At 32.7% G+C, this 60685-nt stretch overlaps 3 protein-coding genes across 4 annotated transcripts; 2 read left to right on the top strand and 1 right to left on the bottom strand.

Moving 5' to 3' along the window:
• Positions 1-534: 534 nt before the first annotated feature.
• Positions 535-47210, top strand: LOC120343939 (WD repeat-containing protein 46-like). The gene is made up of 12 exons (XM_039412992.2): positions 535-688; positions 1600-1668; positions 2262-2367; positions 3005-3089; positions 3684-3833; positions 4672-4776; positions 34505-34655; positions 36822-37057; positions 41511-41688; positions 42205-42328; positions 44759-44949; positions 46142-47210. Exons 1-12 carry the CDS (start codon positions 626-628, stop codon positions 46397-46399), a joined length of 1716 nt encoding a protein of 571 aa, XP_039268926.2. The 5' UTR covers positions 535-625; the 3' UTR covers positions 46400-47210.
• Positions 6614-17514, bottom strand: LOC120343940 (guanine nucleotide-binding protein G(i) subunit alpha-2-like). Its single transcript, XM_039412993.2, has 9 exons — positions 17091-17514; positions 15660-15784; positions 14190-14283; positions 13433-13537; positions 11442-11593; positions 10638-10770; positions 9824-10001; positions 9273-9397; positions 6614-8856 (listed from the first exon to the last, which is right to left on the bottom strand). Exons 1-9 carry the CDS (start codon positions 17172-17174, stop codon positions 8791-8793), a joined length of 1062 nt encoding a protein of 353 aa, XP_039268927.1. The 5' UTR covers positions 17175-17514; the 3' UTR covers positions 6614-8790.
• A 2094-nt stretch (positions 47211-49304) lies between the features above and the next one.
• LOC120345011 (deoxyhypusine synthase-like) lies at positions 49305-59198 on the top strand. 2 transcript variants are annotated; one of them, XM_039414377.2, is made up of 8 exons: positions 49305-49508; positions 51282-51405; positions 51987-52149; positions 52739-52922; positions 54457-54562; positions 57178-57281; positions 57351-57476; positions 58201-59198. In XM_039414377.2, the coding sequence occupies exons 1-8, from the start codon at positions 49320-49322 to the stop codon at positions 58300-58302; spliced, it is 1098 nt and encodes a 365-aa protein (XP_039270311.2). In that variant the 5' UTR covers positions 49305-49319; the 3' UTR covers positions 58303-59198. The 2 variants fall into 2 exon arrangements, with proteins under 2 accessions (XP_039270311.2, XP_039270310.2); XM_039414376.2 differs by lacking the exon at positions 49305-49508 and adding an exon at positions 50281-50785.
• Positions 59199-60685: the final 1487 nt, after the last annotated feature.

Raw genomic sequence — 60685 nt, 5'->3', positions numbered from 1 at the left:
ATAATTGAACTTAAATTTGAAAATAAATTGATTAACAGAAGGACAAAAAATTTTTGCAGTCGAGAGTTTTTAGCAAAAAAGCGCAGGAAGAACAGAATTTTGGTCCATTGCCGACTGACACATGTCACGATTAATTTGTATTATTATTGCCACAAACATATCACAATCTTACGCACTTGCTATCGTGCCAGACGACCTCCGTTTGCAACAGATAGGGTTCTTTTTATTGAATCAGATATCGAGACATCCTTCCTTGATTCTGAGAACTGTGCCCTGGTATAATTATCAATGAATGAATTAGCGTTTGTTAACAACCGAGCAACATGCCTGGATATTTTCACATGATTGGTCGTTTTGCACGCAAGTTCAAAACATTTTGCAAACTAAAGTCTTTGATTGCTTACCCAATTTCTAGTTCAAAAAGGCCATGAAGTTCAGACTGTGATTGGGGTTTAATTGTTATATGACTTGTAACTCATGATGAGGATAATAGTTCATACAATTATATTTTTTGCTGATGGAAACAGCCAATTAAAGAAATATATTCAATTTCTGTAAAACCCTAGATCCTGTAGGTTGTTAATTATTTAGCTGATTTTTTTGCTTGCTGCTACAAGATCTGAGAATGACAACAAGGTATTTCAGAGACCAATCATCAGAGTTAGATAATTCTGAAGAAGTTATCAAGGTATATATGGGTATATCGTAGTTTAGTAACACAAGTACTTCTAGTGGGGTCGGCTTACCCTTTTTTTTATATGTTATTCTTAGTCCCCATCTGACTATGTCATCCAAAAATTACATCACTACGACGTCACAATCGCAGCGTAGTGCTCGCCAAAGTATAGCTACGATCACCCAAAATAGCGTCTGCGTCCCCGATAACGGACTCACCCACACCAGCGATCTCTCTCATATCTGGATCGATACAACGAGAGGAAGTATTACTTTGTATACAAAGTATCTTACTCGATTTCGGGTGATCGTCTGTGCATTTCGGAAGACCGTCCATATATTTTGACGGGCCTTATTATGTCACTGTCACATCGTATTGACGTAATTTTTGGATGACATAGCCAGATGGGGGTTAGGAATGCAAATATTGGTAAGCCATGCTCACTTGAAGTACAAAACTACATCAGACCCGGTGAATATCACCTTGAATTAGTTTTTTCTGGCAAATCAAGTGTCTCGATCCTAACTTGAAGGAACATACAACTAGCAATGGGCAAAAAAAAGCAACAAATTTTTATTTTATCGTTGTATGATGTAGTTGGTACATTAATTAAATTGTGTTAGATTATTATTTGAGGTGTTTGTGCAGTGCATAATTCAGAGAAGTGCATATAACGTTAATGGGGGCTCAAGCAGTGTTTACCAACATATGCGACCCCACCTCAAAGTCTCTTTGGAAGCGATTGGTCCATCATTTTCTAGAAAAGATGTTTTTTCCCAAGCACAAATGATACCCCAACAGCAACAACAATTTTTCAAACTCATCCATTTATGTACACTTTGACTCCATGTTTAAAAATGACTACCGGTAATTTGATTATTGGTTTTTCAATGGGCTTCATAAAATATAATCATATCCATAAGGTGAAAGAAAAAAGGGTAAACCTGAAGAATAGTTCAGACAAAAAATTCAGAAAGAAGTCAAATGATGCGGTGAGTGCAAGGATGTATAATGGATTCAATTAATACTAGTCATTATTAAATTAGCATATTTTTTATAATCATAATCAATTATTTGTTTGTATTAGCAATTTAAAATTGTCTGTACTAAAATACCAAACTACATCCAATCAAATATGGCTCAATGTCCAATTTCAAGTGATATTTTCTTACTTGTAAATCATTATGGATTAGATTGAAATTTTGGTGTTGGTAACATCTGTTAGGAGTGAAAAAGTAATATGGACTATTGTATTTTAATAGGCCATAGGGCGCACTTTTAACCTTTTTTTCTCTCATAAATCAATCGTACGCCTATAAGGCGGCTAGGTAGTGCTTTGTGCTGTTTCTTTGTGCACTGAGGCTAAAGTATACCTACTGTTAGCCACATTCACAATATACCCTAATTAGAAGGAATAAGTCCCGTATGATTATGGTCTATTATGGTTTGAATAAATGCTGAGATATTATTTTTGAACTGATGCCTATTAAAAGCTGGAGTTTGAGCTACCTAGTTTTGACAAAACTAATTTTTATTCATAGCTATTCAAAATGATTACAAATACTTTTTGTTTTTGAATTTTTAGAAAAGTGATCCATTCCCTGGAGCCGCTCCAATTCCAGATGAGAAAGTTGAACTTCACAAAAGAGGATCCACAAATCAGACAGATGTTACTAACGTTAAATTAAAAGGTAAAGATATGACTTCGCAATTTTTCTGATAATACCTGTGATTGAACAAGAACAAAGCTGTTGTTATATAGCAGGGGTGACCCACACATCAATCCATTTTGAATGATCGATTTCGCCTGATGTTGAGTAAACTTATCAAAAGACCTGAAAATATGTTTCAGACCAATATCCAAGCTGTGCTTATTTTGTGTTCAAAAGAGGACGGTGAGTACTTTGCGTGCGCAAAAGGCGATATGTCTTGGCCTAGAGAATCGCAGCCTACGCCTTCATTGGGCAGTGATAGGGATGCAGTGGACCTCTCTTGGGACTATGTCATGATCAGACAAATGCAACTTTGGCGGTTAAGTTGACAAACATATAAAACCTTTGGGAATTCCAACTAAATGGTTAATAAGAACTAATGGCTTTCAATATAAAATTTATTGTAAACTTATTTCCGGTCAAAGTGGGATGATTATTAGAAAGATGGCACCCGATAGAAAAAATATTTTCTTGTTAATAAGGAGACCACGAAGTACAAATGACAAACTTACGCAATCATTATTCGACTACCTACTTTGCTTTAATAACTTCAAAATTAGCGCATCTATAAAATTTTAATGCATATTTTCTACATGATTTATTTCTGTTTTCAAAGGGAAGTTGATTTCTCAAGAAAAAAAATATGAAGAAGCTGCAGGTCAGGCTGCAAGACATGAATTATTTTTAACAGAGGAAGCTGGGTGAGTTGTATTATGCTATTCTGTTGTCTAGAGCTATATTTCTCTTGTAATCTTATTCTTGTTCGTTTAGTTTTAATATTATTGAAAATCAGTGGTTTTGTTAAATTTTGTATAGGCTAAGTCGCAGATATACAGTTGTGCTGGTTCTATACTGTTTTAGCTGATGAAAGTTTTCTTTTAATGCGGAAGTGAAATTCTGCTGTCATCTGAACAAAATTACTCGACTCAGATATCAACCAGAGAAACAGGTCTTCGGGCCTCAGACTCTCGCTCATGACTCCAGATGAGGAAGAATTTCACTCCCCCTCCAGCCCCCATCTCCAGGAATAACAAATTTTGAGAACAAAAACCTCGACATAGGCAAGCCTGTTTGATTGTCTGTTGAGAATTCTTTCCTTCTGAAAAATAGACCTTGATAACAGTCTTTAGCAGTTTGAAAAAGAAGACTCTTGAACTGACACTACAGCCCTGTAAAAAAGTCTGTAAATAATTCGTCCATTTGTATTTCATAAATTTCATTAAATTGGCACTGTTGCTGCTTGATTCAAGACATCTTCACAAAAAATTTGCAATTGTAATATCATTTTTTGTCAGTTTCCTAGAGGCTGAAGAAGGAGAAGAAACATACACAATTCATCAGAGCGAGATTAAAAATCATGTCGACATTGCAAGTGCCAGAAAACAATTTGAATTGAACTTGAAGCAATTTGGTCCCTATCGAATGAATTATACTCGTAACGGAAGGTGTGTAGCCTATGGAAAGATAAATATTTAAGAAAGCTATAGAGATAGATTCCCATGCAACAGGTCCTGAAGCAGTTGCCACAACCACTTCACTTGTTAAAAGAGCAGATGATGTCTTGCGCAAAATATTTATTCCATCACCAACATGAACATTTATAATGTTTTGTGATATTAATTTAATTATGTACAACATACGGTAACTCATGTGGTTGCTTCAACTTGCGGCGAAATAAAAGCATTAGTACTCTAAAATACCATTGCAATTCGAGGACCTAGACAAATAGGTAAACTATCCTATTTTAATTATTTTTCATTTTGTTTTATTTGTAGTTGTTTATAAGGCCGATTTTCAATCTTAGTATTCCCTTCATCATTTAATCATTTAATTATATTTAGCGCCTTATCGTCGATGCTCGCGTAATCATGAGATTTCACACTGGATGCACAGATTGGACGAGAAAAAAATGATCAAAGTCCTCTTGGCACAAGATGTGCAATTAGTTATTTTGTGATAGGCGGAGTTTGCGGGAATAACGGCGTTGACCGACATAATTCCAATTTTCATAATTTTTCGAAAATAAATTATTTTATTACCAATCATCATATCCTCATTTTTTTTTAGTTTGTGGCCCAGGAAATCAGATATAACTAACATACGTATACCAATCTTGACTACATGCTATGGTTTTGCATATTTTTTGTGACAATACCTGATTATATATGAATTTTTTCATCATTGCACCATGTTTGATTCCAACTTCTTTGTTTACATAAATGTATCTGTAAACATAGCAATATCCTTTTTTTTCTCTTATATTTTGCTATTTTGTGCTTTCAGATATTTATTGTTAGGGGGAAAAAGAGGACATGTCGCTGCTTTCGAATGGAACACGAAGAAATTATTGTGCGAAATCAATGTTATGGAATCTGTCAATGATGTCAGGTAGGAGGAATTCATTTTCAATTTAACATAAAATGGCACTTTCTTTTTAGACTATTCAAGGAAGGTTATTTGCCGTTGTCCGATAATCAATCTTATCTGATAGATGTTTTGATTATATATAGAAATATGCATACAGGGATGTTTTATTTGGGGCTGTGAGGTGGGGGAACCGATTGACTCTCGTTACTGGGTTAACAAAAACTCCCAACTTCGAGGTGCTAAAAATATTTTTGGTTATTGACTCCAGCTTCAAAATTTGAGAAAATCAAATTGTGATAACAAAAACTTTAGTGGCATCAAAATACCTTCTTCAATAGACTGCTAAGAACGCTTATCTGTAGAGGATTTTGACTTCTTTTATCTCCATTGAATGTCTTGAATTCCAAAATTGACAATTTCAACTCAGAGTAGTTGAAAATACGACTCCAGTGAAAACATGCCGATTCATATCCATAGTTTTATTTTCATAAACTGATAGAGTAGTGACTGTCAGCAGTATCAGCTACCATTTTCACTCTAGTTGATCAATGGTTTAGACATAATAGAAAATATTCATAATGGATGTTTAAGTCATTACAATAACGAGGTAATGTGAATGGGTCGAAATACACTGATAGTAAATTAGCAACATTAAATTCTGGTTTGAGATCCTGGTAGACATCTTCCAGATGGTGTCAGTAGAGAGTCTGTTCCCACTATGCTAATCCTAGTATAATTTATTCTCTAACATATAAAGAGACCGTTTTTAAGCATTTCATTTATTGTGGGCATGGTGGCCTTTGGGGTAAACCGTTAGACTTGACTATTATGATATTTCAGATTAAAACTTCGGTTTCAAATCCTATGTTCACAACTTTACCCAGAGTGTAACATCTTGGGTAGGCAATGCTTGGGTAGGCAACTAGAAAGATTGTGGTTCTCCAAACTATAGTAACTTCTTGCCTATCAGTGTCTGCTTGTGTAAAGCTTTGTTCGAAATGAAAAGTAGCCTAAATAAATATGACGTATAAAAAAATATTTTTGATTCTGATCTTCTTTCACATTTTGACCTGTGGTGTACACAGTGCAATGACTTCCAATAACACAAAACTTATTTTCAAATATGAAGGTAAATTCAATCTTTTTAATATAAAATGTCTCATTATTTTTTAAATTATTTTTGTTCATGTCAGTTCTGAACACAGGACCTAATTTATTTTAATCAATGATTAATAGTTTAGGGAGTGTAAACAAATCTATAAATACTTTCCTTTCTCCTGGGAAAATATGTGAATTTTACTAGAATACTATGTGCATGTGGCACAAACAATCGGCTGTTTTCTGACATTACTAAATACTTTGATAAAGATAATCCAAAGCAAGCAGTCTTTTTTTTTTCATCACGTAAATCCAACAAGTTACCACTCCTAGCGAGCACATAGTTGACTTAAACCTCCGTGCATGAATTTATATGATTTTTATCCCTCCTGAACCATGAGGTACCAGAACACATAATGAACCAGGATTTGTGTGTTTGTAAAAAAGAATTCAAACAAGTCTCAGAAATTATTTTTTTAATAATAATTAACCTAAATGACACTTAAACCCTTTTATAAATTTGAATGGGCAAAATTTTAGTCATGGTTGCCTTTTATCCCAAACTTTACTTTTGTTTTCGAGACCAAGTTTCAATAGCGCTGCACGTCCCTTTGCCTTGATGTCTATTTACAATAATAGAATACATGAATCACTTTTCACACTGAAGAATCCTAAAGATCTCATTAACCAGTGTGAACAGGGTAACTTAATCTCAAAACTAATTCTCACCATTAATGCTTTTTCAAAATTAAACAATAACCACATGAAAACGTTACTTTATTAAGCTTCATCAAGAAAAAAAAAAGACAATGTGAGAAGAGTACTTGTTTCCTCTTACATAAATATTTTATAAAACTTAGCAAGCAGGAAAAGGACACTGAGAGAAAAATGTACCAAACTTAATTCAGTGTAGCAGCTATTCTGTGCAGTATATTTGACCGTGTTGATATTTGATATCACATAGATTAAATTCAAAAGTGTTTATAAAATATGATCTTGGGCTACTCGGCTCAGAAATAATGTGAGCAGTGTCACTCAATTTAAAAATTAGCACACTGGTAAACTGAGCGGTGAGATCATAACCCCTGACTGACAAATCTCTAAGCTGGTAGTATTACCATTGCCAGCTTGTTCTACAAAGTTACAACTGTTACAATTAGATGTAATATTCATCAATGTCACGTTTTTTTTTCAAGTTCTAGTAAATGTCAAAATTTTTGAAGATCAGGGTGTCGCCCCCCCTCCCAAAAATGACAAAAAAACAGAATATGTTCTTTAGAATATGTTTCAAATAACCTTGGTTCTATTTTTTGGTCACCATGAACCATAATGAAGAGAGTCTGCTACACTTCTCTAGCAATGCAAGTTAATTTAACAATTATCTGTTGAAGTACAATGTCACAAAACGAATATAAATGAAAACAAAAGGGCTAAAGTTTTACAATATATCAGTGTAGTCAAATCAATCACACAAAATCACACAAATTGAAAAAATACAAGTATTCTTTTACCATTTTATATGGAAGTAAAGAAAATATACACTGCATTGCATACTGAATTACCTCGCTGAAAAGGATACTAATGTCATGTTTTACCATACCTATTGGACAACCAGGTGATGCAGGGTGCCAGTAGAATTGCATGTAGCAACATTAAAACTGTTCAATCATGATACCTACTCAAGTTATTATTTCAATATGTTCAAAAACTGTGAAATACTTATATATTACGTTATAGAATGAAACTACCATGGTTCGAAATTAGTATACGCCATATACAGTTTTCATTTCGGTGTTGCTATCTGACAATATGAAACCTGGTAATACCGCTTATCAATTAACTTATTGACATAGGAAAGTCAATCTAGATATATTATGGTTGATGGTAAATAACACTTTCATCCAGCTTACCATAATAATTTTATAAACATTTCAATTAGTTTATGTAAGTTAGCGCTTACATATATAGCCTGTAAATATAGTATTAAAATATGACTCATAATAACAGTACCAATATCTATTATCAGAGAGAAGAATAATGATCAGTACGCTGAAAAGTTTGGCATAGCAATACAATTCATTGTGCACTATTTGTGTAACAAAAAGCGGTTTGTCTGTGTATGGTCTTGATCATTAGATCTTGTGTTTTTATCAATGGTTCAATTTTGCTTGAAAAGCTACAAAAGAGATAACATGCTATGTTAAAATAGTATTGCGAAATAGGGTACCTAAATAACGTTACATGGAATACATTGGTGTACAAGAATAGTATTATTCCAACAGCCACACAGCATTTTTTTGAATCTTGGTACCTCACATATGCAAGGATATGTGCAAAACCTTTAATAACATGGAAAGTGCAGTGGTATATTGAGCAATTCATCCTTTGGGAGTGTATGCTACATAATACAAAATATAGAAAATTCCAAGTGAATTTTTTTTTGTACTGAAAAATTTGAAATTTGTTAATCCAGTTGATATTAATTGGAATTATTCCCTGTTGATGAAAAGGAAGAGAAATATAAAGCTGGCAATATTTCAGTCATCATTTTGAGATATCGATTTGAATAAATAACTTTAGTCATTTAGATACTGAACTTTGATCCTGCCAAAAATACAGCACTTTTTCCTTTTATATTGTCTCGTTTTGCTGCCCCTCTTTATGAATTTTTTTGAAATTCATTGTTGTTTTATATATACACGAATCCTTTGCTTTTGGTTCCATTGGTTTTATCAATTTTGTATTTCTTTCCCATGTATGTGCTAACTGTAGTAATATTATCGTACACAAGTCTCATAAATAGATGCAGTTAACGATTGAGTTTGTCATTTCTCATTACAGTATGATTATTTTAAAGTTGTTGTGGAATGGCAGTGTTTATTCCTGTGCACTTATTTTCAAACTAGAATGCACTGTACCATTTGTCTGAGCACTAATTCAAATCAATCCAATTTCCTTCATGTTGGATTGCGTAATAACATCTGCTACTGCATCAAATACAACCTAAATGTAAGAAGAGCTGGTCAATGAAGGTTTTTATATTTGCAATATAGATACGGGAACCATTCCTGTTTTGTGTCATTCGTCATTTGTGGGCGTGGTAGCCTATTGGTTTAAGCCTTAGACTTAATTATGATATCATCGCAGGGTCAAAATCGCATGTTCAAATCCCATGCCTACCCTTTAGGGTGTAGCAATGTTGAACTGGATTCTGTACCTTCCGAAATAAGATAGCTTCTTACTTATCAGTGCTCATATCCTTACTTCATTTTTGACTGTTAATAAATTGAATGAAATCCATTTGAAATTTGACCTACTCTAAATTGCTCATGATCCCTTCTTTATTCTATTTTGCCTTATTATTAATTATTACCGGACAGATATTAATTAACAGGTTACAGAATTGGTTTTATACCCACCTCAATGTTCTTGGTGTCTGTCGCACAGGTGAAATGTGAATAAATTTCTTTGGTATCGGCGTGAGCGTTGAGAGCTTCAAATTTGCCTCTAATGTATTCTGAAGCTTCAGTATAGTTGTTTGATCCTGTGTTGCATTACAAATCGATTATTTCAGTGGAGTCAAAATTCATATTTGTATACTGTAAATTTTAAAATGCTTCTATGTGTATATTGGGGGCATGTTGCTTGAGTTAAGAAGCATTAATTTTCTCACAACGTTTTTGTCATATTGTTTTATGTGTCATATGCTAATTTTTTTTTTTAATAAGATAATACCCACAACACAAATAAATGAACAAAAGTCTGTTACTGATAGACAACCTTCTCATATGGCATTCATTGTTTACTAGTACATTAAAATTGTTCAGCCTAAAATTTACATTGTGGGCTGGTCGCTTAAATTGCGTAAAACCTTTAAAACGACTGATGAGCCCATGTCATACTCATTCAAATCTTTTTATAAACTTTCTCTATTAACAAGCAATCACTGCTATTATTGTAATCTTCTTACCCATATACTCTGGGAAACAAATTGTGAGTGGTGATTTCTCTATTTTATCTTGAAAGATATCTTTCTTATTGAGAAAAAGAATCATCGATGTTTTTGTGAACCAGGTATTGTTGCATGTTGAATCAAATAAAATCATAGATTCATGCATTCGATTCACTTCTTCATCTTCTCTTAGAACCTGAAATATAATAATTCTATTAAATACGGAAATAAATAGTGTTGTGGGCGTGGTAACCTAGTGGCTTTAAAGAGTTAGACTATAATAACTATGATAGCATCGCAGGGTAAAATCCCAGATCCAAATCCCATGCCCACCACTCGGGGTGTAGCAATGTTGAACCAGATTCTGTTCCTTCCGAAATGAGATAGCTTTTTACATTTTCAAATTGAATGAAATCCATTTGAAATTTGACCTACTCTAAATTGCCTATGATCCCTTCTTTATTCTGTTTTGCCTCATTAATAATTAATGGGTTCCAATTCCCAGTTTAATATTTTTTTATTTGCTGCAATATGGTGCCAGATATAAATTTGTTCCTACACTTAGAAAAAAAACTATAAAGTTTACTGTAATTTAATAGTAATTTGGTTTACTGATTTTAACTAGCTGTAGTTGCTTATTAATTAAGGGATAACTGTTAAACATTGGACTGACATAGATAACATATTTTTAGTATAACTAGAAAGCAATACAGTACAAGCAAAATTTAAATTGGACTGTATTATGTTATTGAGACTTTTCTTACCATAAAACTAAAAGATTCAAACCTTCGTTAATTGAAAAATTTTCCTCAAATTGCTATCATAAACTTACCAAATCATATCCACTAAGTGCTACAGTAAATATTATCGCAGTGACTGATTCAAAGCAGTGGATCCATTTTCGCCTTTCTGTTCTTTGACCCCCAACATCGACCATTAAAAAGCTGATCTCTTTAAAAGTGAATCTGTAATAGAGTCATAAATAATTTATTAAAAATAACTTCAATTCAGAAGATCTGGGTAAGATGCAATAACTCACTAATTGTTGTTTATTTCAAAAATATTTTGATTTTTTTTCAAAATTGGTGCTACGTTACTACTAGTGCGTACTTTGTAAATAACTTTTTTTTTGGCTGAAACATGGTATTGACCATATTATTATGAATATCATGGTTTTATAGAAATTTTTAATCTAAAACTCTCCTTTATTGCACATTTTCTAGTAGAATTTATTTTTTACCGAAAACTTCTATGTAAGATTTATTATCAATGATTTGTTACTCCAGCCCTATTGTTAAAACTGTTTCTAATTCTTACTGATATCTGATAGATTTTCCGAGATAAATATTTAATATTTGTGGATTTTCTGCCACTTTCTGAGTAAGTTCCAACACTTCTCAATTAGTTCATTTGCTCGATTCAAGTAAATATCAGTGAAAACAAACATATTTTTTTGCTAAAATATAATTACAATTGTTGTGATTGGAAGATTTGATCAGAGTTTAGAGTTTAAAAACAAAATCTTTCGTTTATCAAATCAAGTGATCTGAATACATTTATGAGATAAAATGTCATATATATCTATATTATATAGAATTCAATCGTTTCCTCAAAATCAAACTTTAAATTAACATACTTTGTTTCTATAATTCCTGTTGTTTTAATTCTCGTTCGTAAAATATCTTGTTCTGTTGGAATGTAATCTGATTTCGCAAGTCTGTCTATTTCATCCAAGTAGTATTTTGCAGAATCATCCAGTTGATACTCTCTTGACCGTGCATAGCATTTCTATAATAAATCAAGCATGTAGTTTTAATTTAGAAAAGGTTAAACATAAGTGACATTTAGTTCTAAATTTGGATATAAACATGTCCTGGTAGAAGTTGAGATGTAAATATATGCTGTTTATGTTGAATCACATGAAGAATTTGTCTATCACAGTATGGCCATTGTGGGCAAAAGTGAACCTATAGTTTATTTTACTAAATCGTTGTTGTTGTTAAAAAACACTTTGAAACTAATGAATAAATCTATTTTAGATATCACAGTACTTAAAGATTTAGATAGGGGCGGTCGCTAAAAGGCCATCACTTTTTTTTTTTTTTGCTATTTTCTCTTAGACTTTTCTATTTATATTAGCCGCTATTTCACTAAAAATAATATTGCTGTTTCATTTGTATTAAACACTTTTTCTGTATTTCTCGACCACCTCTGTATTGCTTGTCTAGACAACTTTGTGCTTTCAGGTTTTACCATTTTTTATTACCAGTACCAATAAGCCACCATTGTGTCCATATATTTGAGTATTTTATTGTTTACTAAAACTAGAAAACCATACTGAGAGTTGTATGCTTGGGAGCGTAAATTTAAAAAAAAAAATTTTTTTGACATTTGAACACGGAACTTTATCTTTTTTATTTACATTTCATTACAATAACCGACAACAGCCCAAGCTTTAGTTTGGTTATCAAAATTATGTGGTTTGTTGAAGTTTTCCATTTCGAATATTTTTATTTAAAGAGATTGAAAATTTCAATCTTAAAAACCTGTGCCGGTGGTTGTTATATATGAGACATCAGCTCATTTATTAATTATGGAAGGTTTCAATCTTAGGCTGGATATAATTTATCAAATTTCTGTCAATGGTTTGCCACCACAATCAAGATAACTGTATTAGTGTGTAAACTACTTTATGGCAATTGCTCAATAAATTTTGTGTGCAATTATCACCACCACAATAAAAAAACTTATATTGAGGTGGCTATATATGATCTTAAGTAAAGTATGACATCTATATTGTGTATGATCGCAATCTTTATGTTACATTATATATAAATCATATCCAGTGTTCATATATTGCGTTTCAAAGTTTTTTAATTTATTATATTGTGCGGCACTTTTCACAATAGGAACATTGCTGCAATCAATAATCACTCGCAGGAAGACTCATTAAGATGTTGCGTCGTGCGATGACTAATAAATGTTCGCTGACGATAAAATTCAATATTCTTTGATTGAAAAGCTATTTTTTAAAAACAGTTTTTTCATATCTGTAATGGAATCTGTGTGTATTGGGCCTGGTCTCCTTATGTTTATATACTGGAATGACATGCAAAAAAAACCTATCTGAAGGTTCTTTACTTCATAGAAGAGTTCAATTTCCTTTTGTCAATCATTTCTCTCAACAACAAAAAAACGTCACTCTATCTTTTGATGTGTGTATCTACTCCTATTATATTATCACCTTACTTTAAATGGATTAATTAGGTATTATGTGAATAAATTCTTGACAGACCATTTCAGTGAAAAAATTTTAATTTGAAATAATCACCAATGTATGAAATCTTTATACTCAGTTTCCACCTTGAATATCCAACAATGAAAATATTAACTGTTGAAGGCTAGTGAAATTTATAACGTTACCAGCAAATTTTTTTTATCTGAATTATCAATGCCCAACGCTGCTTGCTTATTATTTAATCATGTTCATTAAGTCATATTACGGTACTCCATAAAATACGAAAATAGTATTGAAAATCTATTTGCCATATGTTGCATCAAACTTCCAAATATATAAAATTTTATTGTATATTGGCATTTTTCTCATGCAATTTCATTGAATCTCACCTGCATTCCTCTATCATTCCAGACTTGCTTTATCATTAGGCCCATTTCTGGTGAAATTTCATCTGATAATGTTGCAGATGAAGCCAAAATTTTCTGTGAATATGTCTGAAAATTGACAAAGTTGTTAATATATTAGCAAATTATTTGGGCTCTTGTCTCCACACACTAACATAATAGATAATACAGATAATAATCAACTTTATCTATATGTGACCTCAGTAATGTCACAGGAGGTCATTCAATACTTTGTCAATTATGACATCACACAAACACATGTAATTCAAGTATGAAAGTAGCTTCAGGAAATAGCCCTCGGCTTCATGAAGGTTGGTGACCCTGAGGCTTGCGACTACAAACTAGCTCAGTTAAATTTACTTCATGATTCTTAGTAAAGAAATAGATATGAAATTACTTCCTAAATTTTGAAATGTTTTGTAGTGTGAGAACCAAAGCATCATAGGCACAAGATATGAATAACACTACTTATTCACACTATAGTGGAAGGATATAAAATGTTTGAAATATGTCATTTTGGTTTAAATTTTTTAAACAATAAAAATGAACTTATGGAAAATTATGTTTCATCTGACCAGGGTCAGACTTCCTCGGACATACATAGTTCAACCATAACAAGAAATGCAGCTGAATGCATATTTAAAAAATCTGTGTAAAACTTTGGGGAGTTACTCATGTTAATATACAGAATTTTGGCTTTACAAAGTTGGAAATATCTATTTTTGAATCAAGTATATCTCACCGCATTTTCTTTCTCGTCAAATTGAATTTCTAATGCTTCCATTGCCTTGATCAAAGTTGCTGCCGCCTGCATGGTATTGCCATGAACTACGGTCCTGCATAATGAAGAAGATAAATTAATAATTGTATTATACTTCATATTCTAGATTAGGTATTAAATAGAATAGCTTTTTTACTTTTTCATTCTTTTAAATAAATCAGTTTAACTTATTTTGTTTACGAAGTAAAACCTATTCAAAACAGAAGACTGAAAATCAAGTTAATCAGATAAAAGTTTTCGAATTTAGTCATTGCGAAATGTATACGAGATGGATATACTTCCACAGAAAGGTTGTAAGTCATGAAAGCACCCCTCATTCATTATTTATTTAGTTTTAGACATCAGGTTCTTCATGATTCATATGCAGGCCTGATACCCAAACGAGACTGGCCATTTTCACAAATTTCTTGGGTCGGCAACTGTTTTTCAATATATGATAATGTGCCTGCAGACAGTTGAAATCAATTCTCTGGGGAGGTGATAGTACCAGGGGAACATCTGTCGATACCGATCTTTTCAAACAACACCTTTCCTCAACAATTTTTTTTAAATTGATTCTCATTGGATTAGCCTTCGTCTTAGCCACTGATAGGGTGTCAATATCCCCTTGGGATATTATTATTTTGATGATAAGGAATGAGCTTGATCAAAGGATAGGATTAGTGACACACTCAAGGAATAAAAGATGTATTGTATTATATTGCTTTCGTCCTAATAAGCTGACTTATATTGCAGACGAAATTCGTTGTGACATTTGCGTCAGTACGTGTTCCCTTTTCTATCCATTGTGTGAGATTTTAATCTATATGTAATTTTATCCATAGGGTTATTGAATCGAAATTTTTCTATCGCATGATGACAATCAATATTGTGAAGTTATATTCCAGTATTTCATTCACGCATTCACTAATTTTGTCTAGATTTATATCTATGAACTTGAGGATTACTTTTTATAATTTACTTCTCAAGACTTGAATTGAACCTAATTTTTCTTCTTCCTAAATAAGTGCCAGGTGGTAGAGATGCGTGGTATTTATATGCTCTTTGCTTCGAACAAGGCTCTGCATAAGTAGCGATCACTAGGAGGGGTGTTATCTTTCCGATTCGTCAAATTATACACCATTTATTACCTTGAGTGAGGTGGGGGACATGGGATTTGAACCCGAGATTTTACCCTGTAATGCCTAACACTTTAACCATGTAGGCCACTGACAACAATTGTTGAAACATAAATGAATCTTTCTCCAGAATCATGGTTCAATTTTTTTAGCAGTGATTCGAACCAGTAAATTTAAAATTTATCCTATTCTGATTAATGAAGAATATATCTTAGTTATATAAACCTTCAGTTGAATTGCAATTTATCTTTTTTCCAATTCAAATCCTATGCGAACTGTGAATTAATATCAGGATAAAAAGATTATTATGCACCTGTATTTTACACATTCTTCTTTTGAGTATCCTTCCTTGTGCAATATCACCATTTGTTTTGCGACTGTGCTTTTTCCTGACTCACCAGCACCCAAAAGTAGTAGCTTTATTTGTTCATTGAAGATCTGTAAACATATGTTTTAATAATTAGGCTAATTGATATCAAAAAATACCAAAAATTGCCTTTTCCATGGACAAATAATGAAGGGTTTGTATTTGTATTATATCATGGGATTTCAGCTTATTGGAAAATTAAAAATTATCTCTGTGTTCTTGATGGTGTTTATGTTTTTAATCCAAAAATAAACGGGAGCAATGTTAGGATTGGTATTAATTTCTACAACATTCAAAGTAATACAGTCCTACATTTTCAAATCTCAAAACTTGTTACAATACATAAAGTATCTCATCATTTAATAATTTTTATTGATCCATTATGAAACAGATTCGATAGTATTTCACTTATTTTTTCTGTTTTTCTCAAATGAAACTTTCCGTATTTCTGATTATACCAGTCGTTTAAAATAGCCTATTTTTCCTGTGTTCACATGATACTGTAATTTCGCATTTCATTACCGATTCTTGTGTCATGACCTGACGTATGATTAATTTTCAAATGATTCCACATTCATTGTAACGATGACGTAATAATGACATCGTAAATAGCGAATATTTGGTCGAAAGGAAAATTTTATATATAGCACTTTCTAGGCTAGTTTCATAATGTAATTCCCGAATTTCAGTTCTGTCTGAATATACACGTAAGGAATACTTCAGTTTATTTCTCCTTACATAGTTAGTGGTCATGGTAATAATAAGATAGTTTTTCTCATTTACGAATTGTTTTCATGGTCACTGTTAGCCATTTCCTCATACGTATGCATTTTTACTTTGAACAGAGCCATCAACATTCATAATTGAATAGCTTAGCTAGATAACTTCATATGTTTTTTCAAATGCCAAGGTATATTTGTAATTTTTATAATGGTTGAGACACATCAACCTACATACTATCTCCCTATATTTTACTTTAAATATATTTCATAACACCTTTGAATCAAGCAATAATGGGCGGTTTACCTATTATCAATATAACTAAAATTAGAATTAGTACTGATAAAAGAATCTCGGAGAGGCACTGTTACCTGTATATTTACATTAGAAAAGGCTTAAGCTTAAGATTTCCCCAAATAGATAAAATCTTTCATATCAAGAATTCATTTATATTGTATGATTTGTATTTTTTATACATCAAATCTTTTCAACAAGAAATGCCTGTTTATGGAATAATATAAAATTGTATGTGTTAGAATAATACATTGTCTTAAAAGGTGATGGAATCTGACTTACTTACACAGCCTTGCTATACCATATCCATATTATCTTAAAGTATTAACTATTAATTAAAAACCACAATTTGGAAATACTCACTCTCATCTCTTCTTTGAGATGCCGGTCTATTCTCCGGGCTTTTTCAACAGCCTCGTGGCTCTCCTTCGACCCCCCACACCCCATCAGTAGCTTAGGCAGCTTGCTTGTTTAAGTTTTCCTCTGTAAGAAAACTTTCGCACTGAAGTGCGATAATGTTGTACTACGTACAACTGTGACGCTTGTAATTTGTCTCGGAGATGCCCCGAGGGTTGTGTTAGATCGTCGTTGAATCGGTGATAGTAGAATTTAACATGAAGGCAATTATACTGTAATCCTAATAGTTGTTTTCCTTAAATTGTTACCGGGCTTCTTGATGAAGGGAATTAACTGTAATTAGTGGTTGTTAACTAGCCGTCAAAGATTCTCTCTCAGTTTCGAGTCTAATATTCAGAATATTTAACCAATTTCTAAGAATATTTTATTCCTGTAATATAAAAATAAAATGTAGATATCCATATTATTAGTATTAAACTATCTTCTCTTTGGAAAAAAACATGTTCAAGAAACATTTTCTGTAAAACAAATCTAAATGCAAATTGAATTTGAGGTTTGATTTGCTCTATATATATATATTATTATAAGGAATTATGGGCAAAGTTGTAAGAGTGATATTTTTGCTTCCTAAATGTTTAACAAATTTGAATGTAGATTGTAATCTTGAAAAATTGAATATAAGCTTCTAATTGTCCTGTATATTATTATTAAATGTAAATACAAGGAAAACCATAATAGTACTAATTTTTCTTTCCAAATTTGAGAAGAATTTATATAATTGTGTAACGGTGTAATTCTGGCATATACATCATGAAATTTGTGTATGAATGTGCAGATCTTCAAATGAACATTAACCCACTTAGAGATCAACTAATCACGTTCTTAAAACCGATGCCCCAAGGGAAATAATGGTTTTGTTCCGGCTATAATTCTAATTCTTCCTTAAACACTAATTATCCATAACTCACTCAAAAATAATTTGTTTATTTTTTGCCTATCCAAGTTTGGGTTAACAATGTATTGACTATCAATGCTCATTTTATCAGTGGTCCATGCTCTGCAGATAGGTGACACAAGTTGATTATAGGTTATGTGAACGTGAACATATTACTGATACAAATCCTATAATTTATGTATCTAATTAGCTCTTTGATGTATTTATCATACGTCATGTCATAATCATAATGATCTAATAATTGGTAATATATTTTAGAAAATGTTTACCATTTTGCTCACTTTTGTGACATTTTATTATGCCATAATCACCTAAATGAAAACTATGCTCGCCTATCCATTATGTAGTTCCCTATTTAGAAATTCTGCCTTCACAGAATATTGTCTCTATGCTTTACAGTCATTGTTGTATTTGACAATCGCCAATAACAGTATTCTAACTAATCTAACTTGTGCTGATATTCTGATACCAATCTTTGTGCAGTTTGTCACAACAAACATTGATATATAGGCTATATTTATCAAGCAAACAATTTTTATTCACACAAACCCACAATTTGCTGATTACAACATTAAAGAAGTACGGTAACTCTCATTAGTAAATATACAGTTCTGAATTTTAACTCAAAAATCATTTTGAATCATGTTTTCTCGAATATTTCATAAATGCATATTTCTAATAGCCAAAAGTGTGAGTATCGATATATTGGTGCATCTCATTCAAAATAGATTCTACTTGTGATATTTGTGACATAGCACTGCCACCTTTTCTATGCACAAATTTTTCTTTCGACACTGCGACCATGAATTTGTTTCACTATGCTCATTAGTTATTTAAATGAGACATATGACAAACTTCCTTCCCGTTAGCTCATATTTCCCAGAAAATTGTGCTTCATAGCCGCAATGAAAACTGAAGTTTAGATTTACTAAATATTACATATCAAACAGTCACTATTTACATTAGTTACTGAGTAACATGCTTTTTGGCATTCATCTATTCTATTAGTAAGAGCTACCTGCCAATGGTTATTTAAGACTCAATTGTTGAGAGTAGTTTTAATTTCCGAGAGTCCAACATAAGGTATCATTAGGGACTAATTGGCTTATTATTAATAAAACTCGCTTTGTTAACCTCTTTTGTTATTATACCTCCTGAAAGCACAGCCAATGAAAACTACAAATTAGTCTTATATATAGAATCTGAACACCTTGACAAGAATGGATCGTGCTCCTTAATACCTATTTATATAAATAATAATAATTTGCATTTAATTATATTTACTTACGAATGCAAATCTGAGCTTTTCTGACCATTAGCTGCGGTTACTTTGAGTGAATTTGAGACAATTTGAGTGAATTTGGTTTATTTTAAATTAATGACTTATCTCAATCTATATATTTTTTCCTAAAAGAATTAGCGAATTATCACACAACATTATCACTGCCGAATTAAATTGAACATCGTATCAGACTTGCCTAGATTATACTTCTATACTCCACCGCTTCAATTATTATAAAAAATAACCTCATGTTGTTTGCTAGTCTGTATTCTGGACATTTTATAGCCATTTATAAATGATCTATATTTCAATAGCTATGGATAATCATTTTCTGCTGAGGCTTCCAATCTAGATTTAAACAGGATTAAATTTAAAGAACTCTATTGAAGTCTTGAATGTTTACTTATTGCTCGAGGTGAGTTCTCAACCACTAAAACAGATGGTAATGAGAGAAGATATAACATGTATACTCGACGTAGAGAACCTATTATACCCAATTTTTGTTTACTTAACATCTGTTTGAGTGTGAACAAATCCATATTGATTCTAAAATAACTGTTACCGTACTTGATAATTTATTTTCTCTCTCATAATCTTCTTATCTGCTAATATACATAAACCATGGTATTCGAGGCTTGCTTGCAGTGTCTGATTGTCATTGTTTGTACTCGTAAACTGCTACTTTATACAAATTATTCATTGTCTTTGCACAATCTCTCTTATAATCTGGTAACCCGATGTTGTCTGATAGACGAACACAACGGAAAAGAAGAATGTGTCAAATAAATTTTAAAATCAATCACCCTGTACCAAGAATGCCTTTTTCTGAATAATTCAACTTGAATAAAATACTGATTGATGATTATTGAAATTTCCATCATTTTTGACATTTTATGAATATTTATAAATAACCTTGGTGCGTAGGTAATATACCCTGCTCTTTTTTAATTTCATCAATATAAGAAGTCAAATTCTTCATTTCATGAAATAATTCATATTCATAGGCCATATTCATTTCAAAGATGACTAATATAAAAATTCACCATTACGATTTAATCCACATAGGAACTAAGATGCTGCTTGAAACCATAACGAAAAAATCAATTTCCCTACAATTTCATACAAACTATTTCATGATCCACTGTGTAATATACACTCTTGTATAAAGCATAGGTAGTTAACCTCATGGTCGCTAAAGTTACTACCTCAATCTGAACAAAATTGCTGAACTATCTATATACCTTTAAAGAACATGACATGATATTAGCTCAAGGCTATAAACACCTCAACAAATACATCTGATAACATTCTCTTCTCTAAACATATACTGCAATACGTAACTTGAAAAAAGTAAAATGATGAAGTTAGAGAATAGTGGGCTTGACACATTGTATACATTATTATATTTGCCATTGTGGATGAGAACATCATTAATATACCGTATTTTACATTATGAAAACTGTATTATAAATCAGCATTTAGAAATGATTCTGATTGTGATGGAAATAGAAGTTCATTAATTAAGGCATTATTATGGGTGCTGTTTTTTTTTCATATGCAGAACAAATAAAGATGAATCTATTTTATTCATTTCATTTCACCCCTGTACAAATTCAAATTACTTTAACATCTCAAACGTTTTCTAAAGTCTGGCATACTGTACTTAACCACCAGTATACAATATCTCATTATATATTTCAATACATATTCAGATTACTTCATAGGCAGATTATGTTGAACGACACAAAAATGAGGCTATATACCATTCACTGAGCTGTACACACTAAATTATACCTTATATAGGAATTCATTGATTTGTTAAGGAGTCCCTGGACACATGTAATTACAAGCTAAATATCCATTCTAGCAATACATATCATTATATCAAACGTTATTGAATATATAAATATATACAATTGCACATACTGAAACGTTATTAATTCACAATCCTCCTTAAAAAATATCCATCAAAAAAGCTTCTTGGAATTTATTACAACAAGTCATGTTATAAATTGTTGTGTATCCTGAGATGAAGACCTCAACGTAATTAAGACCTCGTCACTCCTTTTGCAATACAGATAAACTAAATGTATTCAAAATAGCTCGATCAGTTAATAAACTTTCATAATATTTGCTATGCGACCATTGTACACACCTTATACACTATCATGAATAACGTACTCAAGACGACATTAATTTAATATCAATTATATTGATAGAATACATGACATTTGTGTACTAAAGTAGCCCATTTATAATAAACAAACAAAAGTAGTCTCATGTTTACAAGCTTGTTGTTATGTTGAAATAAGTTGTTATAACGGCGCTAAGCTAAAATACCATTGCGACATCAGCAAACCATAAGCTTATAGCTACACATTTAAGTTAGCTCATGTTGTTGTATTCAATAAATAATAATCATGCGCTTTATCATGACAATCGAGCCAGAGAGGAAGTGCGTTATGAATTATTTTTTTTGTTCTCTCCTCTTACTTGGTATACTGATTTGGGTACTGCGGTTGTAGCATCTATCTGTTAACTAAACCAATATGACCTCATTAAATTGTGTATGATTTTTTCAATAGCTGTGTTATGAATAGCCATTTCCACATACTGCGTTTTTTTTATTCACTCCTTAAATCCTGTTATTGTTATAGGTAACAAAGAAGAGTCTTTCTTTTATGCAAAATATGTTCTTAATGTTGATTTAGTTGCCTATTGAATTGTGTTCAACAGTGAAACATTCACGCCAATTTCACTTTTATATTGCATTACACTGACTTTGGATTGAATAACTGCATCAAAAAAATTCTGAAATGTTAATTAGTTTGTTAAAAGGCCATATTCTCCGAATCTCCCTTTAATACGTATTGGTTTTCTCGATGACGTACATTCAATAAATTTGAATTCAGTAACTAAAATAGTACCTTCCTTTACTGAACACCTACCAACCAGTAAGTACCTATATTTTTTCAATCTTCAATTGAAGTTTTATGTGGAGCCAAGTTGGCTTTAAAATTTCAAACATTGCTTATGCCTTCAACTCTCTCAATACTAAATATTTTTGTACTACCACCACCATAGCAACTTTAGGCAGGTATATTTCTCTCATTGTGCTCAGTGTATGGCAGCTGTCTTCTCTTCATTTTCACATATTGATTTCTCACTCAAAAAAAGAAGAGTTATTTTTTGTGTCACATAGACAACCTTGGCAGCTAATTTAAATTAGGCAATAGATATTTTGAAGAAAACACCATCTGTTTAAAATTATCATATGAATCATGAGTAAAGTTTATGTAAATGACAAGCAGAAGCAGAAATTAGATTGACCTTGTCTTACATTCGAACACTTCCCTTAAACTGATAAAAGCTGTTAAAATTCCCTCAATTCCGTTCTTGTATATAACGTTATAATTTTGTTTCAGAAAACCTTTATACTATAGTACAAGTTCCTTAAACTGAAAAAAAAACTGTTGAAAAGCCCTCCATTTTTGTCTACAATTATTTTCCTTCAGAAAACCTGTATACTTTGTACTACCAACGGCAGTCATGTGTGTCACACTTATATAAGAATATAAAACATCTTGAATTATCTAAGATAAATTTAAACATAATTTCATACTGAAAATCAATCAAGTTTATTAATATGTTTAGGCATCGCATGACTACAGAAATTTTCTCATGATTAATTTAAGTATAATTCCTTATATAGAATTCTCAAGGTAATCTTTTTGGATCATTTCTGGGTTGTACAATACATGATTTCTATATTCAAATTTGCACAAAAAGGGTTTTCCCAGATTTTATTGTGAAATGAAAAAGTTCATTGAAATAATAAATATTATTATTAAATATTACCTATAACAATAAATATTAGTTTCTTTAAATAATAAACTAACATTCCCAAGACAAAGTTTTTTTTATCAAACATTTGTGCATGATTAATTTTATTCATTACGTAATAATTCAATTAGTTACTTACTTTTAGGCTCCTGTGTCTAACAATATCCAATGTTCTCATGTCAGCACTATTAGAGGTATTATTAATATTCTATTCAAAGGAATTCAAATATTATTAAACCATTGTCTCCTTTCCTAAACACCAAGATTTTTATGTAACATTTCTTGTGATTAATTATATTCATCTGAGCGGTTTATTTCACCCAAGAAATTTTCAAGAGTCTTATTTCTAACGAAATACAATTCCTATTACTAGTTTTATTACTGATATTGATACAAATAGTTGCTATTTTATGATAATTCTAATAATAACCAATGTACTCAGGGTGTTGTGCTGTAAATTAGCAACGAAAACGAAAATCCATCAACAAAGGATATATATTTTGCACATAACAGAGAAGCAATTATTAATTGAATTTCAGCTCTCAAACATATTTTCGATTTTGTAATGAATACCAGCTTATTGGCATATCGAAAAAAATTTTAGGTTGTCGAAATATACTATTTTGTATTTATGAGAATTGGTTTGTGAAATAATCATTTCTATTGAAGACTATTGTCTTCTAGTTCAATATCAATATACTATATATATTATATGTATTTAAACTGCAATTGATTTTAATATCTCACTATATGTTTTATGTGTTTCATTCCATGATACTCCTGTCATTGAACTGGTTTGATCTATGGTCATGATATTAATCATATCGATTGTACAAAACACAGGATATGGAAACCACATTTTTTTGTTTAAAACGTCTCAAATATTTCTATTAACAACAGAAATGATTATTAATGCTGATTTTACTAAAAAAAAATCTGGCGCCTCTTTCCTCATACAATAGTATGTCTATATTTATTTGATATTATATTGCTACAATTTTATGTGCATAGAATATGAAAAGCATTATTTCCAATTTTCATGTAAATGCATCTTCATATCAGCATTTATTATGGCTTGCTTCCTATATTTATATATTTTATCTCCATGTATATTTCAGCTCATCAACATAATAGGCATAATCCCTTTCAGCGTTGTGGTGTTTTAGCAGTCTAGTAAAGAAGTCTTGCTTACTGCAAAGTTTTTATTATCAAAATATGACTTCAATGAGAGTTTGAAGCTGAGTCTAAATTTTACTGATCTGAGATAGAGTCATTTTTTTGTTCAGCTCCTCGGTAATAAGTCAAAGTCTTAAACTCTGCATCCCATTACTGATCCAGAATACCAATATAGGAAGATGTCCACATTCCCCTATGCTTCTGTTTGTATATCAGCTTTCCAATTCCATATCTAGTTATCCGATTTTCTAGATTGTCTGTCTACTCACACCTTACAGTATACTGTACTGTATTTATTTACAATCTTGGAATCGAAAAAACCAATAAATTACAATTCTCATCTGCAAACATTTGATAACGCTGTCTTCAAGGAAATGAATTATGCATAATTACATTTCTTAGACAGTAGCCTTTGCTTAAACAGATAAAGCTATTCTTAACATAAATGTCTTTATGATTTGTCGTATTATATTCTCCCATCTGCCCTACATAATTATGAATTCTAACCATTATCACCTGATTTACAAATTTTATTTTATTTCAGTCCAAAACAATTAGAAACTACAAGCCTTAAAACATGCAGGCAGGTTAATACCATGTCACAGCTCTTTTTGATGTACACAAAGCATTTTAAATTTTATTTGTGAACGGAAGCTTCATTGCCTTCTTTATTCGTTATTATAAACATACATTCTTAAACAATTGTAAACACTATTCTCATTAGTAGGATACTAATATAGGAATACTTCCTAAGGCATTGAACAGAAAAACAAGCAACCTAATACAAATATTCGGTTATTCGAATTATATTGCGATCTACAAATCATAGAAAGTTACATTCGGCTTGTTGTGAAGTTCCCTAGTGACAACTTGTCAGATTACCGTATATATTATTTACGATCTTACCAGGACGTGATAAATTTTTTTAATTAAATTGAATGAGTTGTGTTATCTCTTCCAATATAAATATTAAAATATTGATTTCATTTCACATTCCTTGTCAGTCTCATCTCAATCTGATTTGATTTTAACTTTTTCCCAAGAACTTCAGTTATGTGGAATTCACTGCCTCATGGTTGTTTTCGTATTGACTTTCAATGCTTCAGGTCTCTCGTTAATCTGTGTTTACCAACACACAAACTATTATTCTTTATGATGTCAGTAGCTTTCGACATTTTATTACATATTTCCTTCTCTCGTTCTCTTAACCTTGCTTCGATCAAATATACTTAAGAAACCCTGATCTAATTTTCACATCTCTCATCTTTTTTAGTACTTTTTAAAAAGAATAGAACGCACAGATATAATTATACAGATCTTTTTGTATACTTTTTATCTACCTAATTTTAAACAGTTCCATGTCATAGATTGAGAACAATCATCATTGTCTCATTTCATGCTGGAAGAATCTTATTTTAAACTGGGTTATGAATCAACCAATCAACGTCATAACCAAATTGTGTGATACGACTCAGGACATGACCACAGTTCAAATCAGGCATTTTGATAGATGAATATTTTTAGCTCTCTTCACCTTCAGCCTAGTGAAGTATAAGTAAATTGAGTATTCATTAGCTGTCTGAAAATGTATAAGAACAGATAACCAAATCTATTCAACTAAATCCTTTAAAATGAAATGATGTTCCTATTGTAGATATCCCTCTAATCACTTTTAGTCCATTTCCTGCTTAGCCTTTCCTGTTGTTTTTCTCCGATGTCCAGTATATATCATCAAGATTATGTCATCTGTAGTCAGATAAAGTAGCGCTTATTTTGATAGGATGTGTCATCATGTATAGGTAAATACAGATGTACTTACACATACTTCGCTGAATTCTACTATCAAAAAATCTGTAAAATATTTCTCTATTTACATCAATCTTAATTCACTCGATATTATTCTGAAATCTACTTTTAAAATAATCTGTAAAATATACTTCCTTTTTACATATTGAGTTGATATTATTGATACTTGAAGGACTCTTAGAAAATAAGTTTTATTATTACGATAAAACTTTTATTTATGCTATATAGAGGTATTGTCTGATGTGTTGTAACTTGTTGTAACTAAAGATCTTCACATTTAACCTTCTAAAATTTCGCAACTAAATACACTTTTATAGTCTTAATATAGACAGTTGTGAAATTTAAAGGCACCTCGCTCAGTTTTATCTCTTTTAGCAATCAGTGAGTTGAAAACAAGTTCTGGATAATTTTTGCATTACAATTCCCTTTTATTATTAGTTAATACACTTTTTATGTTAATTAAAGAACCAACAACAAATGTACATCATGATATGTGTAAAAATAAAAGTAATTCGACAACAAAATTAGCTAAAATCCTTGAGGAAAAATAATTCATCATTTTAAGATTATAAGGAACTTTCTCAATAGGTCTCACTGAAACCACAGTGCCAGATGTGCACTTTATTTTAGTATTTTCTGAAGATGTGTCAATACAACACTTTCTAACATGATACTATTTTTAAGATGTAATTTTAGTTTATGCAAACAGTACAATGCAAACATTAATTACAAGTATTACAATCTATAAAAACTTTTGTCTGCGTATTCTACAATTTAATGGGCTTCCAACCTGTCTATACAACTATGTTGGCAGGCAAGCATTAGGTCACTGCAACCTTCACGCTAATTCTAAGTGTGATTATTAAATTTGATTATTGTAATAACAAAGGTGATTTTATACGTAGTTGAAAAAAATGTGAAGATGAATTCCTTTTCTATTACAAAATCCTGAATTTTTAGTTATTATCCCTAATTACACCTCACCTTAAATTCGTTTTGCATAAAGCCCACAATATGTAATTCTGGCCTGGCATGTAGAGATTTTGAAACAAAAATTTCAGCCTATTTCCAAATACAATTATCACCATTCCTACTCAATACTCACAATAGGCTGTTTCATATTAAATCATGCTCATAATGTCTAATTATATAAATAAAATGTGACTTGCTAAGTCTTGCTATTGATAACCTGAATCTCGAAGCTCAACTGAAACTTAAATTGAACTTTTCAAAGACTGTAATAATGCCTTATCATCATGAATTATTTATTCCTATTATCATCTCAATATAAATAACTATAAAAGAATTTAAACTGTAAAGTAACTTAAAAGTGCAATCAAGTGAAACAGCCACAAAATCTTTGGCATCATCAATTATATACATTCATGTTTCTGTAACATGTATTGCATTCTAATCTTCTACCATAATCAGATTACTTTTTAATGCTTTCAATATGTGCTGCTAATTAGAATATAAATCAACAGTTAATCTGTATACAAGGGTAAGCAAGTTTTAATTATAGTGTAATTTATTAATTGCTACATTAGGTAATTAATTACCAGTAATTGGTCAGATCAAAGACAAAACCTTGTCAACTTTTAAAATATAATTATCATCAATTATAATGTATTTTACATAATTAACTTGTATGTTTCCGGGTAAACATCATACTTTAAATCTGAAAGTGGTTACCGGTACATGCTCTTCTCCAATAATTTTATTCTTCCTCCGTCTTTCACAGAATTATCTGCACATTTCTCGCATAACGTGTTGATGAATTATTTATCCAGACGATTAGTTGGCGTTAAAAATATTTAGGTAATTGGTAAAAATTGCACAACTTTTTTTGGAAATTAATATTTTTTAGTGACACATAGTGTGATGAAAAAGCTGATATTCCATTTGGAATTTTTGTTTTATGATCTTTATCTTTAAAGTTATATCTTGTTTTGTCTGAATAAGTAAATAATTCATAACTATGATTTAATGAAAGTACACAAATAGACTTGCTATTTTGTGAAAAGAGATTATGTTATTTTTTTTATCCTGTTCAGATTAGTCATTTCTTGTATTTCTGCTATTAAAACTTACTTAAATTGCTTTAGCTCATCTTATAGTTTTTCTTCTATACTCATCCAATAGATGAAAACCTATCTAGTTGGGTTAACTCATTTCCAAGCCATATCAAATAAAACCTCTTGTCTTTTGTGATAAATCTAAAACTGGATACTTATTGGAAACCCTGATACTGACCTCAATTTCATGGCCATCTCATTTCGCTACACAATAAATTATTAATGTTGTGAGATTATTTTAATCCACCCACAGAATATCTTGAATATTTCCTGCACTTACCTACCGCACCGGTAATATTGGAAGATATTCCTCACAATCCAATTTCCTGTTGTCTTGATTGAAAAAGAATTATATATATATATATAAATATATTCTAATATCCGAGATTGCGGTAATTAAATTTTCCTGTTCTATGCCAAGAAACAGTGGTTTGAAGGATAGAAATTTGATATTTATCCTGGGAAGAGGAAAGTTATAAAAATGGGTTATTCATAATGTGGTGAACCACGGCCTGCCTATCGTCCGGTTACCAGTCCATGTCGGGTATTGGAATAGTTTACCAGTTGTTACATCGACTTACAAATAGATAGTATCAGTTTGGTATAAATAACATATTCTCTAAATATTTTAATTCAAAAAGGCCACCTAATTTTTTTTGCTTGCCATAATGGTATGTTTTTTCAGAATAATATTCTTTTCTTTAAAATGTCCTGTATCCTGTATACTGAACATTGAATATCTTCTGTGGTAATGTAATAACTTAATGTCTTAATTTCTTTTGAAAATTGAAATTTCATGAAATGAAAATTACACTATTAGGAAGGTAATTTCATATTTGTGGTTAATATTTCTGAATTTATTTTAGCTATCTTCATCTGAAATATTTTTATATTTTTTTTGACTGATGATCATATATGATCAATATTGACAGGTTGATACGGCTTCATGCGTCATATTGGTGCTTAAAAAATCGGTTATAATTTGATTTTATCTCGACTCCTACCTCAGTCTGGTATTCAAATTAGGTTATTCTAATGTAAATATGAACATTTCAAAGCAAATTATGGTACTGAGAATAACAAAACAATTTATTCCGATAGAATTTACAGTTATGTAATAATTTGAATTTATGAATAGTAGAATTCACATTTAAAAAAATTTTATCCAAAACTTTAAGATTTGGTGTTTATGGAATAAAGCAGGGTCTTGGGTGAAGTTTTACGAATATACATGGGTATTTCGATTTGAAGTTTTTATACTGCTGCTTTATTACTATTGCCATCTGGTAGATCTTAAAATAGGGGGATCATCAAAATATCCACTACAATTTTTCTGTCTATGCCAGCGGGTTTCAACCTTTGTCATGGAGCAGACCCCTAATGAAACTTGGCTTTGAGGAACCAGTACAGTAGTTTGATTGCCTGAATTGTATAAACTATAAATATATATAAAAGCAAATCTATTACTGACAAAACGAAATGATCCTCAAAATGTAGGAAGTTTGATAATAGTGGCAAACCTAATAAATAATATACATACTATTGACTTTTGTGGAAACCATCAGACCCCCTGAACTGCACTGGCGGAACCCTAGAGTCCAGCGGAACGTCGGTTGAAAACCACTTGTCTATGCTATGTCTAATCCCTATAAATTCAAGTGAATAATTTGACTATTGATAATACAATGAAAGCTTACATGCTCTTGGTCTTTTCACCTGTAAATCTTGAGTCAAAATTCTGTTTTAAAATAAAACATGGTCTTATCTCAAGAAAAATCATATCCAAATGGCACTCTTAAACTACTACTATTGTCATGATTTTATTCAATTATTTCTTACGCAACGAATTAATTTGTCTACGCAGTCAACTTTGATCTAGTTTATCATTTGGGGAAAATACAAAATAAGAATATTTAATAGATTAAAACACTTCAAATTTCTTTTGGCCAAAATTAAGCCGACGAAAATCAAAGATAGATTCATTCATATGACACAAGATAATAGAAATGTGTGAGTCTCCACTTTTTCTAATTCCCTATCGACCCGAAGTCACCCTTTCTAAATAATTTCCTAATAGTCAGTATATTGAATAACGTGGTTTGTGGATTTCTACTAAAAACGCAGATGATTGAATAAAGATTTCTATCAGCTCTTGATGTGGGAATAAAAAATGAAAAAATTTCCAGATATTTTTAGCGTAATTCATTCGAACTTGAGATTCAAACGTAAGCTTGTCTGTATTCAAATTTTATCAATTCATAAAGATTTCAAATCTTCATATGTGGATGTGACATATCTGATTTGAGTATTATAAATAGGAAACCACAATTGAACGTCGCATTTATATGAGGTTTCAATAAAGCTGAAAATGGATAAATACTCATTTATTGAATGATGACGAGTGACGACTTTGATATACCGTACTCTATCAACATTGTGCAATGTGTATATTGGCCATTCTTTGTCGAAAAGAAATTTAAAATTAAGTTCACCCATCATCTTAGATTTTACTTTGCACAGATTTGCTAACAGCAAAATAATATTGAATTCGAACAATCTTGTCAAGTAATTGTCATTAATATAATTACTTAATGAGGTTTTTTTTTCAAGGACTATACTGTTGGGTAATTTGATATCTTCGCAGTGTGTCTCTACTGATCATGCTATTTCCGCTTTTTTCTTTCCAGCAAAATTCAAAAATAAGTAATACACAGATCCATGATTCAAATATAGAGATCATTAACTATTTCCTTGTGGTTCATTTGCGTTATTTAAGCAATATCATTTACTAATTTCCATTATGACCTCACAATGTTGTACTATGACCTTAAAACCTTTGCTACAATGCTGTTGTCCATTTTCAAAATGTTGGGATATGTACCGATATGTTTTAAGTTTCTAAATAACATGTCATTTTCAATTGCCACTTTTAATACAGTAAGGTTTTACTTTTTATTTATAATCTGTTATGAAAGCTTATTGACAGCTAGCTAAAATAAACAACTACTAAATACAAAAATAGAAAAAGGTTCCGTGAAACTCGGATCATACTCCTCAATTTTTTGTCATTGTTTCAGATATGATATTAAATTGAAAGATAAAGTAAATTTCCATGTTTTATTCCAAGATATAAAAATATCATAACAGATATATTTTGTATAGGCCTATATTCTTCAGTCTATTTGTGCCATACGTCTGATTTTTGCCCTGTCCTGATGCATGAACTGTATATTTATACTCTCTTTATCATTTAATATTATTTGATGCAGAATTGATATATTTGAGAAAATAGTACCAACCGGCTAGGATTGTTGTTCTTTATTGCCAGACAGAGCCTTCTATTCCATCTCATGAGGAAGTTGCCTTCCAGCACGGGTCTTTGTACAAAACGTTTTTAGGAAACCATGGCATCTAAGAAATGGCTTCCAACATCGAATTTTTGTACAATTTATTTTTCTTTTTCCAGCTAATATGTTTATATTTCTGTAATCCCCCATAATATACACCACTATTCACTATTTACCTTTGTTTCTGTTATCCAATAATTTGCTAAGTAGACTCATGTTCATGTTCACTTTTGATGCTGTCTACCTTTCTCTGCTTAAATAGATTTGAAGTATATCTATAGCACGAGACATAACATAATGTCATCTGTGCTGGAAGCTTATCTCTTTTATGCTATAAATAAACAAAATTATAATAGCGGTAAATTAGATATATCACGATTTCTATTAAGTCATCCATAAAATATCCAAAATTAATCATAATAGCTATCGCTAAAGAGATTTAATGTGAATATAATTGAGTGCTATTTTTATCTTTCCTCGTTTATGTCATTGGATCCATACAAATTTTTGAATCGATTCATGCTCGAGCCAAACCACTTCCAATTTCTAGAATACCATTCCTATGTTTATTCTAGATAAAAACTATCGATTAGTAATGATTTGTTTTGTACTCTGGGTTCGAAAGACGTGAACAGCTAATAAATGTCAAGCACGCAAAAAGATCATTGACATGACGAAAAGGGGGTTGTCAAAACATTGAAACCCAATCATTATAGGAATATTGTTTAGTATGATTGGGAGATGGACCGAATTTTATTTTTACCACAGCTCAATCTCGATTGTATATAATTCTCCTAAGCGTTGTCAACAAATTGTCATACGTAAGCAAAAGATTAGAAACGAACAACAATAACAAGACAAAATATTTGATCAGGTTTTTACCAAATACACATAAAGATTAGCAAACAGTTTCCCATATCTTATCAAGGTTGATCAATAAACTTCCAAATATCTAGAATTCGAAAATGATTATTTTTATGAGACTAATATTATCCTATATAGCAATTTTATTTAATAACAAGATCGAAAAAATTACGTAAATAGAACCAAATATTAACTTTATCTTTATAGCAGTCTATTACAGTATAATTTTTTGGGTTTTTTTAAATTTTTCGTCTGCTTAAATATACAGCTGTCCAGCATCTTGCCTTGAGCAAATATGAATAAAATTTCATTTTTATTGGTATTCCCTTTTTTTGTAATTTTCTAATGAGGTAAGGACTAGAATCAAAATCAAGGCGGGGGAGCATTTCAGTAACAAAAAGGATTTTTGAAATATTGAAATTATTATTTTTCTCCATCCCTCCTCAGACTACCTTACAAAGAAACAGCTATATCAATAATCAAAAACCAAATTAATAATAGGCCTACACTTCTTTCCTATTTATAGTTATCCAATCATAGGAACCTTAATTACCTACCATTACCTTACCTTATCTTTCTTTCAAATTGCATTACCTTAAGATCATAACAGATAATTTCAATGCAAATACATACATTTCGTTTCTGTCGGCGATATACTTATATCCAATAAATATATAAATACATATTCAGATTTTATCCATATCCTCTCTCACTTTACATTGGTTCAGTGTTTTGATTAGTCTACAGAAGTCTTAACCTCATTTAGGATTATAGATGGTTGTATTGTCCCAATCGTCATTTAAATGGCTTTTATCATAGAATGAAATATTGTTCTGCCTTTCTACAGCAGCGCTGCATTAAACTTCATCGAAGATGTGTGAAAGTTATTGTAACAACTATGACTACCACTTATTAAATTGGAAAATTCATAACATCACTCATTTCTGTATTAGAAATTAGGCTTCAGAATTTTACCTCAAACTTTCTTAAATTTGCATTTTTTGTTGCTACTAACACGCACGTGTCTTACTTACTATCACAAGTAATACTTAATGCCCTTGGTTTTTTTTATTATAAAAATTGCTATCTTCAGTGTTGCACTATGCAAAACCGCAGATCATCTCTTATGCATGCCTGAAATTAAATAGCTTTCCATAACTCCAAAATGAAAACATTTCACGGATGACAAATGATAAAATTAAACGACAAATCACCATTAAAAAATTTATCAGCAGCCCTGAGGACCTCCCTAACTGATTTTTAATGACCAAAAGCTTTTATCTACAATCTATGATGTTGAAAATTGGAACCAAAATAAAACATAAAATTTATTTATAAAACACTTCCTGTTTATATGACGTCACCCTTGACCTTTTATGATTGATTTTCCATTTTTTTTATTGCATGATTAATACTAATATGATAGAAAAACACACTGCTGTTTTTTTTTTGATAAAGCTATTTCTGCAGCTTCAAAATGGATATTTGTTGTGTTTCGGTTGATAGCAATCTCAATATAGATTTCAATCACAACCACAACCATTTTTTGTGTAATGCTTTATATAACATGAATGCCATTACCATGACCTAAAGCAAATGTGATTTTTCTATCCTGTTGATTCATTATATGAATACTGGGAAACCATACATGGAATTTTATATTTATTGAATATATATCACTAAGCATGATTAAATTAAAAATTCGATTATTAAATCAATATTGATGCTATTATGCATGATCTCGGGGCAATGACAGTGATTTTCTTCTTTATACTCTACCAAATTCTCTCCCCGTCTCGAGTCATTGACTCACCTTGAGTCCTCACCTAGGTTTAAACCTTCCATCTTGTTTTTTATGAAACCTTGCCTAAATTTTAAAGGATTATTCAAATTATTCTTTCATCCCATTCCCATATACTGGTCTATATGTGATAGAACCAAAAATATCAGATTATCGTTTATCTGAAGTGGCTTCGTAGCCCTTATGTAAACTGACAATATCTCACATTATCAGACACAAAAAAAAATTATCCTGGAAGAAACTTAACCTTTTTATTTCTACTCTCTTACAGATGGCTGCACACAGAAAATATGTTCGCCGTCGCTCAGAAAAAATGGGTTTATGTATATGACAATCAAGGTGTTGAACTTCATTGTTTGAAAAACATGCATCAACCTCTTCGTCTTGATTATCTGCCCTATCATTTTTTATTAGTGTCAACGGTAAGATGTTATTTTTTATGATGAATGCTTTATCTTTGCATGGATTGGAAGGTCAAGAGTATATTTCACATAGCCTGGTTTGAGCAAAAGACGTGAAACAAGCATCATAGAAAAATTTATGTTACAAAAATACAATAACTTTATAAACTTAATTAATAAATCACATATCGTATATCATATTTTAGATGAAATAAGTTTTTTTTCCTCGTGCGGCAATTACTATTGCCTGATGTAATATATCGATGCATTACGCATTCAAATTATTCAAAAAAGGGACCATTATTCCTAATTGGATCAACTTAATCTACCGTAGTTTAGAACTTTTAGGCTGATTCAAATATTTGACCAAAGCATCCTAACTTACTGAAACTTTTCAATCATACATAAAATCAAGTTCAATTGTTGGATTAATTTTTTTCTTTTTCGAAGAAGACATAATTAGGAAATTTATTGGTTCTGTTTTTCGAGTCACCCTGTACATGTCACCTGCTGTTTTGACTACCGGCTTTTTTAAACCTATTGAAACAAAATCTGGATTGCAAATAGTCACATCTTACCTTCTTACCTAGTTCAATAAATCTACTACAACAACAAAAAATTCTACCCACATTGGGTACTTTAAAAATAGAAAAAATGCCACTACTTGAAATACGATTAATTGTTCCACCTGACCCACTTCAAATGAAATGTTTATTTCGTTCGTTTCTAGGGTGTTTTTTTAAACTATACTATTGTCAAAGATGGTCCAAAGATCAGTTTACAATCAATCTAAAAACCATACATGACAAGCATTAATCTAAAAAGCTTTTAAATTCATTCCATCACCTGTCTGCGGTTACGATTTTAACTCCATTTTTTTTCAATTTTATATTTAAAAATTGACTAAGCCCTATGATGGTGACTCAAGAATCAGACAGAACCCAGGTTAGTCACATTGGCAAATCTATAAAATACTAAAGGCTAAAGGCCTTTTGTCAATAGTGTGAAATTGTAGGAAAGTTGCAATTGATGTAACTGTTTCCATATTTAACTCTCTGTGACCAAAATACTCAGTAAACCGAATCGAAATTAATTATTAAAAGTTATAAAACAGGTTACCATCCTTCAATAAAATTTCTCAATTTTTCTAATCTAAAATTATACACGTCCTTCAAAAGTCACGTCCTTCAAAAGTCTTTTCTCAGAATAAAACAATTTTCTATAAAAAACATAGCGTTACCTATATGTCCGTCACTATTTCTCTAATTTTAAGTCTTTGAATAATGCATGTTAATGCTCTCATTCGCTCAATGTACTCTATGCATCGCAAGACTTGTCATCGGGTCTCAAAGGGCCAGCGTATCAGTTTTATATCTTGAGACAACGTGAAATCGATGTTGACCATGTAAATTTTTCATAACGCTGTGAAGCATGTGATGTATTGTTTTTTGTATTTGATATCTGAAGTTGGCAAAAATATCATTCTTGTTATACATTATTAAAAAGGTTTGTCTACCTTTTGTTATAGGCATTGGAATATTTTCCGACGGGAAATATATATTTTTTCTTTTATATAGATGTTATCACCATGATTCCTATCTTTTCTTGTATGAAGCCACTCATGCACTGTTAAAAAAGTTGGTTTTGTTTTGTAATACATTTCATAGTCATTTATTCTGAAATAAAATTATTCCAGCAGAAGGCAGTAAAAATATCTAGTTCTGACTAAGATGAAATAGTTTTGGAAAGGGCGATCTAAAGTCTAAACCAGTGCTTCTCATACTTAAATGATCTATGGCCCAATTCTAAAGACTTTCAACACTCTGTGGCCCCCAGCAGTTCAAAAATAAAACTATTTTTGTTGTTAACATGTTCTCGGATGTAGTGAAATAAAAAATGCAATACAGTCAAACATTTTATCAATCAGTTTATTTACTTTAAATTAACGTCATCGCAAATAGTATCTACTGAAAGCATTTGCTTGTGGCCCCCAGGGAATCACTTCGTAGTCCTGTGGCCTCCTAGGCGGGCCGAGGGCCCAGTTTGAGAAAACCTGAATCTAAACTATCAAAATAATTATACTAATTTGTGTGATCATACCTAATTAAAAAGGAAGGAGTTTCAATCAGGACAAACTTCCAATATAAATGAGTAACTTACGCTTTACCTCATAATTACCGTTTTTAGACAAATGAAGGATTTCTTCATTACCTTGATATTTCAATTGGAAAGAATATTGCATCAATACGAACCAAAGGAAGAAGACTCAATGTTCTTGCACAAAATCCGTACAACGCAATCATGTTAACTGGACATCATAACGGAACCGTTTCAATGTGGAGCCCAAATATGAAAGAACCTCTTGTACAAATGCTTTGTCACAAAAGTGCTATCAGAGCTATTGCAGTGGATAAAACTGGATTGTAAGTGGTGAAATTATGAATGTTTGTATGCAAATAGTTAGCTTTTTTAAAAAGCACTTTTCACGCCATTCACTCCAAACAAGGACACATAGAAGCAGCTAATCATATATAACGTTATGTAAGGACTAAGGAGCTACTATTTATGTTAGGACCATAATCTTTCCGATTCAGCATTGTGTAGCCTGTGATGCGAACACTGTTGAGTCTAACGCTTTAACTGTTAGGCCATCACGCTCACTTTTCTAGAATTGCTTCGTGCGCTCGGCTTTGAATGGGCCTACTTTAATTATGTTACTATTTGGTGGAGTCGTGATATTAACGAAATTCACTTCATAAAACGTCCCAGACTACAAACTTTAGTTTTAGTAGTGAGAGTACTAGTGTAGGGGTGTTCAAATCCATCCAATATCAGTTATATTTGATATTATGAATTCTTGATTAGAAGAATATTCTGGCCATTTAACATATGGTGTTGGATCCAAAAATAAATTTACTTATCTTCTGGCACTGCAAACATAACAATGTTCCTCTCAGCATTTACCAAGTTCATTTCTACGATAATTTGTTCAAATTTCTCTGCCAAACGTGTCTCGATTTGGAATATATTCAATATTTCTTTTTCAATAATGTTATTTCAATTATATTCGGAATGGAAAGTTATTCAATTTTGGCCATGCCTGAGAACAACACACAGTGGGGTTTTTCTATACCATTATACTGACAAATCAAAATCTTCCATTCTGATCAACTTTCCCCTATAAAAACTGATATCTCGTCTCTTGAGTAATATTTATGTCAATACATGACTTGAATCTCTAATGAGGAAGGAAGGATATTAATCATGATAATCCATCTGATTATTCCTTGTGATGTGCATCTCATTTACGTCTTAGAACGTCAGTAATAATATTTGATTGCTTTTTTGCATTTTCTTTCATCACTGAGCAAAAATTCTTGTAATTTTGCTAACCTATTGTAAAGGAAGTGATAGAAAAGCAACAAACGGTTTGCACGGGGGATGAGTAACAATTCATGCATGCGTTATGCAATGATTTATTCGTTAACAAATTTGTGTCACCGGCTAATTTTTTTACATTTTGGCACATCCGCCTCCACTGTTTTGAACATTGGCTTCAAAGTCTTTTTCTAACTGCAATATATTCAGCAACATAGTCATGACATTGCATTTTTAAGTACCGGTAATTTATGGAAAAGTTATCGCGTAAATGATAATTTTTTGCTCATTTTGGGGCATCAGTGCTTCAAATGGAAAAGTTGATATGTCCCTTGCTGCTAATAAACTCTTGAATCTGAAAAAGCATATTTTTGATGGAGTCTGAAACTCATCATTGGATTTATTTAATACATCAATTAACTTCTTCCGATGAGGATTTCATGCAAAAAAAAAATTTTGTTTGGATTATAACTTTGATTTGTGAAACAGACAAACAAGATAACATAACAGCAATACCAAACAAATTTATTTTGCAATGACTTGACTAGAATATTACAATTCTTACATTTACAAAGCATATCATAATATATTATAGTAACCATAAAGATGATTTACAAATCCACACAGGAATATTACAAAAGAAGGAAAAGAAAGCTGTGCTTATAAAGTTTATCAAACCAAAGGCATCTTTCATATATTGGGTGTGAAAAAAGCATATTCTATGTCATCATAGAAAATACACCCTTCACCATGTTAACCCTTGTATCGGCTTGGACAGGCTTAGATTTTTGTGTTATGTTGTTACCTATTAGCTATCTAAGTCATAAAATATTAATTTTGAAGATGGAAATTGACACTGCTTGCTTGAACTCTGTGAGGTCAGATTTGAAAATTGGAAAAAGCTTTTTCTGCGATGTTACTTGCAGTAACCATAACAACCCTAGCAAAAGGATGCTCTAAGATACAATATTGATTTTAATTTAAAATATTCCAAATTGTTCCACCATTATTCAAAGCATACTTTAAATGTATATTCATCACTCTTTAGCAGAATCAATTCTTTGGACATTTCATGGATTGTAATATATGGATTGAAAACCAATATACCTAAATATTGTGGTAATTTTTAAAACAATCATAGTCAAATGGGGTTTGGAACTCATTCCCATTAACAAAATGTTACGTAGCTGTCCTTATTTTACAGATCTTTCAAAGGGCTATGTTTTTCTAAATTTTCGGAACTTGTTCCTTCATAAAAAAAATTTAGATGTGAAAAACTCAGTTGGCTGAACATTCTCCGTTCCATGTCAGTGTACCTACACAAAAACATTTTGCGCATAAAAGAATTTTTTCCAAGAACTTCAGTTATTTAAAAATCACTAACTACCTTATAGCACTTGTCAAGGACAGGATTTACGTGTAGTGACCCATCCGACAGCGGCGAGGAGTCCAGCAATCCTCTTGCACATAACTATCCCTCCATGGGATTTGAACCCACGCAGGGTAATCAGAGGTGCGGTGACGAGCGTATTCTTAACGCTTAGCACGATGTGCCACATTGCCAAGCCTAATCTTATGGACATGGATTGCGTCTCGCATCAATCTGTGTTTACTAATGCGCAATTCTACACTATAATTCTTTATAGTTTCAGTAGCTGTTTAGTTTTCTTATGGAAAAAATGTAATTTTTTACTCGTTAACTTAATCATTTCTTTGGATTTTTTTACACTACAATTCTTTATAGTTTCAGTAGCTGTTTAATTTTCTTATGAAAAAAAGGTAATTTTTCACGCTTTAACTCTAATTTTTTGGATCTGAATTATTCTGGTCTGCAACGAGGATTGTGAAATATGGATTGAAAACCGATATTCCAAGCAGTCTGTTGATTTTTAAAATAATCTATGTCAAATGTGTTGGAATAAACAATTTCTAAGAAACGAATGATAATAGTTAGTTAACCTGTTGTATTTTAATTAATTGGTATTGGTTGGTATTGGTTAAGACCAAGATTTGTATATATTCAGTCACATTAGTGTCTGTATGTACAATTGTCTTTATGTTCTGTGGTTTACTCCTTGTTCTCCTTAAAATATGTTCCACATGAACTGATTTTTTTTTTTTGATCACCTTGTAAAGAGCAGTACACAAATTTGAGATGCTAGCAATTTGAAATTATTGAGCAGTAGAGAAAAATACTATCATGGCCAAGATTTGTATATATTCAGTTACATAACTACAATGGTCACTGCATTCTGTTGTTTACTATTTTGACACGGTGTACCAATTTACTTGCAGCAAAGATAGTATTTGTGGAATTAGCGGCATTGAGTTGACATGGAACCAGCTTTTGCATCTTTCCCACAAATGAATTATTTAAGCTGTTGGAAAATCACTGCCAGTTGCTCTAAATTTAGAACACTTTTTCAGAATGTCTTGATAAAGAATCTCGATAAACAATATTATTCTTGCAAATGTTACCCAATTTGTCCTTTTCATCTACTGATTTATTCAATTTTGATTCTCAAAAAAGGTTTTGTTAATATCATTCAATAATGAATAGGTTTTTTATGGAACGGGATGTAATATTAAGCAGCAGCGCATGTTTAATACTAGAAAGCAAGCATATTATCAAATTGTTTACATTTTTTCTTAGCTTACCTATATTTCAATATATACGGTAATTACAAAATGTAAATCTGGTCCACTGTTTACGAATGATGTAATTTGGCTTAACATATATTAATGAATATTTAATGACTTCAAATTGATGTGCTTATTTATACAATGTTGTTCCCAGGAGATTGTCATTAGATATTTATAGTAATTTCAAAATCAGTCTTTCATTCTTGTTTTTTTCCTAGAAGCTAACGTAGCTCTAGTGGCACATGTGTTGAATAATCCATTTCCTTCACTCATGAGTGTTTATTTATATTATTACTCGTAAAAAATAACCCCCTGATCAAATATTTATTTAAAATTCGCCCATTTCTTGATACAACACATTTGTTTATGTGTTCTGCATTGCTTGTGTAATCATCTTTAAGATGACGTCTAGTCTTTAAATGACTGTTTAACCACCCACCGTACCTCGTTTTGAAGATCAGAATCCTATTCGGGTATGCCTGCCTAATTTATTACGTTCTGGTTAAGTTGATGGGCATGAAATTTGAACCAAAATTTGTAACTTGTGATGTTATCGTGAATATATCTAACAGTCATATGCTAGTTCACTGCACCCACTGTTTGAAAATTGAAAGTTTTGCTAATACTGATCTAATACTTACCGGTATACAGTAATTTGTACAATGATTTATAACAGATACAGATCATCAACTATGATGGCATCAAGATAAAAATCTCAAGTTCAAATCATATGCTCAACACCTAGGCCATGGTGTAATATATTTCATACTACAGTAGCATCTTTCCTAACAATAACTTGTACAGAATCTTATTCAAAGCAAAACAATAAATAAAAACTAAAAATAATATTTTTAGATACATGGCTACATCTGGACAAGATGGAAAAATGAAGATTTTTGATATTCGTACATATCGTCCATTACATGCATACCGAGTAATGTCCAGTCCTTCAAATCTCAAGTTTAGCCAGCGTGGTTTATTATCAGCAACATGCAGTAATATTGTAGAAGTATATCGTGATCCCTGCCGAGAGGTACAGGTTATTGCTAGTGATAATGACCGTAATGAAATAATTTCTGAATGTGGGTGTTTCTAAATTATGTTTACGATAATCTATTGTTTTTGGACATTCGTTGTGGTCAAATTATGGTATGATTTTTGATATTGTGACATTCAGAAATCCACAATATTGCATATAAGAATATATCAGTTTTGATTAAGATTGTATCCGAATATGTCTTGGTTTTGTTGCCGCTAAAGAAGAACCTGCCTCATTTGCAATTTGGATTTTTAATTTATATTTTATTAAAAAATATGACACAAGATTTATAGATTTCATACTAAAATATATTCATAAATAACTTTACACTATTATACTGTCCTATTAGTAGAACATAAACCCACCTAATTTCATTTATTGTTGTTAGTCAATTTCGTGACTTGCATCCTTTAAATTCGAAGCTGGGTTAAAATATCTGTCACTTATGACATTTGTGCATTCGTTTTCATTTATTTTAATATTGCAATCAGAATATAATTGTTTTTTTAGATTCAGAAATCACCATATCTTATTCACAAGCTGGCTCATCCAGCTGAAACTATTGAATTTTGTCCTTATGAAGATGTGCTTGGTATAGGAAGAGATGATGGATTTGAAAGTATTCTTGTGCCTGGTAAGTACTTTTCACTTTGAAGTCTGTTAGATAATTAAATGGTTTAGCCATGTTGGGAGCCCATGTTGGAGATCAAAATCTAAACTGCCCACTTTTGACCTTGTATATTATATTTATTCATTACATTATACAAAGATGACATGAACTATTATTAAAACATTAACAGTTTTTCAACAAGGTCTTGTGAGACAAATCCCTTTATTCGATGAATACCCTATGTTATTTTTTTTTAAAAAGAGTCCGAAGTTTAATATTGTTAATAATCCGTATACATGATTGTATACAGTTAAAAAGCTTCAATTTTAAAGTTCCTGAAGTCCATACTTTCCAATTTCACGCAACTAATTCTGCATTAGTTGGCAAGCTCGATTCCTGTTGGGGTATAATCATTTGCGAAAAGATTGGTAAGCCACAGATTGGTGGTGGCTTTCTCTACCATTGAGTTCATGTATCTAAAACAAATAATTGGTCAACTATTCCGTTCCCGACAGGGACTGGTAACCGGATGAGAGAGGCCGAGGTTCGCCATGTGTTTGAGCAATCTTATTGCCTTTCCTCTCTCCTGAGATAAATATGAAAATCCTATACTAAAATTCTTTCATTATGAAATGAAACTATACTAATTTGATTGTGCAGAGAAATTTTTCAAATCTATAGAAAATAAATTTGCTATAATTTTTATGGCACAAACCTTAATATACTACATAAACATTTTTTTAATTTGTAGAACATAGTCAAAATTCCATCAAGGATGATTACCTAGAAATAAAGGTTACGGTACATTTTTGGTTACTTTTCATATCTGAACTCAAGGCTCACTTAATCCAAATTATGACTTACCGCCCACTTATTTTTATTTAATTTTGCATCTACAATCAAAATTGGTCACAATATTTGCGAGTTTTGTGTTTTAATCCCCAGATATGATCTTCGGAATGGGATTATCTTATTTCACGGCTATTTATCGATGCAATTTTCCGATTTCGTTTATAATATTTTATCAAGTTTTTCGTCACATTTTATCTTCATTATTATATTATAAAGGAATAAATAATGTGTTGATCTAGTAGTTGCACATGGGTTTAAATTGGTTGTGATTGTAATAACAAAAGTGGTCGCACGACTTTAATGTTCATCTATATAAGTTTGTGGGTGGACTGACTGGTTTACATCCTATCTAACATATATGGCCACTACAAGTTAGAACCCTCAAACGCAAACCATTTTTCAGCTTTGGAACTGACCCACAACGGCCACAACTACTATATGCAACAAGGTGTTATAAGAGTAGTGAGCTGTTTCAAACAGATGTTTGTGATCCTCAAATTGATCCGCCCCTTTTATTTATGTGTCAGCTTGTCTGTAAACTTGTTCCTTGTACCCTGGTAGGCTTTACTATAACAATGTGAAGGATCTAAAAAACAGAGCCCTTCTGTTTGTGTATAATTGTATGCAAAAGTCTTAGTACTCTATGACAGGGGTGCATAACTCAAATGAGGACACGTGCCAAATTTTTCAAAATAATCTTGTTGCATGCCACGCACAATCGTTGGTATGGACCTTTCCCTGACTTCTGACCCCCGTAAAACGTCACTTTTTGCATCTTGCTGATTGGCCAATGTCACGAAGTAAACAAGGAAGTCGATGTTCGGGGAAACAACCTTTGTAAATGAACTCCCGTAAAACACACATCAAACAAATTTCAATAATAATACATAGTAACGATTATCTATTTATTGAAACAATTTAATGTTCCGAAAAACTTCTGATTTTGATATAACTGTGATATTTTATTTTTTTTACAAAATTTTTCGCATGCCACGTTTGAGCGTATGGCGTGCCAAATTTGGCACGCGAGCCCCGTGTTGTGCACCCCTGCTCTAAGATACTTTGCACGAAAGTTATTTTCTCCCAGAATATGTTCCAGAGAACTCTTGTTCCGTCCATCCTGCATGCTGTCTAGGATATCAATTGGTGTTAAACAGGGTTCTCTAGTTTCTGACATTTCAATATTATGTTTACTCTAAACGAGATTCTGTGTGAGTATCCATCCAAAGATGACATTTGTATATCTTCAACCCCTGATGATAACATAGTTAAGCACAGTGCTCTAACCAATGGGCCAATGATTCCTAACCTTTTTAGCAAAATGAATCTTGGCAGATGCAAAATACTGAAAATTAGATTTGTTTATTAGGGCAACTATAGAAACATGATTTATTGCTTAACATTTGCTACATATGTACGTGCAAGACTCATGCGGACCCACTCAAGCCTGCAACCTTACTAGGCCACAGCACCACCCTGTGTTCGATATCAATTAATCGAGAATTTCTGATCATCCTCCACCTCCTGATAATAGCAATTTTTAAATGGCCAACATCTTACCGACCATCCATTTCTTCATTTTGTTTTGAACACTAATAACAGGTGCTGGGGAACCTAACTATGACAGTATGGAATCAAATCCATATAGAAGTAAGTCCCAACGAAGAGAATGGGAAATCAAGGCATTGATGGAAAAAATACAACCAGATATGATCACACTTGATCCTCATCAAATTAGTGCAGTTGATAGAGTTACTGCACAGCAATTAAGGAAAGATAAAGAGGAACGAATGGTAGGTTGGACTAATGTGATGTGACTGCTCGGCACAAGTGGTTTTAAATTCATGGGGCCGTTAAGAAAATAAAAAGCGCTGATTTTCTGATGAGGGGTACCAATGTCCACATCAGTGGTTAAGCCGTCCCACGCCCAATCTCTCACGTCCAATCTCAAAAATAACTAGCTAACAATATGCTACAAATAACAAACAGTATGGCGAAAGTAGTATGTTTTTTCAGAAAACACGTTAAAAATATGTGCACAAAATAAGGCTGGCAAAATCGAATTTAACAAATATTTTTATTTTCAATTTGCTTCACGTCCGCTCAAAAAATTGTCTACTTCCCCCTTGTGGGGCGCGGCCCACTGTTTGAAAACCGCTGGTCTGAATAATGAAATATTCTTGAATTCTAATATTTGGTGCTCCCAAAGTATGTGCACCAAGATGGCACACAGCCTGAACCCTAATCTGGTACACATACTATGTTCAGAATCTGCGCCATCTTGGTGCACATACTTCTGGAGCTCCAAATATTTTATATTGCCCTTTTGCAGTAAAAATATGAAACTAGTCCAGTTAAATCAAGTTTCACTCAATAATCCAATCAATAATAAAAAAGGAAAAACTTTTATAAAAGTTGAAAGGCATTGAAGCACACACCTTGGCAAAGTCTGAGGAACACCTGGCATGAGCTGCAAGTGTACCCATATCTTTCAAGGCTGGAAGCATATGGTAACCTATGTAATACACAATGACCAGTCTCAGACCTTCATCAGAAATGTCAATCACAGTCTAAAACACTGTTTGACAAGGTTAATCAGTCTGACTCAAATTCCCTTGTTTTTTGACAAATCTATGTAAACTTCTTATTCTAATAATGGTTGGTGCATGGTGGTACTGTCTTGAAGAAGGTTGTTAGGTCATGAAAAAATGTTGAATACAAAATCCATTTTCTTTGGAAAAAATGCTAAAACAAATTGGCTAACATTAATATATATTCTACCAAACATTCGAAAAGAAGTTGTATTAGAAATAAATTCCAATTGTATGATCGGGCAAAATTGAAATACTTGTCTGAAATTGGATTTGAGTTCTGGCGTTTCATGATTGTTGCTTATTATCATGACAATCCAAGAACGGTTCAACAGTAACCTGTGCGAGACCCCTGAATCCCACCATTTGTTATCTTTGCTTTTGATGTATTCAGGGCTTCGTGAAGGAAGAGAAAAAGTTTGAGCCTAAATTCAAGAAAAAGGGTCGAAGTTCTGCTGGAAATATTGAAAAAAGAAAACAAGTTGTTAAAGATTCTGAACTTCGAGATAAAATCAAAAAGGACATGGATTTGAAAAGGAAAATTACAGAACAACCGAAAGATGATGAAAACAGCAATCCTTATACTTTTGAGGTTTCTGGCGGCAAAAATGTTAACAGATCAGCATTATCACGATTTGTCAAGAAGAGGTGATGTCCTAGTCATGCACAATCAGATGATGAGTCAAAGCATACAAGGAAGATTCAATTTCACTTTAGTCAAATTGTCCTTAAATATGAGCCACAAATTGGCGAATCATGTGTAATATATATGCCATTCCAACCAGTGAGGCAATGAAACAAATCTAAGTTTCCAAGAATTTGAAATTTACAAACCTAACCTCTTAATATTCGCTGGTAGTGCCATAAAAAGGGACCACCAACTTTTCGGACTACAATGTCGCATACGACCTGTCCTATGAATCCCCATTTATTTGTATATTATTTTTTCAAACATCTAAGGTGACTAAAAATATAAACTTAACACTACGAAGTTTAGAAACCCTTCTGTATGCCATCTCGTGGGCTGAAAAATCTGTAAAATTCAATGAAAGGCATGTACCAATTTATAAGTCCCTAACTGGTGTAGGTGAGAGAATGTACTTCGCTCTATTCCTCAATGCCACTTCAGCTGTAAACGGTTCGTGAAAGTCATTTAATGCTTTCATATAATGCTTTTTCTGTCACCGTGGCTTCACATTTCTACAAATTCTCGTAGTTATATTGTTGAACTTACGATAGGTATTTGTCATAAGTGGAGCGTTTGTATGTGTCGTTTGGGTTATTAGGCTGATATTTGCCGGGTGTCTCAAATATGTCGTAACCAACTTGTCCCAGGGCAAAGTGAGACGAGACATTTTCGAGACACCGATATTTGTCTAATTCAATCAACCGAGAGAGTTTTCTCAAATGTTGTCAAGCGCATTCAATTTTACCGCCGAAATAAAAGTTGTGCTTTTATATAAGTGTTAAAATTGAACAGAGATTCACGTAGTTCTGTGATGTGAATTAGGCATTGTCAGTCGTACCGAGAGCATCTAAATTGCTAAGACCAGCCATATATACCAGTAATTCGGGCGTTTTTTTCTTTTCATTTGAAAATACCATTGCAATTTTACAACGTTATTTATGGGGCTATTTGTTCAGAAAATAAGATTCTAGTCCAGTGGGTTATACATCGTTGGACTTACGAACCGTGATGTAATGTAAATGCGGATATGCAGTGATGCCTCTATCATGAACGGTTGCTGTCAATACCGTATCCTTTTCAACCGCCGAATGCCAACGATCTTCCGACCTTGCACAACAAACTGGTGCTTTAGTTCGTTATTGGTGTTCAGTTTTGAAGTCCAGTGTCTTGTCAATATTTCAGGTACGTGTATCGGAGTTATAGCCTACGTGTTCTTATATATCTGTATGCAACTTTGCATTATGTGACCATTTGGCGATTAATTTAAATTTGCCACGGAGGTGAACCTCCACTCACAACAGCGTAAATTTTGTAATTAGCAATTGTCCAATTCGTTACTAGGTGTATAATATATACTTGAGTTCTTAACGGTAGAATACAAAGGAATGGGATTCGCTTGTAAGGCGGTCGAGGCAAGCGATCAATATTGTACAGTGAAGGTGATGTTAGAAATAAAAGACTTTAAGACTCCAATGAAAATCTTTTCTTAGAAATAAATGGCGGTTGGCTACCTTACGAACAAACAACTAAAGACAAAAATCAAGAGACGCTTTTTTGCGATGATTTTTGAGTAAGCCGCGCAACCTTCGGTAACCAGACGGTCGTATGTACACGATGTTAAGAAATAACAAAATTTCGGCATTCTGGCGATTGGGAACTGCTCTTCCAGAAAATGATGTGTGTGTTTTTTTGTTTTTTTTCAAATGTTAATCCTGCAATAACATTTTGAATTTGAGATCACTTTAACAAGTCAAGTTGTTATAAAACTTCTGGCATCAGAAATCCGACATCATAATAACAGTTTAGGCATAGAAGCGAGAGGTGGGAGTGCATGGTTCATAAATAAAACATAACTGATAATAAATTTATCTTTGTATTAAAAAACGAGTCTACGATAATGAAGATCCGAAATAGTAAGTAATATAATAACTATTCGATTCGTTTTTGCTAAGAAGATAAATTTGTATATATATATAAATTAGTATTTTCTTGACTTTGTTAAAATATTAAGGCATTATTAATTACGCTTTCACGCATATAGGGAGATTTAAGATGATACTCGAGAAAGAAAAAAGAAATTATTCAACAGGACCAATATTGAGGTCTAAATTAGTCTGACCTTCTCGAATTATTTTATTAGAGACTGGGGCAACGAAGATTTGTCAATGGAAATTTTCATGGTCTATATTTATGAATTTTTAAAAGTATACATTAGAATACTTACTTGGCTTACCGACAAGTGTATTTCCCCAAAATCGAGCTGTAATTTTGTGCTGGATGGAAAGCAATCAGATTGTGTTCTGATCAGAATAAATTTTATCATAGAAACGCTTATAGGACAAAATGATCCAAGTGGCAGGAAGCATAAACGGAAAACAAAGTAAATTATGAGAGCTATTTTACTTCTCACTCGAGAAATTAAAAAGATTCTAAATGACAGAAGTTTTGAAGGACAGATTGCATCGTTATCAGGTCCACAATCTCTTCATCATTTTACCTTCTTAAACAATAAGACAAGCAAAATTGACGTTTACCTCACCTCAGAAGAGATTCAAAATTTTAAACAATTCCACTTTTGTATTAAACCTAGTAGTATATATTTACGATTAAACTCACTAATAGCAGGGTTGTCATTTCAGAAAACTTTGTCAAACTTGCAAGGGTTCTAAAAACAAGATTTGTTAATTGTCATGACATTCCAAAAACGGTGCACCTTCGAGTCCCTCCACTAGCAAGCCAATAAGTTATCAAAATTCAGGTAGTCTTGCAATACAGGTGTTAACTTGGTAATGAGGATAAGTTCACAGTTTATTTTTTTTTTATCAACGATGCAAATATTTCACAGATATCTAGTAATTCAATACACTGAAGTAGATCATTCAAAATGTCGGCACCTTCGGAGTCAGTTGGAGCTGTTTTTGTGAAAAGTGAACGAATGCCAAAAGCTTCGAAAAAAGTTTCGGGTTACGATTTTAATGATGGAATTGATTATCCTACTTTGCTTGGATCTTATAGAACTTCTGGATTTCAAGCTCAAAATTTTGGACGCGCTGTTGAAGAAATAAGTAAAATGGTAAGCTTACCGAAGAAGTAGGCTACTCAATTTATGATCATCTATATACCCTTCGTGGTTTAATATTATACGATTTAACCTCGGTTCTCAATTCCTTTGTCATGATTTTCAATAAGTATGAGAGAGAAGGACATAAAAATAGAATTATGTCGTATTCTTTGTCTTTTGTTTTAATAGGATACTTTTCACGGTAATTACGATATCGGTGTACTACAATACATATCCTTAAATCATTGTTATACGGGTACTTTACCATTGCAAAAGTCTGAAAGTGCTGATTTTAAGAGTATTGTTGCGAATTGGTGCATTTAGATTGGTTTACATATTTAAAATCATCATTTAGCCCCAGAAGTTCAGGCACTCGTCATAATAAAAGTACCTACAGCTAAGCTCGATAAACCCCATTCTTCGATAGTGTTTTCGATAAAATCAACCAAAGTAAGACATTTCCGTTCATATATAGGGGCTGAATTATTTGATTGACAACTATATATTTCGTAAAAATAACTAAAAACTAAAAAATAGTACTGAAAAATACGAAAATAAATTAACGTTCACAATCATGAATCAAGCCTAAAAATTTGTCTGAGTGAAAAAAGTGACTAAAAATATGCCTATATATTCTAATTGTTACGTCACTTTTACCTTCCTGCTGATTCGACTTCATCGCGAAAATGAGCAAAGAAATGCTCGTGTAAATGTTCATTCATTGTCATTTTGCTAGTTTGCTACAGCCATTTCAGCCATTTTGGGGGAAGCACCTTATATTACCCTGGGTCAAAGGTTGTGGATATGAATGAACACGTGAGTAACCTGGAAAAGAGCACAACACGAAGAGGTTCTTTTAGATCGATTTGTCCCATTTTCCCCATCCATAGCATGCCCTGACGAGAAGAATATAAAGTTTTGAGAGACATTACTAGTTTTAACGTGTTGTACTGTACAGCAAGGACTGAAGGCAGAGGGCTTTTGTGAAATCATACCGGTACAGTCTGACGGTACCGGTACGTGAAGGCACCGCTGCGGTGTATTACAGTACCTACGGTAACAACAATCGTCAGTATCGTCTACCTGCATCTCAGTTCGGTATGGCGGCTCCCTCGGAGTCTGTAGACGCTGTTTTTGTAAAGAGCGAAGCCATGTCAAACGATTCCCGGATAGTTTCTGGTTATGATTTTAATGATGGGATTGATTATCATAAGTTACTGGAGTCCTATAGGACTTGTGGATTTCAGGCTCAACATTTTGGTCAAGCTGTGGAACAAATTAATAAAATGGTAAGACGTTGGAAAGAAAACATTCTTTTCCCATTTTTTTAGATTTCTAATGATAACCCACCCTGCCACCTGTTGCGCTTGCATCACCACTCGAGTTTGGTATAACCCCATCCATAATTATGTCACAGTGACGTAATGTGGCCCGCCAAAATAGAAAGGAGTCGATCATCTGAAATCGAGAACTGTGGATGACATACTGTTAGATGTTCATTGTTTGTGTATAATTTTTTTGCGAGAAAAACAAAATATACTTATACTTATGCAAAAGGTTAGGAATGACATATGCCACTAGAATTACTCATAGTACTATATCATACCAGACCCCAAAATTATAGACAAAAACTATTTTATATGAAAGATAATAGATTGCTTGCATTTTTAGGAAACCTCTTCTATCGATTACTCAAAACATTTTTTTCTATATGTGATTGTGTCAATAAATGAATTATTATCATTCATTCAAGTGAATGTGTAATATCATGAAATTATTTCTCAGATTGAAAAGAGACATGAACCATTGTCTGAAGATGACTTACAGAAAGTCAATTTAAATCCAATTGTTAGAAAGAGATCAAACTGCACAATCTTCTTAGGGTATACTTCAAATATGATGTCATCTGGTAGGTTTATGAACTTTGTATGAACATGGTCGAAGATATTTTATTTTATGTTTTTTCTTTCTTTTTTTCAACTCTCATTTTCACCTTCCGCTCTGAACAAGGTCATGTACAAGTATCCAATGAATTTTAACAATATATATTGTTGGGAGCTACTGTTTTTCGAAAAACCGTAAGCTTCCCGGTTTAGCTTTGCCTACTCAATTCATAGGACTCGGAGTGAGAAAGTGGGTATTTGAACCTGAGTTGTTGCCTGCGAAACCAATAGAGTTAAGTCTATTGCTTTAAATTTGCTGTGGTACATAATTGTAGTTTAGGAACATGATGAATAAAAATTCATGTTTATGTAATTATTCTTTATAATATTCAACATTACATTTCTTCAAGAAAAATGTGGCACAGCATAGTTTGATTTACATATGATCGATTTAGAGCTCAATTCTATAACACATTATCATGTAATTGATTGATTCAAGTATGTAATATAGGGAATAGGGATGCCCATATAAGAACAGTGTACTTCTCTACAATTCTGTCTTCTAATTTGGCAGAAAATGATGATAATTTACTATGTTTTTTGCCAGGTATCCGTGATACTATCAGATTCCTAGTACAACATAATCTTGTTGATTGTATCTGTGTGACGGCTGGAGGAGTGGAAGAAGATTTCATCAAGTGCCTGGCTCCTACTTACCTTGGAGATTTCAAATTGTCTGGAAAAGAATTACGGAAAAAGGGAATTAACAGGTTGAAAACATGAATGTATCCTGATCTATGCATTGAATATACAATATTATTGATATTGGAATAATGATGATGTCGAAGCAGGGTGAATGTACTCTTGCCACTGTACTAAGGAATAAGGAAATTATAGCTATTTCTCGCAAAGATATATACAAGATTGTTTTTATGCTTGAAGATGCATTTGTTTATTACCATTGCATTATATTTTATCATCCTTTTTGTATGCTTATCTTCAAAATATTAACAGTGGTTGTCAAGTAGCACGGTGTAATATATCGATTTTTTGTGGTTACTGATGGAACTAATGCTTATTTGATCAAATCTTTTCTGCAGAAATTGTGAGAAGGAAAATTTTTATTTAAAAAATTTGTACAAAATAAAATAATGAATTTCAATATGAAGGCTTCTAATTTGATAACCTTGATTTTGAATTCTATGCGAATCGCATGTTACGAAATGTATTCAATAAAAAATGTTTATCATGATTCTGGAGAACAGGCCATAAATGAGTTGCAGCTCGTTGTTCACTAATCTGTTCTTGATTTTTTTGTTTCATAAATGAAATACGGCAATAATCTTGTGCATTCTTCAGAATCGGAAACCTGCTTGTGCCGAATGATAATTACTGTTTGTTTGAGAATTGGATTATGCCGATATTTGATAAAATGTTGAAAGACCAAAATGAAGAAGGAACAAAATGGACTCCTTCGAAGATGATATGGCGACTAGGAAAAGAAATAGACAACCCTGACTCTGTATATTACTGGTGTTATAAGGTTTGATCATATTTTGAAATAAAACTAGAACATTGTGATGGTGGTACGCATATAGCCATCATGTTTCGGTGAATTTATAACTCTGACAAGCTTGAACTGAAGACAAGTTGCACCATACGAACACTCAAATCTTCAGTGAGCATGCTTGAGCATTTTTGTGCATGATTTCACTCATATGTGTTCCAATTTCCCACTCATATGTGTCCCAATCTGCCACTCATGTGTCCCAATCTGCCACTCATATGTGTCCAATCTCCCACTCATATCATGTATCCCAATCTGCCACTCATATGTGTCTAATCTCCCACTCCTATTTGTCCCAATCTTCCACTCATATGTGTCCCAATCTCCCACTCATATTTGCTCCAATCTTCCACTCATATGTGTCCCAATCTCCCACTCATATGTGTTCAATCTCCCACTCATATTATGGGTCCCGATCTCCCACTCGTATGTGTCCCAATCTCCCACTCATATTTGTCCCAATCTCCCACTCATATGTGTACAATCTCCCACTCAAATTTGTCCCAATCTCCCATTCATATGTGTCCCAATCTTCCACTCATATTTGCTCCAATCTTCCACTCATATGTGTACAATCTCCCACTCATATCTGTACAATCTCCCACTCATATTTGTCCCAATCTCCCACTCATATTTGTCCCAATCTCCCACTCATATTTGTCCCAATCTCCCACTCATATGTGTCCCAATCTTCCACTCATATTTGCTCCAATCTTCCACTTATATGTGTCCCAATCTCCCACTCATATTATGGGTCCCAATCTCCCACTCATATGTGTCCCAATCTTCCACTCATATTTGCTCCAATCTTCCACTCATATTTGTCCCAATCTCCCACTCATATGTGTACAATCTCCCACTCATATTTGTCCCAATCTCCCACTCATATGTGTTCCAATCTTCCACTCATATTTGCTCCAATCTCCCACTCATATGTGTACAATCTCCCACTCATATTTGTCCCAATCTCCCACTCACATGTGTCCCAATCTTCCACTCGTATTTGCTCCAATCTTCCACTTATATGTGTCCCAATCTCCCACTCATATTTGTCCTAATCTCCCACTCATATGTGTCCCAATCTTCCACTCATATTTGCTCCAATCTTCCACTTATATGTGTCCCAATCTCCCACTCATATTTGTCCCAATCTCCCACTTGTATGTGTCCCAATCTACCACTTATTTGGGCCTAATCTCACTCAATAAATTATTCAGCAGTGTAAGGAATGGTGTGTTCTCATAACTAACCAAGTCAGTCCACAACTTTTATTGCTTGTATTCCAGTTAAACGTCCAATTATTCTAATACTGGTTATCAATTAAAACCATATTCACTTTACTGTCCAATTCTGGAACCTTCTTTATTCCTGAATATGATTTCTGAATAAAGATTTGTTGTTCACCAAATATGTTTCTCACAGTACTGACCATATCAACCATATCTGTGTTATATAGTCTTTTATTATTTACGTCCATTTTTACTATTGTTTTCTTGTTTGTTATATTCAGAATCAGATTCCTGTGTTCAGTCCTGCTCTAACAGATGGATCAATAGGAGACATGTTGTATTTTCATTCATTTAAAAACCCAGGACTTATTCTGGATATTGTCGAAGGTATATCATCCAATTGTTACATCACAGACCAGAAATAATCTCGTTTAAGGGTTCATTATTTGTTTAAGTTATATCTTCCTTGTCTGGAGAAATTAGACTATGATCTAATGAAAGCTTATTAATATACCGGTACTTGCTATTTCGTGGAAAAAATTGCGCTATTTCAATCAACTTTGTAGCAATGACGGATCGGCATCGCAATATAGGAACAAACGAGGAGGAAGGGACCTACAGTTTATTACACATACCCTAGTACCCCAAAATTAAATTCATGTTAATTTGTTTGATTTATTATTGATTTTTTACTCGGAAGGTGTGTTAAAAATACTTGGCCAAGGCTTATCAGACAATTGACATAGAAGCTGTTGGTGTTCAAGGTGCAATCGCCGGTATTTATGATTCAGCGATGTGGCGCATGGTGCTAAGATTTAGGAATACGCTCGCCCCAACACGTCTGATTACCTTTTGTGGGTCCGCAGGTTTGAATCCCGTGCTGGGATGATTACGTGCGAGAGGATTGCTGGACTCTTCGCCGCCGTAGGGTAGTTCATGTAACCGCTGGTCCCTTGGGTAAATATGTAAATCCAATCTCGGGTACCCAACTTCATACTGGGCTTGCACGGAATTTATTTTCAGTTACGTTGACAAATTTGGCATTAGTAAAGTCTAATTAGTGACAAATCGCACTCAGTTCTAGTGTACTCGCGTACATTTCGTGCTGTACAACTCTTCCTATAACTCGCGAACAAAAGTTGGAGTCGAAATGAGAATTTTCAAAGATGGAGATTTATGCGCCTTCTTGAAACGCCGAATGTCTGTGGTACTACGTTGTAGTCGAAACTTTTTTGAAATTTTTAGAAGAATAAAAAACGCGCTAACAACGTGTGCGACGTGTTTTTTGCATTTTGTAAAAATCGCCGATTATTTTCGTCAGCGCTGACGTGTGGTGTTATTTAGGCTGTAAACATTTTCATATCGGCGTTTATTCTTACTAAATTACAAATTTCTGACGACATATGCCACGAGGACGATGATAATTCCGTTTTTTCTCCTACGGGACTGTTAACTCCAGTGAGAAAAACGAGTTGTTTATATATCATCGGTGGCGAGATGCTAATATAAATAAAGGATTTAATCCGCAACCCGAATTTCTAGATTAAAAAGCGGCAATATAAAATGCAGAAAATAAAACTGTAAACACTATCCATAAGTTGTGTTTCAAGGGGCCCACCACAGATTAATTAAAAAGGCTTTTTTATATATTGTGAATCGCAATATTTTACAATATATGAGAAAGTCAATTTGTGCGCGAAGCCCCTTTTTATCCATTCAAAAACTACCGACGGACTTGACGTGACTTTTTTCCAGACTAAGGTGATATATTAGATAAATAATGTAGAGTATCTTTAATTAAAAATTTAAAATGAAGTTTACCTCATGAAAAATTCATTTTGTTGTTTCTGATTGATGTAGCTATTTGTTCGCAAAATATCAGCTTAAATTTACCGCATTGCCTGCAACAGGTGTCATCTTGATTCCATACTTTTATGACTAGAGAAATCGGCCAGTGCCAAAATTACGGGGTCATTATCTAAGCGATTGTGCCGTAATTACGGAATTGATATAGGTCGATCACGTGCAAGCCTACTTATAACAATGTCCATAAATCATATACATAGGTTATCAATAGCGAAAGTAGCGCATTCGCAATGTGATCAGCGAGGAACAGAAAGCATTTTTATATACCGTTTTGAAATGCCGAGAAACGTTTTTAAAACTGCCTCGCAAAACCATTATGTACTATATTTTCATTCAATTTCAATACCATGGTCAAGCGCTGTTAATAAAGGTACTTAAAAGTAGAGCATCAATCAATTGTTCAACTAAATTTGTTTTGGTTGCTCTAGCACAGGGGTCGACAAACGGCCGGCGGAGCAATATAATCTGGCCCGCGACGCTTCACTGAATTATATCCACAAAACAACTGTATTGACGATTGTATTCTTTACGAAACAGAATTTGTTTTGAGACACTAAATTATATTATAACCTAACAAGTATATAATTCACAATCACTCGTTTAATGAGCCTATAAATTGATTATAATTAGACAAATGGCAGTGCAAATGGTTTAATGATGCAGAAAATATTCAAATGATCAGTCTTCGCGTGCTGCTTGATATTTAACTGAAATATTTCTGAAAAAAATGTGATTCATTGGCCATTCCCTCGGTTTTTAACTTTTTTAAAATATGTGCGGCCCGCCAATGACTTGCAACCTTTAATTTTGGCCCGCGAACGACAAAAGTTTGCCGACCCCTGCTCTAGCACAAAACGAACCGAAAAAGAAATTTAAAAAAGGGCGTGCCAAAAGGACTCAGAACGATATACTGCAAAAGGAGTAGAGCAAGACTCACCGTTAGAATTTTGAGCACCGGTGTTTCGCTCTCACTAATGCTAAATGCTCTCACTAAAGTCTTTTAGCGCTAATTGTACCGTTGGCATAAAACATCCGTTCGATACATCCTTTTCCATACAGCCGTATCCGTATAACGTATAATAAATATCAGTATAACGCTATTATTTCCTGACTTCAGTTTTTTCGTCGTTTTTCAGATATCAGGCTGATTAATTCGCAATCAGTTTACGCAGCTCATTCAGGAATGATTATCTTGGGAGGAGGATTGATCAAACATCACATCTGCAATGCAAATTTAATGGTTAGATTTTTTTTTCACATTTCCTCTCCTTCGACTGCCGTAAATGATCAAAATTTGATGTTTTTTTAGAGAAATGGAGCAGATTTTTCAGTGTTTATAAACACAGCTCAAGAATATGATGGATCTGATGCAGGTGCTTCACCTGATGAAGCTGTTTCGTGGGGAAAGATTAAAGTGGATGCAACCCCCGTTAAGGTAGTTTTGGTTTTCAGCAGAAATGTGGGAATTAGTTAAAATTCCTTTCTATGTAAAGACATGCTTTGCATTGTTCAAAATAATATACAAGAGCGCGATGCTCGAATATAGGCGTACGAATGTCAAAAGAAGTAGTAAGGGTATGCAATCTGTCACGTAAGACTACGGTACCACAGTCTTCATGACAACGTGAACACGGAACTGCCACGAGGAGTGCGATTTTTGATGACGTCAACGCACACAAAAATTTTTTTGAAAATAAATAGATAAGCGATTTTTTTATAACAAGAAGAAAGACATTATCAAGAACAACGACAACAACAACATGATAACAAAATGATCGTACACCTTGTGTCCAATAATATGTTTAGTCAATACCGACTGAAGCATATTGCCTATGCTTGACTATTTCATGCCATGGCAATTTCTTGAAAAGTCGCATTATTTAAAAAAAGTTTCAACTCCTGTTTTTTTACTGTGACTGTGGATTGATAATGATTGCAGTACTCTAATAAAAAAAAATTAAAGATTGCTATCTAGTTAATATTGAATTATGTATATGTATATCTTTATTCTGATAATTTTCCTGAAAGGTGTGTCACTGCCTCACTGGACTAATGGACTTTATTGAAATACTCAACATTAATTTAGTTCCTATTATTGTCATTCATGAAAATAGTATTCAATTTCTGTTAATAATGTGTATGTTTTCTTTGTTTTGCAGATTCATGCTGAAGCTACACTTGTGTTTCCTCTAATAGTAGCTGAAACGTTCGCTCGATATTTTCACTCCCACAAAGATAAAATTCAAAATGGGACACTTTAAACTCAAATCCATTCCTAGGCTTTCCAGATATAGTACAGTATAATTTATGCCCGGTACTTTAAAGAGATGTGTTGTGTTAAATGTATTTTGTGCCTTAGTGCAGTGGTTTTCAACCTTTTTGGTGAATCGAACTCCAATGGAACATTCCAGCGGCGCGAGCACCGTTGTGCAATAGTTCGATTGTCTGATTTATATAAACTATAATCGGTATGTAAAAGCCTACCTCCGGCTGCAGAAATGAAATGATCTTCATAGTGAAGTTTTATATGAAATTAAAACAGACTGTCGAAATTTATTGTAAACTTGCTGTACCCATTGACTTTACTGCAGATCCCTATGGTGACGTGAAATTCGGTTGGAACCCACTGGGTGTAATGTACCATATATTTCTCTTCCTTTAAGATGAGAGATTGTCTTAAGTGTATGTCATGGCTGGGGTGCAAAAAAACTCGAAGCAATAATATTGCTTTCTATAGCAACCAATCATTGTTTTCTGTCTCAGTTTTGGAGAGACGCACCCACTAGTGTAGTTCCTTTGCTTCTTTCTGGTAATTTACCAGATGGTTTTAATGTAATTTTTCTTCAATAATTTGATGTGGTGGCAGAAGTATGCTTTAGGAAAAGATTGCCCGATTACCATAAGTCTCATTTTTGCATTTATCGATTACTCCAGTAAACATTCAAATAGAAGTGAAAGAGCAATATAGTAGCAGGAACAATTTGTTTTCGTTGGTTTTTCGTAATTGCACTCATTTTTATTTATTTAATTGGTTATTATGTACTCTGACGATTGTGTTTAAATAAATGCAGCATAACGAATCCTAAATCTTACAAATAGGTTTAGCCACGTTATGGTTCTGTGTGAAATATATTATCAAGTCTGTGACGTGACTCGATTTCCGTCGCTCCCTCACTTCATCAAAGTTCGATATCTAATATGGGGTAAAAAAAAAATATATTGATATATTGTTGATTCGCCGAGGATTGCAAGAGAGAGGACAGTTTTGTAGAATAGAGTATAGACCTGAGAATGTGTGTCAACGACGAAGAAGTGGGTGGAGGGAGAGGGTGCTTCTTTGTAGCGTATAGAGATTTTGAAATTACAAATACACGCTCACATCGTCTGTCTTGCTTATATTTCTGTCACGTGTTTCATTTGTGAAGCGTACCTATAAATTTGAGGAAGAACAAAGGAGGAAGTGTGAGGTTGCTTTCATTGTTGTATCTAATTTACGATTTTATAGTCTTGCTGTCGACGGGATAGATGTATCTTTTGGGTAACGTGCATGTTGGAAAGAGAAGACTAATCGAGTTTGTTTATTGCAACAAAATTCAAGTGACCGTGAAAACCTGTTCAAACAGTACAGATATGTCTGAATTCGATAATCACCTTCTCTCTCGCTTTGTCGATTGACTTCTTGTCTCGTTCTTTCCGTGCCATCTTTACGAGGAACCAACCGTGAACTCGATTAGGAGATCCGCAGAGTCAAATTGCGGTCAAACCAGGACATAACTTTCTTTCGAATTAATTTCAATTAGGGTATTTAGCAAACATAGTGACTCAGCCTGTTACATAGTAATGTTTTATAATTACCCTACAATTGTTGTGTAATATTCAAAATTTGTTAGGTACTTTAATCTGTTCCGTAACACACGTCGCGCGGCGAGGGTCTTGCTGAAATGTGTTTCCAAGTGAAAACAGCTTTGCCACGTTTAGTACACAATATCTTGAATGGAGGATTCACAAAATAACTCCAAAATCCTACCTGCCACTTCGGCCTACCATGAATATACAATATATTTCGTGATACTATATATATATTAAAACACGCATTTCTATATGAACTGCACATGTACCAAAACGTCTTTGTAGCTGCCGTCTACTTAGGATGAAAGTTTTATTCGGACAGGACGTGTCAAAACGGCTATTTTGCCGGTAATGCGATGGAAAAAATATCGTTCTGTCCCAATTTCGAGAAACGTTTGTCTCTCGGTTTCAATCGTGGTTTGTGGTTCATTTTTGAATGGAAAATTGTTTATTTCTAATTTTTAATGTCTTGTTATTTGCTCAATAACCAATAAACGATTAACAATTAGGTACGTCGTTGCATTTAGCAAACAAGTCAATATAATCGTTTCAATGAGGTTATTCTTTGAAATTACGCAACGTCGGTGCTTCTCACATCCATCCCTTCTTTGATTAAAGATTAACAGCTATCCGACGACAGATTTTATTCATAGCTTGTTAGTGCCTGTTTGCACCATGCTGCCTAATGACAAGTAAGCAAACAGTTCTTGTTCATAAAATTATCGCGACATTCGCGTTACGTTTTGTTACGTCTTTTGTAGGGTTTACGAGGATATATGCATCGGCAACGTAAGA

Source organism: Styela clava, chromosome 5 (assembly GCF_964204865.1).
Source record: "Styela clava chromosome 5, kaStyClav1.hap1.2, whole genome shotgun sequence".
Classification (NCBI taxonomy): Eukaryota; Metazoa; Chordata; class Ascidiacea; order Stolidobranchia; family Styelidae; genus Styela; species Styela clava.
Note: the sequence above shows the minus strand (reverse complement) of the source record. Positions and strands in the feature narration are given on the sequence as shown.

Excerpts from the sequence above, each read along its gene's own strand:
- LOC120343939 (XM_039412992.2), top strand. The coding sequence starts at position 626 with ATGACAACAAGGTATTTCAGAGACCAATCATCAGAGTTAGATAATTCT. Across the intron at positions 2,368-3,004 it reads TACTAACGTTAAATTAAAAG|GGAAGTTGATTTCTCAAGAA; the intron begins GTAAAGATATGA and ends CTGTTTTCAAAG. Across the intron at positions 3,834-4,671 it reads AATTATACTCGTAACGGAAG|ATATTTATTGTTAGGGGGAA; the intron begins GTGTGTAGCCTA and ends TTGTGCTTTCAG.
- LOC120343940 (XM_039412993.2), bottom strand. The coding sequence starts at position 17,174 with ATGGGGTGTGGGGGGTCGAAGGAGAGCCACGAGGCTGTTGAAAAAGCC. Across the intron at positions 13,538-14,189 it reads TTGACGAGAAAGAAAATGCG|ACATATTCACAGAAAATTTT; the intron begins GTGAGATATACT and ends GTCAATTTTCAG. Across the intron at positions 10,002-10,637 it reads CACTTAGTGGATATGATTTG|GTTCTAAGAGAAGATGAAGA; the intron begins GTAAGTTTATGA and ends ATTATATTTCAG.
- LOC120345011 (XM_039414377.2), top strand. The coding sequence starts at position 49,320 with ATGTCGGCACCTTCGGAGTCAGTTGGAGCTGTTTTTGTGAAAAGTGAA. Across the intron at positions 54,563-57,177 it reads TATTCTGGATATTGTCGAAG|ATATCAGGCTGATTAATTCG; the intron begins GTATATCATCCA and ends GTCGTTTTTCAG. Across the intron at positions 57,477-58,200 it reads TGGATGCAACCCCCGTTAAG|ATTCATGCTGAAGCTACACT; the intron begins GTAGTTTTGGTT and ends TTTGTTTTGCAG.